At 54.4% G+C, this 69,879-nt stretch overlaps 1 protein-coding gene and 1 long non-coding RNA gene across 2 annotated transcripts; one reads left to right on the top strand and one right to left on the bottom strand.

Moving 5' to 3' along the window:
- Positions 1-6,849: 6,849 nt before the first annotated feature.
- Positions 6,850-10,088, top strand: LOC128835279 (uncharacterized). The gene is made up of 3 exons (XR_008444625.1): positions 6,850-6,899; positions 8,415-8,614; positions 10,008-10,088. It is a non-coding gene; the product is annotated as an uncharacterized LOC128835279 (long non-coding RNA).
- Positions 10,089-20,968: 10,880 nt separating this feature from the next.
- LOC128837016 (maestro heat-like repeat-containing protein family member 7) lies at positions 20,969-36,787 on the bottom strand. Its single transcript, XM_054027815.1, has 10 exons — positions 36,454-36,787; positions 36,209-36,346; positions 34,676-34,790; positions 32,564-32,704; positions 30,177-30,353; positions 24,302-24,457; positions 23,319-23,420; positions 22,948-23,050; positions 22,442-22,501; positions 20,969-21,438 (listed from the first exon to the last, which is right to left on the bottom strand). The coding sequence occupies exons 1-10, from the start codon at positions 36,510-36,512 to the stop codon at positions 21,254-21,256; spliced, it is 1,236 nt and encodes a 411-aa protein (XP_053883790.1). The 5' UTR covers positions 36,513-36,787; the 3' UTR covers positions 20,969-21,253.
- Between the last annotated feature and the right edge of the window lie 33,092 nt (positions 36,788-69,879).

The raw sequence follows: 69,879 nt of genomic DNA, 5'->3' as shown, positions 1-69,879 counted from the left end.
CATCAACGATTGCCTTCGCTACTTGCATCACAACAACCCCCACGGTAGATTTGCCCACCCCAAACTGGTTCGCGACTGACCGGTAGCTGTCTGGCGTTGCAAGCTTCCAGAGGGCTATGGCCACTCGCTTCTGTACACTCAGTGCAGCTCGCAACCGGGTGTCACTGCGCTTCAGGGCAGGGGACAGCAACTCACAAAGTTCCAGGAAAGTTCCCTTCCGCATGCGAAAGTTTCGCAGCCACTGGGATTCATCCCAGACCTGCAGCACTATGCGGTCCCACCACTCAGTGCTTGTTTCCCGTGCCCAGAATCGCCGTTCCATGGCATCAACATGACCCATTGCCACCGTGATGTCCTCGGCGCTGGGTCCCGTGCTTTCTGAGAGGTCTGTGCTACTCTCAGACTTCAGGCCATCACCGCGGTGCCGTAGCCTCCTCGCCTGACTTTTCTGCATCTGCCTCAGGGAAACCTGTATGATAAGCTGCGAGGCGTTGAGAGCGGCCACAACTGCAGCGATGGTCGCAGCGTGCTCCATGCTCGCAGTGCTGTGGCGTCCGCGCTGTCAATGACTGGAAAAGTGCGCGAACTGATTTCCCGCCGGCGCTTTCAGGGAGGGAGGGCGGGAGTGATGGACGGATGACGACAGTTACCCAAAAGCACCCTCGACACATTTTGTTACCCAGAAGGCATTGCCGGCTACACCCAGAATTCCAATGGGCAGAGGGGACTGTGGAAATGTGGGATAGCTGACCACAGTGCACCGCTTCGAATGTCGACGCTTTCACCGTTAGTGTGGACGCACAAAGTCGAATTACTGTCCTTAGTGTGGACACACACGTTCGACTTTGCAATATCAATTCCAAAAATTCGATGCAAGTAAAATCGAACTACTCTCGTAGTGTAGACAAGGCCTCAGACACGAGGGCACCTGGGCTCCAGATCCCTTTGTTGCTTGGGAAGGGATCCACTGGAGCTCTGGCTTCCCTCTGGAAAGAGCTTGCCATTCAGTGGGTATCGAGAAACACTAATGGGTTGGGCACGCTGCCCAAATCACCCCACATCCCCTCCTCCAACAAGAGACCTCGGGGCTGGTTTTTTGGTCTCGTTCCAGAGGGTTCACTCGGCCATCCCACGATCCCCCCACCCCTCATTTCCCCCTTGACATCGCTCCCAGGCACACCGCACCTTGACAGCCTCCCTCATGGCCACTGTCAAAGCTCCAGGGGTAAGGGGAGATCCTGTCTGGCCACCAGGAGCTAAGGGACCCAGAGTTCTAGGGACCGTGCTGGAGGTTTTGGTTAGGGGGAACTATGCTTAGTGAAGCTGGGCATGTAGCTGGAGAGCATCAACTCCACCCGGTAAGTACTCCTCTCTGCCCACCGTTGGCAGCTGGGGTTTCTGGGTCATTGCAAGTGGTCATTGCCCATCAGGCTATGTGTTTGCACCTGTCTCACCTGGAGTCTGTAGCCTTGTCTGCTCTGGAGACTGAGCGATTGCTTAGGGCCCCGAGCAGCTGATGGGGGCTCCCTACTGGCTTTTTCAGTATGTGCTGTGTGGGGGCCCCTCAAAATGTTCCTGCTTAGCCCAATGGGCTAGCACTGCCTCTGGCTCTGGAATGCTGCTTCCTGCCCAAGCGCACAGACCCCGGGAGCACTGTGGTTTAGGGAGACAGCACCCTCACGAAACTCTGCCAACTGGGTCCCAGCGGCGCCACTGGGACGGGGTCACCAGTAACAAAGCCGTCCCTGGCAGTTGTTTTCTCCCAGAAAAATGTTAACGCTGGTTTGCTATGTCTATCCTCTCTTGCCTGCTCTCTGCTTCCTTTCTCTCTTGTGTTTCTGTGTATGGCTGTTCACTGACTCGTGCAAGATGGGGAGGAGAATGCCTTGCTATTTGAAGCCCTTTCCTGAGTCACTCAGGTCCCGATCCAGCAAAACATTTAAGCACATGCAAGCGGTCCCAATGGGACTTAAAGTTAAGCACCGTTGCTGGATCATGCCCTGTGACCGTGATCCAAAGCCCACTGAGTCAATACACTCGTTGACATCACTGCACGGTGGGTGAGGCCTTACAAGTGAAATTCACTCCTGCACACAGGGCCAGCACGAGGGCTAGACACCACTTAGGCCTGGTGTGACGCTGTAAGTGGTGCTTGTAGCTGTATTCCGGGCATAGGGGAGAATTGCTTTCTATCCGCGGACTATTTTTGCAGATCGAATTTGGATAGAAATTTTGTATCCGCTCAGGGCTCTAGGAATAGCTACTCTCTAGGAAGTAACGAATTCAGCACACTTGGGTGAGAGGGTTTTGTGTGTGGACGCAAGCCGGGGTCGGGGCAACACCCGAGAAAGAGCCTGCATTAACTTGATAGTGAAGATGAACCCGAAGTGACTTAGGAGCTGAAGTCTCATTTTCAAAAGTGGCTCAGACACCTTGGTATTTCCTTCAAACTGCCCTAGGGGTTGGACCCGGATTCAGATCTGCCTTGTTCTGTGTGTTAGATTTTCATAGATTCATAGATGGTGGTGATGGGGGACTTCAACTATCCGGATATATGTTGGGAAAATAACTCAGCGGGGCACAGACTATCCAACAAATTCTTGGACTGCATTGGAGACAACTTTTTATTTCAGAAGGTTGAAAAAGCTACTAGGGGGGAAGCTGTTCTAGACTTGATTTTAACAAATAGGGAGGAACTCGTTGAGAATGTGAAAGTAGAAGGCAGCCTGGGTGAAAGTGATCATGAAATCATAGAGTTTGCAATTCTAAGGAAGGGTAGAAGGGAGAACAGCAAAATAGAGACAATGGATTTCAGGAAGGCAGATTTTGGGAAGCTCAGAGAGCTGATAGGTAAGGTCCCATGGGAATCAAGACTGAGGGGAAAAACAACTGAGGAGAGTTGGCAGTTTTTCAAAGGGACACTATTAAGGGCCCAAAAGCAAGCTATTCCGCTGGTTAGGAAAGATAGAAAATGTGGCAAAAGACCACCTTGGCTTAACCACGAGATCTTGCACGATCTAAAAAATAAAAAGGAGTCATATAAAAAATGGAAACTAGGACAGATTACAAAGGATGAATATAGGCAAACAACACAGGAATGCAGGGGCAAGATTAGAAAGGCAAAGGCACAAAATGAGCTCAAACTAGCTACGGGAATAAAAGGAAACAAGAAGACTTTTTATCAATACATTAGAAGCAAGAGGAAGACCAAAGACAGGGTAGGCCCACTGCTTAGTGAAGAGGGAGAAACAGTAACAGGAAACTTGGAAATGGCAGAGATGCTTAATGACTTCTTTGTTTCGGTGTTCACCGAGAAGTCTGAAGGAATGCCTAACATAGTGAATACTAATGGGAAGGGGGTAGGTTTAGCGGATAAAATAAAAAAAGAACAAGTTAAAAATCACTTAGAAAAGTTAGATGCCTGCAAGTCACCCGGGCCTGATGAAATGCATCCTAGAATACTCAAGGAGCTAATAGAGGAGGTATCTGAGCCTCTAGCTATTATCTTTGGAAAGTCATGGGAGACGGGAGAGATTCCAGAAGACTGGAAAAGGGCAAATATAGTGCCCATCTATAAAAAGGGAAATAAAAACAACCCAGGAAACTACAGACCAGTTAGTTTAACTTCTGTGCCAGGGAAGATAATGGAGCAAGTAATTAAGGAAATCATCTGCAAACACTTGGAAGGTGGTAAGGTGATAGGGAACAGCCAGCATGGATTTGTGAAGAACAAATCATGTCAAACCAATCTGATAGCTTTCTTTGATAGGATAACGAGCCTTGTGGATAAGGGTGAAGCGGTGGATGTGGTATACCTAGACTTTAGTAAGGCATTTGATACGGTCTCGCATGATATTCTTATCGATAAACTAGGCAAATACAATTTAGATGGGGCTACTATAAGGTGGGTGCATAACTGGCTGGATAACCATACTCAGAGAGTTGTTATTAATGGTTCCCAATCCTGCTGGAAAGGCGTAACGAGTGGGGTACCGCAGGGGTCTGTTTTGGGACCGGCTCTGTTCAATATCTTCATCAACGACTTAGATATTGGCATAGAAAGTACGCTTATTAAGTTTGCGGATGATACCAAACTGGGAGGGATTGCAACTGCTTTGGAGGACAGGGTCATAATTCAAAATGATCTGGACAAATTGGAGAAATGGGCTGAGGTAAACAGGATGAAGTTTAACAAAGACAAATGCAAAGTGCTCCACTTAGGAAGGAAAAATCAGTTTCACACATACAGAATGGGAAAAGACTGTCTAGGAAGGAGTACGGCAGAAAGGGATCTAGGGGTTATAGTGGACCACAAACTAAATATGAGTCAACAGTGTGATGCTGTTGCAAAAAAAGCAAACATGATTCTGGGATGTATTAACAGGTGTGTTGTGAGCAAGACACGAGAAGTCATTCTTCCGCTCTACTCTGCTCTGGTTAGGCCTCAGCTGGAGTATTGTGTCCAGTTCTGGGCGCCGCATTTTTAAAAAGATGTGGAGAAATTGGAAAGGGTCCAGAGAAGAGCAACAAGAATGATTAAAGGTCTTGAGAAAATGACCTATGAAGGAAGGCTGAAAGAATTGTGATTGTTTAGTTTGGAAAAGAGAAGACTGAGAGGGGACATGATAGCGGTTTTCAGGTATTTAAAAGGGTGTCATAAGGAGGAGGGAGAGAACTTGTTCACCTTAGCCTCTAAGGATAGAACTAGAAACAATGGGTTTAAACTGCAGCAAGGGAGGTCTAGGTTGGACATTAGGAAAAAGTTCCTAACTGTCAGGGTGGTTAAACACTGGAATAAATTGCCTAGGGAGGTTGTGGAATCTCCATCTCTGGAGATATTTAAGAGTAGGTTAGATAAATGTCTATCAGGGATGGTCTAGACAGTATTTGGTCCTGCCATGCGGGCAGGGGACTGGACTCGATGACCTCTCGAGGTCCCTTCCAGTCCTAGAATCTATGAATCAGCCCCAGCAGCTGCTGATCACGCCCAAGGGTGGCTGAAAGTAGGACCCAGTGCTCCTCTCCCAGCTGCAGCCCTTAGGGCAGGGGTGGGGAACCTTTTCTCTGTCACTGGCCATTGACCCACAGGAAAAATCAATCACGGGCCACTTACCTGCCAGGAGGGCGTGGAGGCTTGGTGCTTCCCCTGCAGCGGGTGGTGGGAGAGGGCGCCACGGGCCAGATGAAATTAACTAAGGGGCTGGATCCAGCCTGCGGGCCGTAGCTTTCCCCGCCCCTGCCTTAGGAGATCGGTGGACAAGCCGGTCACCCCCTGACACCGCATCTGAGCCCAGCTCCCTGCCCCTAGCCCAAGGCCACAGTCACGGCCCATGGTGCTGAAGGATGTGGTATCCCCGAGATTGCTCCGTGCTCTGCACCCCGGAGCCCGAGGTCCCCACTTCTGCTTGGGATGGTGGAGAGGGGCCTGGGGCTGGGAGGGTCCCTGCTGGGAGCCTTGGAGACTGGGCCAGCGAAGGGCCTGCAGGAACGAGCGCCTCCTGCTGAGCGCACCCCAGACCCTGACGCCCCGGGCTCAGGCTGCAACCTACAAGCAGATCGGGAAGCTGACCGGCCACATCAGGCCTGTGATGTGTCTCACTGTGAACCAGACTGCGAGCAACCATGACCTGGTCGTCACCGGCTCCAAGGATCACTACGTCAAGGTACCCTGGGACCCTCCCTCCCTCCCGCTCACAGGCAGCATAAGGGGCCTTTGAGCCCAGGAACCGCTGCTTGTGCCAGCCCTCCCCACCCCCATGCATAGCCGCTCTCCCGGAGGTGCCAGCTACAGGGGCTCGCTGCCCACCAAAGGCCTGGCGAGGAGGGGACATGCTGGGTGGTTTTGTCCAGAGCGCCCAGCGTCGGCCTAACTCCGCTCCCATGGGGGGCAGGAAGGAGCCGTTCTGTTGATCTCAGCGGGCGCAGAGGGAGGCCAGTACTGAGCACATTTGCAAATGCCACCAGGGTCTGAGAAATGCCATGAGCCCCCCAGCGCTCGTGGCCTGAAGGACCTGGTGGCTTTGCAGCTGGCCAGCGTTCCTGTCCCCACACCTGCCAGGTGTGTCTGTGGGTCACGGGGAGCAGGGTCTGTGCACTGCCCCTAAGAGCGTCCTGGAACCCAGATCTGGGAAATGATGGAGGAGCTGCCATGTCTCAAAGTGCTGGGCAGCTCGGCAGCCGTGGAGACCAGAATTCCAGGTGCCCGGCCCAGGCCTCCCCTCCGCACCCCCCGCTTCCTCCTGATGCCTCACGCGTGGAAAGTGGAACCCACCTCCTCCTGCCCTCTGTGGCCTCTGCTGAACCTGCTGCCAAGGAGGCTATTTTGTCTTTGCAACGTGGCCCCTGCCAGCCGGACGCTGAGCTGCGTCCGCACGTTGGCCACCAAACCATTGGAGGAGGTGGAGATTTCCAGTCCCAGCTGAGCCGGGCGAGGTTCGAACCTGCGACCTGTATCTCAGCCCTAGTGCTGAGCCATCGTGTCCCCACATGGCCTCTGCCCAAGGATCCCAGCATGGCATAAGCAGGCAGAACCCTGCCGCTGCCAATCCATCCCTGTCTCATTTCACTGGGCCGTGGCTCAGCATCCCAGTGGTAGCTGTGTGGTCGGACGCTCTCGCCATCCCCCTGCCTTGCTGAAAGGGCTGTTGCTGGCCTAATGACCTGAGAGCGACTGGTCTCCTTTGCCACCGGGGTTCACAGCAGCTGCCCTCCGGGCTGTTGCCTTGCAGATGTTTGAGATTGCGGACAGCGTGGTGGGGAACGTCGGCCCCACCCATAACTTCGAGCCCCCACACTACGACGGCATCGAGTGTCTGGCCATCCAGGGCGACGTGCTCTTCAGCGGCTCTGGGGACAACGGGATCAAGAAGTGGGACCTGCAGCAGCAGGAGCTCCTCCAGGTACGGAGGGGGACGAGCAGGAAGGCCCTGCTGCTGGGCGGGGGGCAGAGAGATGGGCTAGACCCGCAGCGTGCTGTTTCGAGGGCCAGTGCCAGGGTCTGGAGCGAGGACTTAGAACCTGCTGGAGAGTCGCTGTCCAGTCTGGAGCGTGCTCCCGCCATCCTGGGGGCAGAGGATCAGACAGCAGACACAAGGACCCCATCCCTACGTTGCACATGGGGCCTCCAGGCAATGGAAGAGCCCCGGGGGTTGCAAACGACAGTGGCTGGCAGGGTGGGTCCCGAAGGCAGTTTACAGCCGTGGGCAATGCACGGTAGCCAGTTCTATAGGGCTGGGCCCCACCTGCTGCGGTTAAAGGGCTCAGTGGCCTATGGGGAATGGGGACAGGTTGGTCTGGGGGTAGATAGCGCTCGGCGGTGTCCCTATTTCTGACTCCGGTGAGTGTGGCTGTCTGGTCTCCGGGCGCCACAGGCCGCGGTGCCTGGCTCTCCAGGTCAGTGGTGACGCGCTGCAGTGCGGGGATGGCCTCCGGTGGGTCTGGGATAGAGCAGCAGCCGAAGGGGGCGTGCAGGCCGGTGCTGGGAGGTAGGAGGTCTGGCTCTGCCATGAGACTTGGCTAACATTTCAGAGGCCTCCATTGATTTTTTTTTTTTTTTTTTTTTAGTGGTGGGGGGCTCTGTTTTGGAGAACCTACCATGTGCCCGCCCGGGGCTGGGTTGTTCAGAGGAGCTGGGCACTGTGGGAGTCAAGGGGAGCAGTGGGGGCTCTGCCCCTCTGAAAATGGGGTGGTCGGGGTGTCCCCCAAAATGGAGCTGCCCAGAGCTAGTCACCATTTGTGGCTGTGTGACCCTCCCCCACAGTCTCTCCCCTATGAAATGAGGCTAATGCTCATTTTTCTTCCCACTGGAGCGCTGAGGATTGATGGCAGACAAATAATTAGAGAGATGGGGGGTGAGGGGGAATCTCTTTTATTGGACCAGCTCCTGTGGGTGGAAGGGACAAGCTTTCAAGCCCCACCCTGGAAGAAGAGCTGAGTTTGCAGACTTGTCCCTTCCCCCCCCCCCCCCCGAAATTGGTCCAATCAAAGAGATTCTCTCCCCCATCTTGTGTGTCTCGTATCCTGGTTGCCAGCTCGGCTTGGATTGATTAGAGCTTGGAGATCCCCTGGTCAATCCCAATGAGCAATTGTCTCCTGGGGCGGAGCCCTCTTCTCTCCTGCTGAGCTGCTTCTGTAGCTCACCAGAGTCCCCTTGTCTTGAATTCAAATCCTCGGCTGCTGCTTGATGAGAAATCGAGCGGAGCTTAAAAATTCCAGCTCTCAGCCACGGTACAGATGTGGGGGGTTTGTCTCAGCCCATTACAGAGCCAGCAGCCAGCTGCAAACCCAGCATCTGGCTCTGGCTGCTGGCCTGACCCTGCCCTGGAGCTCAGGGGGCAGTTTGGGTCTTGATGGCCCCGGCTGGCAGCGTGGATCGTGGGCGCTCACTGGCTCTGCCCTGTCTCTGTGCCTGCCAGCAAATCCCCAACGCGCACAAGGACTGGGTCTGTGCCCTGGCCTTCGTCCCCGGCCGCCCCATGCTGCTGAGCGCCTGCCGCGGGGTCGTGGTGAAGGTCTGGAACATGGAGAACTTCTCGCCCGTTGGGGAGATCAAGGGCCACGACAGCCCCATCAATGCCATCTGCACCAATTCCAAGCACATATTCACTGCTTCCAGGTGAGGGCAGTGGGTAGGGCTAGGCCCCTGCGGCATGGGAGAGGGAGGTCTGACCCCCAACTCCCCCCAGTGCAGCAGAGCTGCAGGAGCTCTCCAAACCCACTGTTGCTCCCCCCATGTGGCAGGGCCTGGAATGGCACTGGGAGCGAGGGATGGGAACAGCGCCGGAGCCAGGCTGCAGGCGGTTTGGTGTGGGGCAGCAGTCGGCTGCAGGGCCCCCAACCCCTCTCCATCTAGCCTCTCCTCTCCTCCATCTCTCAGCCATTGTTAGGTCGCCCCACAGTGAGGCTCTTCTGCCCCATCCAGTTATGCCAAGCGCTGGTCCTGCCCTGCCCCGCCATGCTTTTGGGATGCTCTTGCCAGCTCCTTTGATGTGCCGGGACTAGCCAGACCTGGTGCTGCTGGCCCTGCCACCCTCAGCGCAGAGAACGGACTTCCTGCCAACCGGGCACCAGCTCCTCCTCGACGGCGCCTTGTGCATCTCCAATGAGAGCACCACCGCCCCCTCCTTCCGCTCCCCGGCCCCTGTGCACAGCCCTGGCCCCCAGAGTGGGTCCCCGGGTTCACAATGTCTCTGGCACCGTCTCTGATCTCCTCTTTTCCGACCATGTCCCTTTTCTCCTTTCCTTTCTCTTCCCCCCCCACCCCTCCACCCTCTGTTTCTCTCTGTGCCGCAGTGACTGCCAGGTAAAGCTATGGACTTACGTGCCTGGGCTCACCCCCTGCCTTCCTCACTTCCTCACCGCGTCCTTGCCATAAAGGGGCGTGCCACTAGCCTGCCTTGACCCTCCTCCTCCTCCTCTCTCTGGCTCTCACCCCCTCTGGCTCTCTCTCCTTTTCTTTCTCTGTCTCTTCTCTCTCCGCTCTGGTCTCAGCTGCTTCTTAACAGTATGAGATTCTTTTGGATTTTCCCCCCATGTAGAGCTCTTTGCAAGAGGAGACTGTCCTCTTGCCCCCCCCCTCCCAGTCCCCCAGGTGATTGGATCCAGCGGCCAGCTCGGGGCTGCATGGGGTTTGCCCATCTGACTACTGCTCCTCCTGGGCCACTGCTGGGGGGATCCCCGCCCCATCCCCATCCCCCACTGCGTCACTGGCCACTGCCAGTGAGGTGCCACTGGCTGAGCCTGCGCTCTGGTAGAGTGCCCCGTTACTGGCGCTCTGGGGGATTATCCCGCTGGCGGGCAGCTGGGCGCATCTGCTCCCTCCTTGCGCCGGTGCCCACCCGCTTGGGGCACAGCGGCCTTGCTCTCCTGGGCTGCAGCGTGATGCATTTGGGGGCGGGGGAGTTGGGGGCAGGGCGTGGCCTGTAGCTGATTGTACTCGCTGTGCTGCCTCTCCCAGCTGGGGCAGGGGCAGCCCCCGGCCTCACTTCCTCTCTCTCTTCCTTCCCCAGCGACCTGACAGTGAAGCTCTGGAGCTGGAGAAGATTGCTGAACGGCCCGACCTAGGCACTGGAAAGGCCGGAGCCAGGGGGACGGTCAGGCTCCCTGGCGGGCCCAGGCCCCAGCCCCTCTCCCTGGCTGTGAAGAGCTGGGAGCGGCCTGGCCTGTGTGTGCTCCAGTTTCCAGGACTCTGGGGTGACGGCGTCTCAGCTGGGGCTTTGTGAACTGCCCGCTTCCACGGCTAGGGGGCGTCGTTCCCGTCCAGCCCCACGCTGGGTTTCCATGATGCAGAGGGCTTTCTGCTGACCAGGGCGTGGCCAGGCAGTGCTTCGGGACATGGCCTTGCCAGCCACGGGGAGGCCCCCAAGCTGAGAGACTCAACGGGATCATTCCAATCTGTCCCGCAGCCCGTTCAGCAGCCCCAGATCCTGGATGTGCGAGAGGGATCCTGCCAGCTGCATCCTGCTGCTGGCCTCTGCTCCTCCTGGGTGCCTCGGGTCTCATTCCTTCTGCAAGCGGGTGCAGGCCCCTCTCCACGCTTCGTCGTTCAGCAGAGCTGGGATCTGCCGGACGGTACCGAAATACGGAGAGGGCTTGTGTGCTGCCGACCCCAGCCTAGCACCAGCAGGGTGCATGGAGCCCCGTTCGCAGCACTGGCTGCGGTACCATCCTGGAGCTGGGACTCACTCTGTCCCATCTGCTACCATGTGTGCTGCAGGGGCAGGGCTGACTAAGGTCTAGCACCCTACGGCTCACCCCTTTCAGGCCCCCAATTAGCGGTTAGCACCGTAGAGCCAGAGTGCTAGCCCGGTTCCCACTAATCACTGGTGACAGGGCACAGTGTCCACTTCAGAAGCTGACTCCTTTAGCCCCCAAAGCCTTGGGGGAAGCCTGTGGTTCCGACAGGTCCCATCCCTTATGCTCCTCAGGACACAGTAGTAACCCCCCTTCTGAGGGCCCTGTTCTGCAGCCCTTATGTTGGGCAGGGCCGTGGGCCTGCAGCAGGAGACTGCTTGGCAGCGCTCCCCAGCATAAGGGTTACAGACCTGGGGCCGCACTACTCGGAAGGTGGAGTCTCATGAGCAACGGGGTGTCCCAGCACTGACTCTCTCCCAGGACCCTGTTTCCTTCCTGGTCCTTTACACTCAGCCCTTCCACCTCCCGCTGACCCCCATTTCAGGTACGATCCCCCAAAGAGCACAAGGGTCAGTTTTTTCTCTGAGCTGACAGCGTCTCCCATGCCACCACCCACTTCAGCCCTAGAAACAAAGTCACTTGCTTTAAGATTCCAAGGCAAAGTTTCTCTCTGGCCAGAGCTGGGTTGTGGGACCCAGGGGAGTAGGACAAATGGCCTTCATCGGTGGCCTCTTCAAAGGCAGTGGGCCATTGGCACTGGGACTGACCCAGAGCGGGGCTCGTTCCACCCCTCCCTGCCATACCCCAAAGTTCCACCCCGCGATTCTTCTGGTGCCCAGCCCTGCAACTCTTAGCTGAATTGTCCCATGCCTCACCCTGTTCGTCCAGGGACTCCTCCACCTTCCACTACAGCCCTGCTTTACCCTGGGACAATGCCCAGCCTGGGGTGTAGTCTGTCTGCATGATCCCCACCAGGCACTGGCAGGAGCACTGCTTTACATTAAGGTTCTTTTGGTGATGGGCTAACCTTACCCCTGTCCTGCATTTCCAGTGTGAACAGCTGTAGATGGAAACCCAGACAGTAGAGATGGAGCAGGACTAACCATGGTCACTTTGTCTAGCCCTCACCCTGTGTCTATACTATAGAAGTGTTGCAAACAGCAGGTGCATTTTCCTGCCCGGATAGGATTTTGGAGATGTTAACGCTTGCTACGGCTTTCTCGCTGTATGGGTTGTGGGATCCATTGGAGCAGTCTGTGTTCAGGAGAAGATGTGTAGATCTTTTATACCCTGATGTATTACTGTAATTACAATTATTTAATCAATAAAATGAATAAAAGCATTAAGTACATCAAAAAACATCAAAATGAAACAGAGGATTGCTATGTACAGGGTGGGAGATTGCATGTGAGTGATGTTCGTCCATCGTTATCGATGAAGACCTCAACCACTCATTCTTTCGATGACCGGGCTCTGTACGTCTGAAGATGACTGATCAGTCCTATTCGGGCGTGGAACGTCCTGTCACACGTCGGGCAGACATGTAATGGCACTGTCGATGATGTACAAGCAGCTCTGGACTTGCGCAGCTCACGCTTTTTTTCAGCCTCAGCAATTCGCCTCGCCTCAGAGGTATTACTGCCTGTGTGAATGAATGTATAGCCACAGCCTGACTGGGACAGCTGTCCTTCATTAGCAAGGCGAGTTTCGCTAAGGGCTGCAATGTCAATGTTGTAGCGTGCGAGCTCTCTAGCGACAAGTGCTTTTCTTCTCTCCAGTCTATCTGCCGTGATGTTGTCCAGTAACATGTGCACATTCCATGTGCCAATAGTGATCGGTGTCACTCTAAGTTTTGTTTTTATACGACCGCTTTTGTGGGATCCCCGCCAGCCGCGGTATGCTGGCCAGGGTAAGGTGAAGCAGGCAATGTTTAAGGCACCTTTTCTAGCCCCCTCCTCATTCTACGGAGGCGAGCAGTGCAATCCTGAATAGGGCTGCTCAGTCGCTCAAGAAGATGCCGAGCTCCACTGCTGCTTCGGTCAGTGAGGAACGACCATTATGCCTGAGCCGCCTATGTGCAGGTCCGCAGCTACAGCTCCCAGTGTATCCACACCTGCTGCTTCGTCGCTCGCCCATCGCCAGAGGACTTGATATGATGTAATAGGATACGATATTATGTCGAGACTTGCGCATGAATTGGATTAAAGTGAGGGAGAGTTGCGCGACGTCAGCCTCACTCTCTCTTCCCAGTTCCTATCTGTATCCAGTGGCAAGAACAGAAGTAGAGACGGCTGGAGATAGGGCAGGGCTCAGTGGATGACCAGGACGCCTACGTGTCTTGTGCTCTTAAGCGTTCCACAACGCTTGCTGTCATCACCTTCCTGACCATTGAACCAGGTTGCCTCAGTCAGCCAGATCCAGCCTTCGCATGCAATGGGTAGACAGGCCCTAACTCACAGAGAGTCTCATACTCATCGGCTACCCTCACCTGGTTTAGCCCACCGGTCGAGACGGTCTCCGGGGTGTGGCCGCTGTCACATGCTGACAGCTACTTGGAGCCACAGGTGAGAGCTGGGTATTGTCAAGTGGGGACCAAAGTGGATGAGCTACTCCTAGGAGTACGACTGCTCCCCCATCAGAGGTACTACCCCTCCCTGACAACCCCATGTGAGTAGGTAACCGCTCGATAGCTTTCTTCACCATATAGTTTTTGACAGGTTACCACACCCCATCCCCATTGCCGGCGCCGTCCCCATTTTTCTGTGTTTTGCCGGGGGAAGGTTGCGTACTTGTGTTTTGACATATTTAGAGAAAAAAGTATGAAAGACTAGAAAGAGAGGCTGTAAGGGGTTTGCAGCTCCCTCCCCCTCCGTCTGCGCAGGAGACAACACTAGGGTGACCAGACGTCCCGATAAAATCGGGACCGTCCCGATATTTAGGTATTTGTCCCGCGTCCCGCTTGATCTTCGGTCGGGACGCTGCACTCCGCTTTTTTTTTTTTTTTTTCTCCGCCGGCAGCACTCAGCTGTTCTCGGCTTTTTTTTTTTTCTTCTCCTCTGACTGCCGGCAGCACTCAGCTGTTCTCCGTTGGTTCCCCCCCCCCTCCTAAAAACCAGAGGCTGAAGGTATGCATACCTAAGGAAGGGTGCATAATCTCCTCTGACTGCCCACAGCACTCGGCTGTTCTCAGCTCCTGCCCCCGCCTGCCGGCAGCAATGGGCCACAGTAGGGAATTGGGAGAGGGAGCTGTTTGTGTCCTTATACCGGCAGCACTCAGTTTTTTGGGTTTTTTTGCTCCACCAGTGACCCTCCCCCCCCCGTGTCCCGATATTTTCTTCCTGTCATCTGGTCACCCTAGACAACGCCCCTCGCTATGATACTTCTGGGATACCTTGGTTCAGGGGAAAATTAGCTCAGTGTTAATGGTTCAGGCCTGCAGTCAGACCGAGCAAAGATAGAGAGTCTGTGTCACAGGGCAATGGTGAGGGATGATCTCTTCCGGCCTCTAAGTGCCCTCTACAGGCTGGTGTCTCGCCTGCCGCTGGTCCTGGTGTACCTCCCAGACCCCGGTACCCCTCTACGTCAGGGTCCTGCCCCCGGCAGTAACCCACTATCTGGGTGTCCAGGGGAACCCCCAACCCTCTAACCACACCTTGCCTCAGTGGCTACTGCCAGTCACGGTCTAGCCCCCGCTCACTGGGGCGGACTGCAGTATATAAACCACGCATCATCGGCAAGGGGGGTTGGACCAGCTGCCTCTGCCTATCTCTCGGGTGCCCCTCTGCAGCCCGAGTACCTTTTTTAGGTGTAAGAGTATCCGGACTCACCCCTGCGGCGCCTCCTGCTGGTCATCCAGGGAATTAGCTCTCCAGCCTCTGGAGCGCCCTCTGCAGGCCAGTGATCTGCCTGGCCTCTGCACGCAGGCTCCCGTGTCCTTCCCAGGACCCCGGTGCCCCTTGCTCTGGGTGCTGCCCCCTGGCAGTACCCACACATGCTAGGTCTCCCCTCCCAGGTGAACCCCTACCCACTAACCCCACCTCACCTCAGGATAAGGCCACTGCCAGTCACCAGCTAGCCCCCACTCTCTGGGGCAGACTGCAGTATAAGCCACTCATCATCGGCAAGGTTGGGTTCGGACCTGCTGCCTTGGCTTGGGCTGCCCTCTGCAACCCCCAGTACCCCTTGGCCTATTACCAGGCCACAGCCTGGGGCTATCCAGGCTGGAGCTCCACAGCTCCTCAGCCTTTCCCCAGCCCTGCTCCACTCAGGTATCCTGTCTAGCTCCCTGCAGCCAGGCCCTTCTCTCTCTGCACTCAGAGAGAGACTCTTGAGCGCCTGGCTCCCAGCCTTCTTATACAGGCCAGCTGGGGCCTGATTGGGGCATGGCCCAGCTGTGGCTACTTCCCCAATCAGCCCAGTAGCTTTTCCCTTTGCCCCAGCCCTCTGCCAGGGCTGTTTTAAACCCCTCAGGCAGGAGTGCGGTAGCCACCCTGCTACACACCCCCCACCTCAAGATCCCCTCCACCGGGGGGGTAGGGTGTCTGTCTATCCCTAACGCCCCAGCATTCCTCTCAGCTGGGCCCGCAGGAAATCCCTCTCTGCTCGCAGGCTGTCCAGTGCAAGGAGCAGCTGCTCACTTCCTCCATAGTTTGGGTTCCCATGGTTGCCTTTTCAGCTCCCCCATGGGATCCCAGGTTTGTCTGGGGCCTCCCTGCCCCTGACAATCCCCTCTGTGGGGCCCTGGTCGTCACCACCCCCTCCTTCGGGGCAGTCTCAGACCCAGCCTGATCCTCTGGCCTCCCCCGCCGTCTCTGGGAGCTAGGCCGCTTTTCCCGGCGCCCCTTGTGGCAGAGGAGGCACAGCCAGTGCTCACCCCTGCCCACCTCAGGGCTAGCCTGGGCCCTGCGAGTTCCGTGAGGGCACTCCCCCTTCTTGTGCCCTGGCTCCCCACAGGCCCAACACAATTTGAGCCCCCCTGTTGGCTTCACAGGGGGCACTCGAGTCAGTCCACGGTCTGTCTCTGGCACAGCCCTTCCTTCAGGGCTCGCCTGGGCCCTGTGAGGGCACACCCTCTTCAAGTGTCCTGGTTCCCCACAGGCCCAACAGTTCTTTGACCTTGGCACCGGCCTCCTGCCCAAGGTGCCTGGCCCCCAATGAGGTCCTTGTGCCCTCCCCCGCAGCAGCTGGAGCAGCCTGGCTTGCTGCTCGGCGAGACGGGCCACACGGGCTCTCCAATAATAGTCCTTCATGGTTTTCTCCACCTTTGGTTCTCAAGACTCTGCATTGGGCAATAGTCCACAGTCCTTGCCTTGGCCCCTTGTGTCACGGGTGGACCGCTATACCCGTATTCTCCACCATATGTAAGAGTATCCGGACTCACCCCTGCGGCGCCTCCTGCTGGTCGTCCAGGGAATTAGCTCTCCAGCCTCTGGAGTGACCTCTGCAGGCCAGTGATCCGCCTGTCCTCTGCACTCAGGCTCCAGTGTCCCTCCCGGGACCCCGGTGCCCCTTGCTCTGGGTGCTGCCCCCTGGCAGTACCCACACACGCTAGGTCTCCCCTCCCAGGGGAACCCCCACCCACTAACCCCACCTCACCTCAGGATAAGGCCACTGCCAGTCACCAGCTAGCCCCCACTCTCTGGGGCAGACTGCAGTATAGGCCACTCATCATCGGCAAGGTTGGGTTCGGACCTGCTGCCTTGGCCTAGCCCTGGGCTGCCCTCTGCAACCCCCAGTACCTCTTGGCCTATTACCAGGCCACAGCCTGGGGCTATCCAGGCTGGAGCTCCACAGCTCCTCAGCCTTTCCCCAGCCCTGCTCCACTCAGGTATCCTGTCTAGCTCCCTGCAGCCAGGCCCTTCTCTCTCTGCACTCAGAGAGAGACTCTTGAGCTCCTGGCTCCCAGCCTTCTTATACAGGCCAGCTGGGGCCTGATTGGGGCATGGCCCAGCTGTGGCTACTTCCCCAATCAGCCCAGTAGCTTTTCCCTTTGCCCCAGCCCTCTTCTAGGGCTGTTTTAAACCTCTCAGGCAGGAGCGGGCTAGCCAACCTGCTACAGTAGGCCTTTATCTAGGCCTGCAGCCTGGGGTTTTGCCCAGCGCCCTCAATCAGGGCGGGGCGGCAATCGAGAAGGGGCTGTGGCCTACAGGCAGGCAGGCAGAGCAACAGAAGGTCCATTTGCCTGGCCACTGATCAGGGTGGGGCAGCAAGCAAGTAGGGGGGCTCTGGCCTACATCCGGCAGAGCTGTGGCAGTCTAGGGGAGGTTACCTCTCTGGTGGGAGAGTCAGCACAACCGTCTGGCATCCGGATTCAGGTGGGAGCCAGACCAATGCAGGCCTCCTGACAACCAGGTGGGGATGCTACCACTCCTGACGTTGGGTTGCCGGGGGTAGGGGAACCCAGGCCCTCCCACTCACCTATGTCCCATCCCAGGGCCCTAATAGAAGCGGAGTGGCCTGCCACTGGGTCAGTGGGGAAAATCCAACTGCAACACACTGGCTGGCTTGTAGTCAATGACACAGCTGAATCTGATTTGGCTTCCCTGGGCTCCTTCCTGCACGACCATTCTGTGTGTACATGGGTTCCAGGGTTGTTGTTTGCTTTGGACCACGAAAAAGTTCAAGGAGCTGAGATTACAGAAAAGTCCCATAAAATGTAAAAGGGCTTAAAGCCAATGGGGTTCTCTCTCTCCCTCTTTCTCTCTCCACATACACCACATCTATCTATCTATCCCCATACACCCCCTCTATCTATCTAGCTACATACTCCATAGACTCATAGACTTTAAGGTCAGAAGGGACTATTATGATCATCTGGTCTGACCCCCTGCATGCTGCAGGCCACAAAACCGTCCCTACCCTTCCCTTGACTCTGCTGATGAAGTCCCCAAATCCTGTGTTTTAGTGACTTCAATTGGCAGAGAACCCTCCTGCTAGCGATCCCTGCCCCATGCTGCGGAGGAAGGCGAAAAACCTCCAGAGCCTCAGCCAATCTACCCTGGAGGAAAATTCCTTCCCAACCCCAAATATGGCGATCAGTAATACCCCGAGCATGTAGGCAAGAGTCTCCGGCCTGACCCTTGTTAGCCATTATACTATTTACCTACCATTGCTCGGTATTCCTCAGATAATATGTTTTATCATTAAACCATTCCCTCCATAAACTTATCTAACTTAATCTTAAAACCAGACAGGTCCCTCGCCCCCACCGTTTCCCTCGGAAGGCCGTTCCAATATTTCACCCCTCTGACGGTCAGAAACCTTCGTCTAATTTCAAGCCTAAACTTCCCCACGGCCAGTTTATATCCATTCGTTCTCGTGTCCACATTAGTACTAAGCTGGAATAATTCCTCTCCCTCCCTTGTATTTATCCCTCTGATATATTTAAAGAGAGCAATCATATCCCCCCTCAGCCTTCGTTTTGTCAGACTAAACAACCCGAGCTCCTCCAGTCTCCTTTCATACGACAGGTTTTCCATTCCTCTGATCATCCTAGTGGCCCTTCTCTGCACCCGTTCCAATTTGAGTTCATCTTTTTTAAACATGGGAGACCAGAACTGCACACAGTACTCCAAATGAGGTCTCACCAGCGCCTTATACAACGGAAGCAGCACCTCCTTATCCCTACTAGATATGCCTCGCCTAATGCATCCCAAGACCGCATTGGCTTTTTTCACCGCCACGTCACATTGTCGACTCATAGTCATCCTCCGGTCTACAAGAACCCCTAGGTCCTTCTCCTCTTCCGTTACTTCTAACCAATGCGTCCCCAGCTTGTAACTAAAATTGTTGTTAGTCATCCCTAAATGCATCACCTTACACTTTTCACTATTAAATTTCATCCTATTTCTGATACTCCAATTCACAAGCTCATTCAAGTCTCCCTGCAGCATATCCCTATCCTCCTCCGAATTGGCAACGCCTCCCACCTTCGTATCGTCCGCAAACTTTATCAATCCACTCCTGCAATCGGTTCCGAGGTCAGTTCTAAATAGATTAAATAAAATGGGTCCCAAAACCGAACCCTGAGGAACTCCACTGGTAACCTCCCTCCAACCTGACAGTTCACCCTTCAATACCACCCGCTGCATTCTCCCCATTAACCAATTCCTTATCCACCTCTGGATTTTCATATCGATCCCCATCTTTTCCAGTTTAATCAATAATTCCTCATGGGGTACAGTATCAAACGCTTTACTGAAATCCAGGTATATTAGGTCCACCGCATTTCCCTTATCTAATAAGTCCGTTACTTTCTCGAAGAAGGGGATCAGATTCGTTTGGCACGATCTGCCCTTCGTAAAACCATGTTGTAATTTATCGCACTTGCCATTAACCTCAAGGTCCTCAACTACTTTCCCTTTCAGAATTTTCTCCAGCACCTTGCACACTACAGATGTTAAACTAACAGGCCTGTAGTTACCCGGATCACTTTTTTTCCCTTTCTTGAAAATAGGAACCACATTAGCTATTCTCCAGTCTAACGGAACCACTCCCGAGTTTACAGATTCATTAAATATTATCGCTAATGGGCCTGCTATTTCCCGCGCCAATTCCTTCAATATTCTCGGATGAAGATCGTCCGGTCCTCCCGATTTAGCACCATTAAGGCATTCGAGTTTTGTTTCTACCTCGGATACGGTAATCCCCCATTCTGTTTGCCCCTCTGTCACGGTGCTAGTATCCCTAATACCTTCATTGGCCTCATTAAACACCGATGCAAAATATTCATTGAGATATTGTGCCATGCCTAGATTATCTTTAATCTCCTCTCCGGTGAAAGTCTTCAGCGGTCCGACTTCTTCCTTCCCCCCTCTATCTATCCCCATACACCCCATCTATCTATCTATCCCCATATACCACATTTATCTATCTATCTACATACTCCCCCTCTATCTATCTATCTATCCCCATACACCCCATCTATCTATCTATCTACATACTCCCCCTCTATCTATCTATCTATCTATCCCCATATACCACATTTATCTATCTATCTACATACTCCCCCTCTATCTATCTATCTATCTATCTATCTATCCCCATACACCCCATCTATCTATCTATCTACATACTCCCCCTCTATCTATCTATCTATCTATCCCCATACACCCCATCTATCTATCTACACACTCCCCCTCTATCTATGTATCTATCCGCATACACCCCATCTATCTATCTATCTATCTATCCCCATACACCACATCTATCTATTTATCTATCTACATACTCCCCCTATCTATCTATCTATCTATCTATGTATCTATCTAGAGGGGGAGTATGTAGATAGATAGATGGGGTGTATGCGGATAGATAGATACATAGATAGATAGAGGGGGAGTATGTAGATAGATAGATAGATGGGGTGTATGGGGATATTTAGAGGGGGAGTATGTAGCTAGATAGATAGAGGGGGATGATGTAGCTAGATATGTGTATGGGGATAGATAAATAGATAGAGGGGGTGTATGGGGGTAGATAGATAGATGTGGGGGTGTATGGGGGTAGATAGATAGATGTGGTGTATGTGGAGAGAGAAAAAGGGAGAGAGAGAACTCCATTGGCTTTAAGCCCTTTTACATTTTATGGGACTTTTCTGTAATCTCAGCTCCTTGAACTTTTTCGTGGTCCAAAGCAAACAACAACCCTGGAACCCATGTACACAGAGAATGGTCGTGTAGGAAGGAGCCCAGGGAAGCCAAATCAGATTCAGCTGTGTCATTGACTACAAGCCGGCCAGTGTGTTGCAGTTGGATTTTCCCCGCTGACCCAGTGGCAGGCCACTCCGCTTCTATTAGGGCCCTGGGATGGGACGTAAGTGAGTGGGAGGGCCTGGGTTCCCCTACCCCCGGCAACCCAACGTCAGAAGTGGTAGCCTCCCCACATGGTTGTCAGGAGGCCTGCATTGGTCTGGCTCCCACCTGAATCCGGATGCCAGACGGTTGTGTTGACTCTCCCACCAGAGAGGTAACCTCCCCTAGACTGCCACAGCTCTGCCGGACTGTAGGCCAGAGCCCCCCTACTTGCTTGCTGCCCCACCCTGATCAGTGGCCAGGCAAATGGACCTTCTGTTGCTCTGCCTGCCTGCCTGTAGGCCACAGCCCCTTCTCGATTGCTGCCCTGCCCTGATTGAGGGCCCTGGGCAAACAGACTCTCTACCATTACTTGGCCTGACTGCAGGCTAGAACCATTAACACTGAGCTACTTTTCCCCTGAACCAAGGTACCCGGAAGTATCATAGCAAAGGGCGTGGTCTCCCGCCCAGACGGACGGGGAGGGAGCCGTGAATCCCTTACAGTCTCTCTTTCTACTCATTCATACTTTTTCTCTAAATATGTCAAAACACAGGCACACAACCTTCCCCCGGCCAAACACAGAAAAATAATACAAAATAAATTTTCAAAATGGCAGACGGCACCAAAAACATACACGACTGGAAATGGGGAGGGAGGGCGGGACGTAAATGCTACACAGTGCATGGAAACCTATCAAAAAGTACATGGTGATGAAAGCTATCGAGCAGTTAACTACTCACATGGCTGCGCAGAGCAGGCGGCCAATGGGGAAGAAGCCATGGTCTGGCACGAAGCTCCCAGGGAAGGGAGGCTGGCTTTTCCCAGAGCTAGGGCAGCTGGGCAGCTTCAATGACCGGGCTCTCCTTAGTGCACATTGTTCTTATCCTATGAAAGCATGTCCATAGGCTGCTGTGGGCTGGCGGGTGGTTCTTGAACGCCTCCAGGATGAAGATGGTCTGAGAAGCCAGGCTTTGGACCGAGGAGTTGCTGTCCTGCTGCAAGCCTTTGAGGTCTAAGATTGAAAGGAAGGAAATGGAGGTCAGAGCCACAGAGCTCTGGAGAGCCCCAGCAAACCAAGCCAGTGCTGTACCTCTCGGCCTGTGACAAGGAGGCAGCAGGCTGGGAGGCGGGAGGCAGGGGACTAGCAGGAACAACCAGCAACCTTCACTAAACATCCCTGCTGCCCTCCACAAATGAGGGAGCCTCCAGACACAGGCAAGAAGTCCCAATGAACCCCATTTACTCACTATTTCTAGGACTGCCCCATCCCTGCAGTATCTGAGCACCTCATCCCTGCCTGTATTTACCCTCCGCCTTCCCCCCAATGCACAGATGGGCACTTAGGTCCAGAGAGGGGGAGAGTCATAAAGGGGGCTTGGACATTGTTAGGCTATGCCTAACTTTAGGTGCCCTGCTGCCATCCAGGAAATGCCGAGGAGGGAGCTCAGCCATTCTCTAGCTCTGGTTGGGAGGCCCAGCTGTGAACCTGCTCTGGGAGTGAGAAGCCTGAGCTATATCACTCCCCCCCTCCACCATTCGCCAACAAATGTGGAGATGCTGCTCTGCCCTGCGCTGCCCAGGGGTCCGGGCACGCAGCAAGGAGGTAGGTGACCGGACGTCACCTCTGCCTCATTTGGAGCAGTGGCTTCACCCCAGGCACCCCACGTGGAGGTGACTGCTCTAAACACTGGGCTAGTGAGTGCAAGGGGGGAGGCAGCACCCCACCTCGGCTGTGTTTGGGGGGGGGGCAATCGTCTCTGAAGGCCAGCCAGCTCAGGCCCAGTTTGGGGATCTGCCAGGCCGCAGCTCTGAGGTCAGGGCTAAGTGCCTGGCACATGCCAACCAGCAGACACGACAGGGTGAGGGGGCAGCTGATCAGGGGTTTGGGGATCTACATTTTGCATCCCTTTGTGGCTCTCGCCCGAGATCCTGCTGGCGTCGGAGATTGAACCCAGCCCACGGCCCTGGGCCGTTCATCCCCCTAGCGCTCAGTGCTCAAAGCAGGTACCACCCACCGTTGCAGATGGCATCCAGCTTGTCCTGGCTCCTCTGGTCCAGCTGCCGGGCAGCGAGCCCTACACATACAAACAGCTCGTCACATCCCCGCAGCCCCAGCGAGGGTGTCAAATGTCACCCTCCAAGCAACCCCTCGCTTCCCCCGCCCCTCGCTGGCCAGGACGGTGCTCCCGAGTCCCCAGGGGAAAGGGTGAGTCCCCAGGGATGGTTACAGGGCTGGTTGCCAAAGGAGAGCACAGCACCTTGAGGGTTCACTACCAAGAGCCCATGGTGGGGTATGGGGGGGGGGGAATGGGGACTGCATGGGGAGCAGTGGGGTTAGAGGGGGCCCATCAGCCGATCAGGGCAGTTTGGGGTGAGCTTGCTCCTGCGGACTTCTGACACCCTTGATCCTGCATTGGACAATCAGGAGCCCAAGGGTTACTTCTCGCTGCTGGCAGGGACTGAGGAGAGCCTGGGACCGGATCCAGCCCCCCTGTTAAAGGGACCCCTGCTCTGTGGTTACCTATGAACCTGATGGCCGCTTGTCTAAGTGGAGTCTGTGGGTTCTCCAGAAAGGCCATGGTCTGGCACAGAAAGTTGTTGGCTCTCCCCTTGTAGCGCGTCAGCTAGGACCAGAACAAGGGAGCACAAGGTTATTAAAGGCCTTTCCGTCCCGCAGGCCGGGTTCCAGGTGTGTGGAGCGCACGTCCTGTTTTCACCCCTCTTTCCTGTGCCGGGGGGATCACGCAGAGGGACTACACCCAGGGCCAGGAGTGTTCCCAGGGCTGGGGCTCAGTGTGGGCACAGAGCCGGGCAATGGGGGGTGCCCTATCCACCGATTCCCCCGCTCCTACCACGAGGGCTGCGCAGTGAATGACCTGAGGGCTCCCTCACCAGGCAGTCACAGCTTTGCCAGATATCCTTGCGCTGGATGAAGCCACCAAGCTGGTGCCACTTCAGGAATTCTGCCGCACTGCTGAGGGTGTCCCAACACACCTGCAAAACAAGTGGGGCCAGGGCGAGCCGGCCACGGTTACAGGAGCTGGAAGCCACTAGCCTCGTTACCCGGAGGCGGGGAGACCGTGCATGCTGAACGCTTCCCGGCCCCAGGTTGCTTACGGAAGGGCGGTGGTGTGGCTAAGGCAATAGCTGGAGACCTGACTCAATTCCCAGCTCTCCCTGCAGGAACTCAGGCAAGTTGCTTAGGCCCAGGGCTGCAAAGGGATTTAGGTGCCTAATGCCTATGGGTGATCAATACTTTTGAGGCGCTAGGCCTCATGCTGTGCCTCAGTTCCCCTCCTCATGGTGGGTAGGAGGGAGAATTCATTAGTGCTGGTGGCATTTGGCTCCCAAGTGATGGTGGCCATGAGCGCTAGCATGTGCAGAGACACCTGGGGCGGGGAGTGGGGGGGCGGCTTGGGCATCTCATGTCTAGTACAGGCTGTCCGGGCCGCTTGGCCAAGGGCACACTGGGTCCTGCGCACCATCTGGAGACTGGGTAGCTCTGCTCCTGGTAGGGGCCATGGCCAGGGTTGTGCTCTTCCCACCAGCACAGCCAGGGAATGTGCGGAGGCCAGTGGCTGTAGGAGTGGTGAGGCGACCCCTCCCCCCACCCAATCTCTCAGCCTGGCTGCAGGGGGGGAGTGTTGGGCTCAGAGGATGCAGGGAAGACTCAGCAGTTGGGTGGGGCGCCATGGTCATGGCGCTACTGCACTCAACGTTCAAGTGATTTTGAGCGCCTGACTGTCACAGCACTGAGCACCTGCCCTCTGTCAGCGAGACCCTTTAAAGAGGGGGTGTCACATGCTGCCCCCTCAAAACAAATTACTGGTCACTCTGTAACGGTATCCGCTGCAGGCTCCAGCTCGTGGCCTCACCTGGGACACGTTGGGACGCTCATCATGCACAAGGAGGAGCAGCGGGACCAGGCTCTGGAGCACATGCGCCTTCATCCGCCTCCTGTCGAGCCCCCTTACAAGCTCCAGCAGGTGTTTAAAGAGGGTGATGGAGAGCACCCGGAGCCTGCTGGTCACCTGCAAGAGACGACGTGGGGAGGAGACGCTGTGACAGTCATTCTCACCCAGCGGGGCGAGCGCTCACTGTGCCAGAGATGTCTGCCCTGCAGGGGGTATTGGTAACTCACCCCCCAGCCATACAGCCACAGCTGGGGCCAGAGTCTCATGGGCATAGCGCCATTGAAGGCAATCGAGATGCAGATTTCCACCAGTTGAGGGGCTGGCCTGGTAACTTCTTGGCCAGGGAGAGCAGTAAGGTGGGGTGAGACTGCCCCTGGGCTCTCACAGCCAGCTCTGGGCACACTGACATCAGCACACACCTGTGTCAGCCAAGGGGGAATGCTCAGGGCAGAGCAGCGCCAGGACAGGGGCGGCAGAGAGGGAGTGATGAGGAAAGATTCAAAGAGCGAAGGAGGGGGTGTAGTTTGTCCTCCCGCTTTGCGGGCCCAGCTCACACTGCTCTTGACCCACAGCGGCCCTCTAGCCAGGCCAAGGGGGCCAAGCGTGGGGGGCAAATTCCTACACTGGTGTTTGTTCAAGCCACGCACAGGGACCTGGGGTGGATTTAACCCAGGGCCAAGGAGTGGTAAATGTGCAGGAGTTCCCAGATAGGGGGCCTTGGAAGCCATGACTGGAAGCCACCCAGCCTCCAGGGGCTCGGAGTGGGCTGAGGGTTGCCCCACTCCTGTGCATGGGTTTCTTGTTAACTCAGAGCCAGCCCCGCTTGGTCACATGGTGCTGCTGGGCCCCCGCCCTGCATGGCTGCTGGCAGAGCTGAACCAGTCCAGTGACCAGGGAGGCTGGGCGAGCTGTGCCAAGCAGGGAGAACCAGGAGCAATAGCTGGATGCTGTAGGGAGGGGCCACTGCTTTCTGGGAGGTGAGGCTGAGGGGGCAGCCTGGGGACGGGGTGACTTGAGCTGTTCTGGGAGTGGCTGAACCTTTAAACGGTGACCCCAATCAGCAGTTACATGTCACCTCCGGGCACCAGGTTCTAGACAAGGCAGTTCTCTGCGTGACATCTGTTGTAAAAGTGTTCATAAGTTCACCTCACCTCAGTCCCTGGAAAAATCATGGAGCAGGTCCTCAAGGAATCAATTATGAAACACTTAGAGGAGAGGAAAGTGATCAGGAACAGTCAGCATGGATTCACCAAGGGGAAGTCGTGCCTGACTAACCTAATTGCCTTCTATGAGGAGATAACTGGCTCTGTGGATGAGGGGAAAGCAGTGGATGTGTTATTCCTTGACTTTAGCAAAGCTTTTGATACAGTCTCCCACAGTATTCTTGCCGCCAAGTTAAAGAAGTATGGGCTGGATGAACGGACTGTAAGGTGGATAGAAAGCTGGCTAGATCGTCGGGCTCAAGGGATAGTGATCAATGGTTCCATGTCTAGTTGGCAGCCGGTTTCAAGCGGAGTGCCCTAAGGGTCGGTCCTGGGGCCAGTTTTGTTTAATATCTTTATTAATGATCTGGAGGATGGTGTGGACTGCACTCTCAGCAAGTTTGCAGATGACACTAAACTGGGAGGCGTGGTAGATACGCTGGAGGGTAGGGATCAGATACAGAGGGACCTAGACAGATTTGAGGATTGGGCCAAAAGAAACCTGATGAGGTTCAACAAGGACAAGTGCAGAGTCCTGCACTTAGGATGGAAGAATCCTATGCACTGCTACAGACTAGGGACCGAATGGCTAGGTAGCAGTTCTGCAGAAAAGGACCTAGGGGTCACAGTGGACGAGAAGCTGGATATGAGTCAACAGTGTGCTCTTGTTGCCAAGAAGGCTAATGGCATTTTGGGTTGTATAAGTAGGGGCATTGCCAGCAGATCAAGGGATGTGATCGTTCCCCTTTATGCGACATTGGTGAGGCCTCATCTGGAGTACTGTGTCCAGTTTTGGGCCCCACACTACAAGAAGGATGTGGAAATATTGGAAAGAGTCCAGCGGAGGGCAACAAAAATGATTAGGGGTCTGGAGCACATGACTTATGAGGAGAGGCTGAGGGAACTGGGATTGTTTATTCTCCAGAAGAGAAGAATGAGGGGGGGGGGGATTTGATAGCTGCTTTCAACTACCTGAAGGGGGGTTCCAAAGAGGATGGAGCTCGGCTGTTCTCAGTGGTGGCAGTTGACAGAACAAGGAGCAATGGTCTCAAGTTGCAGTGGGGGAGGTCTAGGTTGGATATTAGGAAACACTATTTCACTAGGAGGGTGGTGAAGCACTGGAATGCTTTACCTAGGGATGTGGTGGAATCTCCTTCCTTGGAGGTTTTTAAGGCCCGGGTTGACAAAGCCCTGGCTGGGATGATTTAGTTGGGAATTGGTCCTGCTTTGAGCAGAGGGTTGGACTAGATGACCTCCTGAGGTCCCTTCCAACCCTGATATTCTATGATTCTATGATTCTTTTAGCCTGTTTATCTGATTTGGCTGCGCTCTTCCTGTCTGGCCACTTCGTAGTAGGTTCTTGGAACAGTAGTTCTGAGTTGTCTTTCCATGAGGAGTTGTGCTAGACTAGATGCAGGAGCTGCTGTTGGTGTTGATCTGTAATTCAGAGGAGCAAGGAATGGATCTTCCTGCTGTCAGATGTTTTTGGCTGTCTGCGCAGCTCTCTCAGCCTCTCCATTCGCTTGTGAGTAATTTGGGCTGCCAGTGATATGAGCAAAATCATATTTCATTCAGACTGACTTAAATTCTGCTGCAGTGAATTGTGGGACATTGTCCATCACTAGTTGTTCTGGATACAGAAATGAGCAAACGTACACTTCAGTTTCTCAATAACACTGCAACATGTTATGTCTTTCAAGTACATTATTTCTATATAGCTGGAAAAGTAGTCCACAATGACCTGGCAATGATGTCCTCTGAATTCACAAAAATCTGCAGCTAGTCTTTCCCAGTTCTCTCTCTTGTAGAGGTGGTTGTTCACTGGTTCAGCATTGCCTCTTAAGTTGATTTGGACTAGATCACCTTTCAAAAGCCCAATAGCATCAGATCCTCAAGTTCTTCCATCTTTCTCACTAGGCCCATCATGGCTGCTACACTGCAGCTGAGAAGGTTGTTGGTCTTTGATCTCATACACACGGAACGCAAAGCTTTTGTCTTTGTAAATTGCTTCGGTGCCCATGCAGTTCAAAATCCCTTCAGGGAGGGTCAGAGCTGTGTGACATCAGCTCTCGAGTCAACTTTAAAGTCAATAGTCTTGCTTTGAATATTCAATGTCACTTTCCAGGCGGGCGCCATGTCATCACAAGTGATAGATCCCAGAATCAATGGGTCTTGATTGTCTGCAATATGAGTCAACTCCCTGACTGCTTCAGTGCAACGAACAGCTGCAAAATGTCCATATTTCAGGCATTTATTACAGCATGCGCCTCTGGCTGGACATGTATCATCCCTTGGGATATGACTTTTCCACACCTTGTGCATGTAGACTGGCATTTGTCCCTCTTAGCCTGCGAATTCTCTCTCCTTACCTCAGGGATTTTATGAGAAAGACTTTTAACACTTAAGTGTCTGTTTGTAGCTTTTAAGCTAGTTGCAGGTTTTTCAATTTGCTTTTGCCTGTTGTTTGACTAATTCTGACTCTTGCTAGCTGTATAGCTGTGGGTAGAGTTAAATCTCTCTTCGGCGGTAGCTACTGTGAAAGGTTTTTAGCAGTGTTGTTATAGCTGTGACAGTCCCAGGATATTAGAGGTAGGTGAGGGAATATCATTTAGACCTCACCTGGCTTGTCTCTATGAAAGGTTTTTATCTTTTAACCCAATAACCAGCCTGTTTCTGAAATTTTCATGTTTTACATTCCCCAAATCACAGTTTTCAGCCAGGGGATGCAGAGGTCTTCTAAAACTTTCAACATTTTCCCCTGGTTCTTGAATTCTTTGCTGAAAACATGCTCTTTAATAAACCACATTTCCCTCGGTTATAAAGTGTGCATCAATCCTAACCACAACCCTTGCATAGTTGTCTTTGTGATGGTCTTCAGTAAAGTCAAAGGAGGTAAAGATATGCTCTGCGTGCTTCTCCATAGCCTAAATTAAAGTCAATACCTGTATATCCCCAGTTCCTTTGTGCAGCTTGTTTGCAATGCAAAATCGTGCCAAACATTGTTTCCAGTCTGTCCATTGTGAAGGGTTATGAAAGGTGACGTTCTCTGGGGAATCAGAGTGGGACATGTTGATGAGGTCCTGCAAACTTCGTTGCTGTTCCTTCCGTCTGCAACCTGTGTTGCTGTTTTCCTTTGGTTTCTGTTCTTAGTTTACTCCTGACACCATATCATGTTCTGTACCAGATATGTACTGCCTACAGAGCTTGTTTACACACACCAGATGGACAGTGCTTAATTTGTAATGAAAGAGGTGCTGGGGCTCAAGCAATTTTTTTACAATCATAACTGATGCAGCAAGCCCAGAGATGCCAGGGCTAAGCCCTGGCAAGCCCTGGCACAAGTTGAGCACTGCAGATGGGTTCATCATAAGAACCGTTAATGCTCTGCTGGATACAGCTGAGGTTCATTTAAATAAGGTATTTTACAGAGCATCACCTAGTAGTCGAACAGTATCATACAGGGTAACATGCCATTACACAGGTAGCCTGGCTTGTTTGCTAGACTCCATCCCATGTTAATCTTACTAGCCAGCTGCTCCTGCCCCCGGTGTCAGCTCAGAGCAGCCGGGCAGGCTCTGCACAAAACTTATGGGAGCGGTCTGGGGGCATCAGAGCTGCACTGCAGTGGGCATAGGCAGATGTTGAATTGGCACCTCGCTGGTCTTCCCTCCAGTTGTTGAGGCCTATTTGCCTTTCCCTGGTGATGGGCGTTGTGTTCATTAACGCTATTTGGATTTAACACCCCCCCCATAAAGAACCTGTTCTGTTCCCCCCGGGCCCGAGAGAGGTTTGGTTTAAAGGGCTCGCCCCAGGGCGAGATCCTGCAGCTGGGGTCCAGGAGACCCTGGGAACAGCTTGAGCCGGGCCTGTGCCACTACTAAATAAAGAGCGGCAGGGTCCCAGCAGAGTTCGGCAGGGCTGAGGGTAGTATTTAGTGTTGTGAAAGCTGGGGAGGTGGGTGGACGCTCCAGGAGCCCCCACTGGGGGTTACCCCTAGAAGGCAGTAATGGATGGGCCCCTTTCTCCTGCCCACTTGCTGGATCTCATCATCCAGTGGGGGACTGGACATCAGTCTGGTGAACGTGCCGGCGGGGGCTAGTTTGTGGTTATGAAAGACCTGGGGAGAACTAGGCCCTCCTTTGACGCTGCGCTGCCATGAGAACAAAGGGGAGAGGAAAGGGTGGTAGCTGCAGAACCTACAAACGGAGCCGTTTCCTTATGGAGCTCCCAGGCCAGCTGTGGGATTCCTGGCCAGGGAGAGGAGGGGCAGGATTTTCACCAGGGTACCATCACTTGTCACCCTGGAAGCCAGCAAGAGCATTGCAGCACCCTGTGCTGCAGAGGCTCCCTCACTGCATGCAGACTCAGGAATGCATGTCCTTCCACAAGGGGAGCCTTGTCCCCAGGCTGCCCTGATCCTTGTCAGCAGGCCTGCAGGACACAAGGGTTCCCATCCTTTCTGCCATACGCTCTGATGGAGAGTGAGGTAGCAGAGGAAGGTGGGAATGGGCTCACGTCATTTACAACAATCCTTTTTCTGGCTAGGACCATACACAGGCCCTGCTAGCCCACCCGCCAGTCCCCATTCACAGGTCCGCAGTTTGAACGGTCTCCCATGGGCCACCAGGCCTTACATCATCAATGAAAGGCAGGAGTTTCTCAGCCACTTGCACAGCCGCGCGGCTGGCGCTCTGCCTGTCCATGCCGGCAAGGATGTTTTTCAGAACGGTGATGGCCTCGGCGATGATGTCCCTGTCTACCTCCTGTAGTTGCTCCAGGACCTCTGGCAGCAGACGCTGGAGTTTCCCCACCTGCGGGAAATGAGGAGCTGCTTTACAAAACACCCTCCAGTGACCCACAAGCCATTTCCAAAACAACGTCCACCTCCCCTGCAGACAGAGGCATGGGAACTAAGGGGGTGCTGCAGCACTCCCAGGTTTTACACGGGGCTCTGCTCCTGGCCCCGCTCACAGGGTCCCAGCTGTCAGCCCTGCGCCAACCCCCATCTGTGGCCCCAGCCTCGGTTCCCTTGCTCCATCCACCTCCCCCGCCCCCGGCTCCTGGAGCCATGGCCCTGCTCCTGAGCCCAGCTCTAGGGGTGGCAGGGGGTGTGGGCAGGGGTAAGGTGGGGTGCAGCACCTCCACTATAAAAAGTCTTCCAGCGCCCCTGCCTCCAGGTGACATGTTAGAACCTCAAAGCCTTTGCACAGCCAGCTAGGATCACGGGCAGCAGGGCCGGCTACCTGAAACATAAGCAGCTGCTTCCTTGTACCCCAGATCTCAGGGGATGGTATTTATTAGCGGGTATCATCTGTGGAAAGTTCTCTGCACAACACATTGACCCCAAATAAATCAAGTCTATTATTGTTATAGGGGTTCAAATAGCACCTCGAGGGCCTATCTGCAATCAGGGCTTGTGCCGGGGGATTTCCAGGCACAGTAAGAGACGTCCCCTGCCCTAGAGCTTACAGGCTAGGCACACAAAGGAAGGATTTCTATCCCCATTGTACAGACATGGAACTCAGGCACAGAGAGGCTACGTGACTCGCCCATGGTCACCCAGGGAGTCTGGAAGAGCCAGGAACCGAACCTGGGTTCTCCCGAGTCCCTGTCCTTACAGCCCAGCCTAGAGGAGGGAGCCAATTTTGCACACGAGTTCTAGGGTTGGTCTGTTACTAAAAGCCAGATTCAATCATTTCTGTATTTGGTTTTTGAACCTTTCAAAGACAGCCCCACAAAACATTTTTGGAGAGGGTCCAGAGAAGAGCTTGAGAACATGACCTATGAAGGAAGGCTGAAAGAATTGTGTTTGTTTAGTTTGAAAAAGAGAAGACTGAGAGGGGACATGATAGCAGTTTTCAGGTATCTAAAAGGGTGTCATAAGGAGGAGGGAGAAAACTTGTTCACCTTAGTCTCTAAGGATAGAACAAGAAGCAATGGGCTTAAACTGCAGCAAGGGAGGTTTAGGTTGGACATTAGGAAAAAATTCCTAACTGTTAGGGTGGTTAAACACTGGAATAAATTGCCTAGGGAGGTTGTGGAATCTCCATCTCTGGAGGTATTTAAGAGTAGGTTAGATAACTGTCTATCAAGGATGGTCTAGGCAATATTTGGTCCTGCCATGAGGGCAGGGAACTGGACTCGATGACCTCTCGAGGTCTCTTCCAGTCCTAGAATCTATGAATCTATGAAAATCTCAACCGGCATCAGGGAAAAAAATGTGTCAAATACAGGCTAACCGGTTCCGGAAGAAAAAATGAACCACAAGCAAGTGAAAACCAGGCTGAGGCGCATGGAACGATGGGAATGGTGTATGACAAAGAATTACAGTCACGCCCTCTCCATGTCTGATAGAATCGTAGTCCGGGTTTAATAAACCGGACTGACCCGCTATTCTCAAGGTAAGTAAATTATCATCAGTGAGAGTTGCCTTCAGATTGTCTCCTCTTTACCAGGCTGCCAGATCTGTGTATTTAAGCCCCAAGGGTTTTCTCTGCCTTCACTATACTGTGTGTATCAAACTTGTTATGAGATCTTAGCAGCAAAAGGCCCCTGTAGAGCTCTTCAGAGGAGCAAGTGCTGCGGGACAGAGCTGTGACATCAACAGTTAAAACCTATGAGGCTTTAAAAGGAGATTTGTAGGAAAAAATGGTTCCTAATTGAAGCGAAATGGCTCTGTCTGGGCGTCCCTGATCACTGGTGTCACCAGCATTCCCTGGGGTCTAGAGTCCACAGCTCTGCTGCTAATCTAGTGCTAGGGTTCTTTGGATCACAGAGACCCCAGACACAATCAGGCCCGGCAGTGCCAGGTACTGCACACACCCAGAGACACACCCCGCAGGAGCCAGGCTTGGAGACTTGCCCAAGGTCACCAAGCAGGTCAGTGACAGAGCCAGGAATAGAAGCCAGGGCTCCTGACTCGAGGCCAGGGCCATGTCCCCATGGAAGGTTTCAATGACCCCAGCCCTGCAGCAGCTCCCTGCGGTTCTGGGTTTATCCCCCAGCCCTCCTCCCCTCTCACCTTCTCTGGGCACAGGGACAGGTTCAGGAGGCCTTTGAGCGCCAGCCAGCGCACCACAGTGTTGGGGTCTCTCAGCTGCCCACTCAAGTGGTCCAGGATGGCGTCTTCCTGCTTATTGCCAAGGTCAGGGCACTGGAGGAGCTAACACATCAACAGCGAAACAAGCTAGAGAACGGGGCTGGACCCTCACGACTCATCTCTGCCAAGGGGCCCTTAGCTCCACCTGCCACGGGCACAGCATGCGCTGTACGCCGGGCACCGCGATTGGTCACTGTGTGTGCCCCACTGAAACGCTGCTAGCGCAACGGGCCCTCGAGGCTCCAGCCGAGATCAAGGCCTACCCTGCTCCCCCACTAAGGCTCAGCTGCATGCGGAGCAGGGAGGGAGGGGGCTGCAGCCTTGTGTTCCAAAGGGCCGCCCGGTCTACGGGGGGCAGGTGAATTGGCCGTGGATGGGCCCGGCCTGCGCATGGCATACGGACGTCAGAGGGGGCTTCAGGGCCGAGGTCACACAAGGGACCATTCTATGGAGCTGAGCCTTGGGGAACAAGAGACACCCGACCCTGGGCTTTGCTCCAGCCCCGCAACACCAGCTGGGGCCGGTAACAATGTCCAGAGTCAGTGACTCCACCCCTAGGGCTTTAGGAGCTTTCCCTGCCCCTGGTCACCCACCCACCCCCAGAGCCACCTACTCCTCTCCTGGCCATAGGCATGGGCGGCGAGTTCTATGGGCCCTCGGTGCCTGGGCACCATGGGCCTCGGCCCCGCCTTCTGCCCCCACGTCTCCCGGGCCATTTAAAAGAGCCCGGGGCCCCCACTCACCACCCGCAGTGCAGCGGAGCTGAGCGGCTTCCTGCCTGCTTGCTCCACATGGCTGCCGGCCCCTCCCTGCGGCCCCTGAGTGGGGTGGGTCTGTGTCCCACTGTCACGGAGTGTGGGGGAGTCAGGGCCCCGCACCCCCCACTTCCTGTGATTCACCGTGACTCTCACCAGCCAGTAAAACAGAAGGTTTATTAGATGACAGGAACACAGTCCCAAGCAGGGCTTGTAAGTACAACCAGGACCCCTTTAGCCAGGTCCCTCTGGGGGGCAAGGATCTTAGACCCCAGACTTGGGGTTCCCTGCCTCTTCCCACCCAGCCCAAAACTGAAACCAAAACCCCTCCTGCAGGCTCTCTCCTCCTCCTTCTCTCCCCCTCTCCCTTTGTCCAGTTTCCAGGGCAAAGGTGTCAACTTGCCCCACCCCCCTTCCTGGCTCAGGTTAACAGGCTCAGGTACTGTCCCTCACCTAAAGTCATCCCCTGCTCTCCCATCCCCCATGCAGACAGTCCAGTAAAACTAACCGACATACCCAGGTCAATCCACCCCGCTCCCTACTGCGTCACACCCACCCCAAGCGCCCCTGCAGCCAGTAGGAAGCTGCGCGGGCAGTGCCTGGGGGTAGCAGCACACGGAGGCCCCCAGGCCCGCCCTGCCTAGGAGCCCCAGGTAAGCGCCGCACCCTCCCAACTCCTCCCAGAGCCTGCACCCCCACCCCTTTCCCACACCCCACTCCGGCCCCCAAACTCCTCCCAGAGCCTGTACCCCCTCCCTCCACACCCCCTCCTGCCCCCAAACTCCTCCCAGAGCCTGCACCCCCACCCCTTTCCCACACCCCACTCCGGCCCCCAAACTCCCTCCCAGAGCCTGTACCCCCTCCCTCCACACCCCCTCCTGCCCCCAAACTCCTCCCAGAGCCTGCACCCCTCACCCCTTCCTGCACCCCCACCTTCTGCCCCAGCCTGGAGCCTGCACCCAGCACCCAAACTCCATCCCAGAGCCTGCACCGCAGGCCCCTTCCCCCACCCAAACTCCCTCCCAGGGCCCAACCTCTCACCCCTCCTGCACCCCAATCCCCTACCCCAGCCCAGTGCCTGTACCCCAGACCTCCTCCCCCCGCCCAAACTCCCTCCCAGAGACTTAGACAGGTGGGAGGCAGTTTGGAGGGGCGGGCTCTGCTGGTCACCACCAAAATTTCTACAAACCTGCCGCCCCTGGCCATAGGTCAGTCCCATGCCACAGTCACCGCTGGGCTAGGGCTGTTCTCACGACCCTCACCCGCCAGTGAGGCTCACCTGAATGAAGAACGCCATGGCCGGGATGTACCGCCTATCATCCCTGCAGTTGAGGATGGCCATCAGCTCCTGGAAAATCCAGCAACGCTCCTGGAAACTGACCGAAACCATGGCCCTGGCATGGGAAACACAAACACCACATCATTGAGGTGGGCAAGGACTGGTTCTCCATTTACAAATCTAACCAGACCAGTGCCACAGGACAGGGGATCCCGGGTGACTAGTCACGTGCAGCTGGCATGGACTAGTTCCTGCTGGCTTAAAATGCCCAGCAGCCTAACTGCTAGAGACCCAGACCCTTAATCACTCTACAGGGAGCCCTTCCACGAGGCCAGCTCCGAGCACGCAGCGCTGGGCTGTGTGACCAAGTGGGAGGGACGTTCTTAATGTCTCCTCTGAATACTGTGTGGTTGCCTCAGTTTCCCCTATGCATTTCTTAAGTCTCCAGTGTGCATAAATGGCTGACAATCTGTCTCCTAGCAACAAATGGCCAGGGCCCTTCCCCCCTTGCAAGGGGATAGCTAAAGGTGAACAAAGATCAGGTGACCTCCTGGCCCAGGAAAGAGACAAAGGCCAGAAAGGAGGGGCTGGAGGGGGGTTTCAGTTGGGAGCTGGCTGGGGACGGGAAGTGAGTGCGGACGGAGTTGTCTGCCTCGCTGGGCCCCAGAATGGACCCGGCTGAGGGGTCCCGTTTGCTGTACCTACAAGCTCTGTTTTAGACTGTGTTCCTGTCATCGAATAAACCTCTGTTTTACTGGCTGGCTAAGAGTCACGTCTGACTGCGAAGTGGGGGTGCGTGCAGGATCCTCTGGCTTCCTCAGGACCCCACCTGGGGGGACTCGCTGTGGGAAGCGCACGGAGGGGCATATGCTGAATGCTCCAAGGAGAGACCCAGGAAGGTGAAGCCGTGTGAGCTTCTTGCCCTGAAGACAGTCTGCTCCGAGGGAGAGGAGGCTCCCCAAAGTCCTGACTGGCTTTGTGGGGAGCAGTTCCAGAGCATTGCCCGGGGACTCCGTGATAGGCTGCAAGAGAACTGCAGATAAAGAAGGGCGTCGGTGGGCTCGGTGGCCTTTCTCATGTGCCCAGATATTGGGTGATGAGAGACAGAAGGTGGGTTAGGGAATATCTTAGATTGGTCTAAGACAAGTGTTAGAGCTTTCTGTGTTAGCGTCTCTCTCTCACACACAGATGCTGGGCCAGCCAAAGACATTCCCTCCCCCGCCTTGTCTCTCTCATGTGCTGGGCCTGACAGGGCTACACCAACGCTGCAGACAGACATGACGGAGGCTGTCTTTGCCCAGCCACGCCTGCCAGAGCCACGCAGGAAGCGGTTTACGCCAGGCAGCGCAGGGTGGAGAAGTAGCCGACTGACCCCTCGGCCAACGGCACAGAGGCTGTGGCCTCTTCCACGCAGGCGATTGGGAGCCGCGTCTCACCCAGCGGGGAAGGCGATGTGGCCGTGTCCTGGGCCCAGGGACGGGAGATGCTACTGCGGTCAGTTCTGGGCAGCAGCCCCAGGGACAAGACACTCACCGGGCAAGCACCAAGACGCCTTCGTGGTGCATGTCGGCGTTCACGAGCATGCCCCAGCCACCCTGCTTGTGGATGAACGTGGTCTGGTCCCTGTAGCCAGCACATTGGAGCAAGGCTTGCATGGCATCCACCGCATACCTGCATGCAGAGCGAGCCTCTTGTTACTGAGCGAGCCCAGGCCAGGCTCTGCCGTGTGCCTGCGGGCGACAGTTCAGAACCAAGGCGGGATGTCGGGCTGGTGGTACCTGACAGGGCTGAAGGATGCAGGCGTGTCCCCCTGGTTATTCACCCTCTCGTTATGCATGGACAGCTCCACCGTATATGTGATCTGGAATAGCAGGGCGATGGAGAGCTGAGGGAAGAGCTCCTTCACCTGCTGTCTGCAGGCCTGCTCCTTGAAGATCTCGTACAGGGCTCTGGTGGCCTGCAGCCAAGAACAGGAGACAGATGTCACTGCAGGGCCTTCGCCCTTTCCACGCTCCCCCGAGGCACCTAGAGAGGAGGGGTGGGCTGGGGGCTAAGGCCTGGGATGCTGGATTCAATTCCTAGCCTGTGTGATCTTGGCTAGAACCACAGAAGGGACTTCGGCTCAGCGTTGCCATGCCTAGCTTCATGTGCCCTGCTGCCCAGTGGACTCACAGCCCTGAGTTAAGTGCCCAGGCTCCATATACGCTCCAGAGGGAGAGTCAGTTGGGCCAATTGTTAAAGAGGGTAAACGGGATGGCCTGGGTAATTTCAGGCCTGTCAGCCTGACATCGATCCCAGGCAAGATAATGGAGCGGCTGGTACAAGATTAAATTAATAAAGAATTAAAGAAGATAATTTAATTAATGCAAATCAACATGGGTGTATGGAAAATATTTCCGGCCAAGAGAATTGCGATCTGTTTTTTGATGAGATTACAAGTTTGGTAGAGAAAGGAAATAGCATTGGCATAATGTATGTAGACTTCTGTAAGGCGCTTGAGTTGGCGCCACACTCCAGTTTGATCGGAATCCTAGAAGGATACAAAAGTAACGTGGCACACATGAATTGGTTATAAACTGGCTGACAGGTCTCAAAATGTAATTGTAAACTGGGAATCAGCATTGCACTGGTGTGTTTCCAGTGTGGTCCCCGCAGGGATCGGGTCTTGGCCCTACACGATTTAACATTTTTATCAATGACCTGGAAGAAAACATAAAATCATCACTGATAAAATTTGCAGATGACACAAGAATTGGGTGAGTGGTAAATAATGAAGAGGACAAGTCACTGATACAGAGCGATCTGAATCGCTTGGTAAACTGGGGGGCAATCAAACAGTATGTGTTTTACTATGGCTCATTGTAAATGAATACATCTAGGAACAGGACGGGGAATTCTCTCCTGGGAAGCAGAGACTCTGAAAAGGACCTGGGAGTCCTGGTGGATAATCAGCTGAACAGGAGCTCCCAGTGTGGCGCTGTGGCCAAAAGAGCTCATGTGATCCTGGGATAAATAAACAGAAGAATCTCGAGTGGGAGTATCTGGCACTGGTGTGACCCACTGCTGGGATCCTGGGTCCTGTTCCAGTGCCCACAATGCAAGAAGATTGTTGATAAATTGCAGAGGGTTCAGAGAAGAGTCGTGAGAATGATTAAAGGATTAGAAACCATGTCTTATAGTGACAGGGTGACCAGACAGCAAGTGTGAAAAATCAGGACGGGGGTTGCGGGGTATTAGGAGCCTATATAAGAAAACGTCCCTAAAATCAGGACTGTCCCTATAAAATCTGGTCACCCTACACAGTGAGAGACTCAAGAAGCTTGATCTATTCAGCTTAACAAAGAGAAGGTTGAGGGATGACTTGATTACTGTCCATAGGTATTTCCCTGGGGAACAAATATTTAGTAATTGGCTTTTCAGTCTAGCAGAGAAAGGTCTAACATGATCCAGTGGCTGGAAGTTGAAGGTAGACATTCAGATTGGAAATAAGGCATACACATCACAGTGAGAGTAATTAATCATTGGAACAATTTACCCAGGGTGGTGATAGATTCTCCATCACTGACCATTTTTGAATCACGATGGGATGTTTTTCTTCAAAGACCTGCTCTAGGAATGATCTGGGGGCAGTTCTCTGGCCTGTGTCATGCAGGGGATCTGACTAGATGATCACAGAGGTCCCTTCTGGCCTTGAAATCTATGAAGCTAAGAGTGGGGAGCTGCCTAAACCAGCCAATAGGAAATGCTGAGGAGAGGGGTGTGGCCTAAGCCCTACCCCCAAAGGGAATTCGGTATCTATCTCTACTTGGGAACACTTAAATAGTCATTGGAGCAGAGTTTAGACCCCGGGTCTCCCAGTTGGGTGCCCTAACCACTCGGCTAGAGACAGTGGTGTAGTCCAAAATCGGAAGGTACTGGAATGCCACTAAAATATTGATTTTCATAAACATGAATTATACAAATTCACATTTTATTTGTCTACTGAATTTCTGGTACAGTAATACTTGGCTAAACCAGGCCTGGCTGGAGACAGGCTGGCTGTCCAAAATAACAAGGTATTGGATTTTCTTTTTTTTAATTGTGTACACAGGGGTCGGCAACATTTGGCACACGGCTCGCCAGGGTAAGCACCCTGGCAGGCCAGGCAAGTTTATTTACCTGCTGACGCAGCAGGTTCGGCCGATTGCGGCCCCCACTCGCTGCGGTTCGCCATCCCGGGCCAATGGGGGCGGCGAGAAACCGCGGCCAGCACATCCCTCGCCCGCGCCGCGTCAGCAGGTAAATAAACTGGCCCAGCCCACCAGGGTGCTTACCCTGGCGAGCCGCGTGCCAAATGTTGCCGACCCCTGGTATACACGCGCACACACACACAACTATATTAGCTATTCAATTCATTTTAACTGTTGAAATCATTATGCTGAAATGCCATTAATGTGTACACAGCACACTATGTAAAAGATCTAAAGCTAGACAGTACAGTGAGAAAAACCCAATGAATGCGTAGCACGTTTTCTTTTTACTTTAGCCTATAGGCTAATGAAAATACAAAATAAATCATGCTGCTGCACTATAGACATTACTCTATCAGGTGGAAATAATAAAAGTTTATTTTAAATTGAAACTAGCTAGTAGGTTACACAAGTAACACAAAATACATCAAGGCATAACAGGGGCTGTAGTAGCAAAGGCCTGCTGTAATGCATTTATCTAATTTCTACAAGTATTTCCACAAAGTGTCTTTCTCCATCTTGTAATTTATGTGTCTGTGAATCAGAGGGAGAACAAGGATGTCTGAGCCAAGTTCTGGCACAGCTGAGAGGATGCCACATGGAAAATGAAGGGCCACGGAGCTTGCTAAACATGAGCAATGACATATGCGGAATAAGCCGCTTGCTACATTTGCCATTCACAATCATAGTCATGTGGCTAAATCCACGCTCACACTCAGCCGTGCTGCATGAAATCACACGCGTGGAGCTGAACAGAGGTTTCAGCTGAGCTGGCACTTCTGACCAGTATAGTCAAGAAAGTCACGCTAGGCATTGACTATTCCAAATCGGTTGCACAGCTGCCCTACCTCCTTTTCACTTTATCTAAGAATAATGGGTCACTACAAAAAGTAATTTTCCCTCTGCTGATACTCACACCTTCTTCTTGTTCTTTCTTGGTTTCAGGTGACCGGCAGTAAAGCGTATACAGTTTGTCAAAGAATTCCAAGTGATTTACAGCTCTTACTTCACTTAACGTTTCAGCAGCTGCCAAATCCAACCTGTGATTCACACACTACCTCGCTAGAACATTTGGGTACTTCTTCACAATACAGCTCGCTACGCCAGAGTTCTTCCGAAGCATAACACTAGCACCACCACTCGCAAATACTACAAGAGTAATTGTAATCAGAATTCGATTTATTGAGGCATTTCAGCTCACAATCTACAGTGCCTGAAGCCGTCTGACGTGGAAGTGCAATCAGATCAAGAAACATGAAGTGAGGATAATCATCCTTCAAAGTGTCACATTTTAAATAGATTCTAACTGTTGATTCATTGCTCAGAGTAGTTGATTCATCAACAGACATGGCTATCTTTCCGTCACTCTCCGGCATCTGAGCACACATTCGTCATTTGCAAGGCTTTCGGTGCATTGCAGATGAGATAGGGTCTAGCATGTCTGTAGCACTGAATTGTGAACACAGACCGATACCAATATCTACACCATGCAGTATGTGGAATTCAGTTAAATCGGGACGATCCGAGTAGGGTCTGCCATGGTTAGCAATGTAATATGCCATTCACTTTACCTGCACAGTTGTGTCAAGTTCTGATTTTGTCATGTTAACCACTTCATCTTCAAAAGTTGAGGTTTCTGCTTCTGTTGAAAGCTGTAAAGCTACCTGCAGTTGAATCTTTGTGTTCCTTTATCTTCATTGGCAGAGATGTTAATCTGGACTCTCAGCTAGGTCCATAAGGAGAAACAGAAAACTACCACCACCCTACTGCTATGGAGAGACCCTGATGAAACTTTGCTACCGTTAAGGCATCCAAGCTTACCATCATGGCAGGACAACCAAGGATAATCCCTCTTCTTCAGCATCCACTAACCAGAATTCATGCCAGCTGGTCTTTGGCTGTTGAAGGGTAATCTTCACAGTTCGTTCTCACTGCAATAGCCACCTCAGTGAACTCCATTACAGGAAGAGCTCTGTTTTTGTGTTTGTGTCTGCAGTCGAAGCACGGCTGCTACTGTCTTCGTCAGCACCTTTAGCCTTCTCAAAGAAGTAGTTAGGAAGAGAAGAATTTCCTAATGCTCTTTTCACTGCATCAGAGGACTGCTGGCTGTAACAGACAGTTGTGCCGGAGATGTGAATCATGTCATTTAGCTTGCCTACTATGTGCGTTCTGGCTCGATTACAATATTGTTGTCTGGTGTTGTTTCACATCTTTATTAATGACCTGGATGTAGATAGAGAGAGCAAACTGGTCAAGTTTGCAGATGACACAAAGCTAGGAGGAGTCACCAATACTTTAGAGGAAAGAGCTAAAATTACGAGCGATCATGGTAAATTGGAGGACCGGGCTATAGACAACAAAATGAAATTCACCAAAGACAAATGTGAGGTGCTACATTTAGAGAAGAAAAATCAAATGCACAGATACAGAATAGGGGATAACCAGCTTGGCCGTGGCACTTCTGAGAAGGATCTGGGAGCTGTGGTCGATCACAACCTCAGCATGAGTCAGCAATGCGATGCTGTTGCAAAAAAAAGCAAATGCAATTTTAGGTTGCATTAACAGAGGTATAGCATGCAAGTTATGGGAGGCGATAGTACTGCTCTACTCAGCACTGGTTAGGCCTCAGCTGGAGGACAGTGTCCAGTTTTGGTCACCAATGTCTAGAAAGGATGTGGAGAAACTGTAATGGATCCAGAGGCGAGTAACAAAGATGATCAGAGGGATGGAACACAAGCCATATGAGCAAAGGCTGAAGGAACTGGCTATGTTTAGTTTGGAAAAGAGGAGATTAAGGGGGGACTTGATAACGGTCTTCAGACTTGGAAGGCTGCCATAAAAAAAAGATGGAGAAAAGTTGTTCTCTCTTTCCACAGAGGGCAGGACAAGAGGCGATGGGGTCAAACTACAGCACAGCAGATGTAGATTAAACCTCAGGAAAAGCTTCCTAACGGTAAGAAGAGTAGGACGATGGGACAGACGCCTAGGGAGCTTGTGGAAACTCCTTCGCTGGAGGTTTTCAGAAGGAGGCTGGAGCCATCTGTCTGGGGTGGGTTAGACACAACAAGTCCTGCCTCGTGGCAGGGGACTGGACGAGCTGACCCTGCGATCCCTTCTCACCCTGTGGTTCTAGGAGTGCTGCTGAATAGCACCAGGAGAGCGTTTCGGCGTGTTCCGGCTCGACTATAGCACTGGCTAGAGTCACGCTCTCTCTCTTCGGCCCAATGACTATACCCAGTGGGAGACTGAGAGACACCCTCAGGCAGTGACGGGGACACACGGCGCTCCTTCCCTTGCTGCAGGGGCTGATACTTACAGCCAAGGGGACCTCTCTCTGAGAGACATGCTGGTGGTGCAGCGGCTGCTCCTGCAGCGTGTTGAGCAGCTCCTTTAGGACCTTTCCTGTGGTCTGGCAGTGGGATGCCAGCATCCGCCACATCTCCGCAGCAACGCTGCAAAGGGAGAGAGCCAACAGCACTTGGTCAGAGCCCGGTCAGCCTCCTGCACCACGCCCCCCCCGGCACTGGCACCCTGCTGGGTCTCCTTGCACCAGCCAGCTCTTTGTTGCCCTCCCGCTGCTGCTGGTGCAGGCTGCCTGGGGACCGGGTCTGAGTGTCAGCCCCAGGGGAGGCTGAGGGATGCCATACAGGGTTTTGCAGGCTGGTCTGTCTCCAGGGCAAGCCAGCCTGCAAAACCCTCCGGGAGAAGCAGCAGCTCTGCAGGGAGAAGGAGATCTCTGGAAGGTTCTACACTCCCCTGTCCCTGGCAGCGGAACCAGTCCGGGGGACCCGGAGCGCAAGCGACGGCAGCCCCAGCCCCGTACCTGTCACATGACAGCGAGCAGCCCAGCAGGGTTCTGACCACCTCCTCGCTGTACTGGTTGCCCAGCACGAGAAGGGTCCTGAACAGCTCCTTCCGGGACAGCGGCTCGCTGATGGAGTCCAGGTTCTTGTAAATGCTCATCACAGCCTCCGACACCTGGAAGGGAAATGAGGAGATGGGGGCCTCGGCTTCCTCGCACTGCTATTGATCTGGGGTGCCAGGGACCTGCTGCACCTGAAAGCCATCTGCCCTCCCAGATCCTCTTTGCCAGCCCCAGACCTAGAGCACAGGACCAGTTCCCAGCCTATCGATTCATAGACTGCAAGGCCACAAGCGGCCATGGTGATCACCTAGACCAGGGGTCTCAAACTCAAATGACCACAAGGGCCACATGAGGACTAGTACATTGGTCCGAGGGCCGCATTACTGACACCTCCCCCCCGCCGCCCTCGGCCCCACCCCCACCCCACCCCTTCCATCAGGCCCCACCCCTGCCCCGCCTCTTCCCACCCCTTCCCTGCCCCCATTCCAACCCCTTCCCTGAAATCCCCACCCCAACGCCGCCCCCTCCCTGCCCCCAGGGGGTACAGGAGGGCTGTGGGGTGTGGCAGGGGCTCAGGGCAGTGGGTTGGGGTGTGGGGTGCAGGAGGGGTGAGGGGTGTGGCAGGGGGTCAGGGCAGGGGATTGGGGTGCAAGAGGGGTGCAGCAGGGGGCTCAGGGCAGTGGATTGGGGTGCAGGAGGGGTGCAAGGTGCGTCAGGCGGCTCAGGGAAGGGGGTTGGGGTGCAGGAGGGGTGTGGGGTGCGACAGGGGCTCAGGGCAGGGGGTCGGGGTGCGGCGGGGGCTCAGGGCAGTGGGTTGGGGTGCAGGAGGGCTGTGGCAGGGGGTCAGGGTGCAGGATGCGGCAAGGGGTTCAGGGCAGGGCGTTCGGCTGCAGGAGGAGTTCGGGGGGCGGGCTCTGGCCTGCCCTGCCCCGCCCCCACGCTGCTCCGGGATGTATGTATTGCTGTTGCTTCAGGCACCGCCCCCAGCATCTCCCATTGGCCGGGAATGGGGAAACGCGGGCAATGGGAGCTGCTGGGGGCGGTGCCTGAAGCAACATCAACACACACAGCAGTGTGCCCCCTCTTCTCCATGTTCCGGCCGCTTCCCGGCACGGCGCGGGGGCAGGGCAGGCAGGCAGGGAGTCTGCCCTGCCCCGGTGCACGTCGGGCCGGAGCCGCTCTAGGTAAACGCTGGGGGAGGGCAGGAGCGGGGGCTGCGAGGGGCTCGCGGGCTGCAGAAAATTACCTCGCGGGCCGCATGTGGCCCATGCGCCGTGTGTTTGAGACCCCTGACCTAGACTGACCCCCCCTTCCCCCCACATTGCACAAGCCAGAGACCTGCCCCCCAATAACACCTAGAGTCTCCCACGGATGGGCTCCCCCAGCAGGGTGTTCTCACTGCGGCTCTTACCCTCTCCAGCCTTGGGCCGGGGACCATCAGGATCTCATGCAGCATGTGCCTGGCCACCACCGAGTCATGGACGCTGGTGTCTCTCATGCTATCAATAGCAGTGCAGAGGAAGTCCATGCGCTCGGATCCGTTGAGGTACTTCCCAAACATCTGAAACAAACCCGCCAGTGAAACCACTTTTGCTGCCCAGCGCGGTTCCAGTCAGTCACTGGCCCAGCCAGGAGTGCAGGCAAACCCCACTCTGCCGGGACAGGGCTGGGTTACTGCACCTGGGCAGCACAGTATCCAGTCAGCAATCAGGAACTGCCGTGCATGGCAGAGGCCAGCCGGGCAGTCCACGGGGGCACAATACTGCACAGCACGGATACACTCTCTAGTTCTCAGCAGGGGCTGGCACTGGTGCACAGATGCAATGATGCCTTTTGTTGCATTAATCTCTGGGGAAGCTCCCACCACGCCTGACAAGGAGCTGGGATCAGGTTTGGATGAGCCCCAGTGCATCTTGGGATGTGGCATGTAGGGAGGCATATTGGGCTGCATTAGTAGAAGCATTGCCAGCAGATTGAGGGAAGTGATTATTCTCCTCTATTCGGCACTGGTGAGTTCACATCCGGAGTATTGCATCCAGTTTTGGGCCCCCCACAAGAGAAAGGATGTGGACAAATCGGAGAGAGTCCAGCAGAGGGCAATGAAAATGATTAGGGGCCTGGGGCACATGACTTATGAGGAGAGACTGAGGGAACTGGGCTTATTTAGTCTGCAGAAGAGAAGAGTGAGGGGGGATTTGACAGCAGCCTTCAACTACCTGCAGGGGGTGGGGGGTTCCAAAGAGGATGGAGCTAGGCTGTTCTCAGTGGTGGCAGATGAGAGAACAAGGAGTAATGGTCTCAAGTTGCAGTGGGGAAGGTCTAGGTTGGATATTAGGAAAAACGATTTCACTAGGAGGGGGGTGAAGGACTGGAATGGGTTATCTGGGGAGGTGGTGGAATCTCCATCCTTAGAGGTTTTTAAGGCCTGGCTTGACAAAGACCTGGCTGTGATGATTTAGTTGGGGTTGGTCCTGCTTTGAGCAGGGCATTGGATTAGATGATCTCCTGAGGTCTATGATTCTATGAGGTAGAGTGGGCCATAGGCAGGGCTCTGGCCCAGATGAATGGGCTCAGTCACACGCCTGGGTCTGTCCCTTCCCCCGACTCCTAGGGTGTTAATTTCTGACTCCTGATAACTCTGCGCACAACAATCCCGTGAAGCACTGACTGTACTTACCCATGTGATATCGCTAGTGTTGGTGAACAAGGTGTCCCAGGAGCCGTACAAGGTTTGCCTGTCCTTGAGGAGCTGCCGATGCTCTTCACTGTTCCCCAGTGGCATAGCTATAAAGGGAAGGGTGTAACAGCTGACCTGTGTACAGTACTATAAAATCCCTCCTGGCCAGAGCCCCCAAAATCCTTTTCCCTGTAAAGGGTTAAGAAGCTCAGGTAACCTGGCTGGCATCTGACCCAAAGGACCAATAAGGGGACAAGATACTTTCAAATCTTGGCGGGGGGAAGGCTTTTGTTTGTGCTCTTTGTTTGGGAGTTCGTTCGCTCTTGGGACTGAGAGGGACCAGACATCAATCCAGGTTCTCCCCATCTTTCTAAACAAGTCTCTCATATTTCAAACTTGTAAGTAAAAAGCTAGGCAAGGCGTCTTAGTTTTACTTTGTTTTCTCAACTTGTAAATGTACCTTTTACTAGAGTGTTTATCTTTGTTGCTATGCTTTGAACCTGAGGCTAGAGGGAGGTCCTCTGAGCTCTTTAAGTTTGATTACCCTGTAAAGTTATTTTCCGTACGGATTTTACGGAGATGATTTTTACCTTTTTTCTTTAATTAAAAAGGTAATTAATTTCTTTTTAAGAACCTGATTGATTTTTCCTTGTTTTAAGATCCAAGGGGTTTGGATCTTGATCCACCAGGAGTTGGTGGGAGGAAGGAGGGGAATGGTTAATTTCTCCTTGTTTTAAGATCCAAGGGGTTTGGATCTGTATTCACCAGGGAATTGGTGAAGGTCTCTCAAGGCTATCCAGGGAAGGGAATTAGCTTTGGGATGGTGGCAGCAGACCAGACCTAAGCTGGTAGTTAAGCTTAGAAGTTTTCATGCAGGCCCCCACATTTGTACCCTAAAGTTCAGAGTGGGGAAGCAGCCTTGACAGCCACCATCATTGAGGCTGAGCCAGGGAGGGGAAACAGACAGCAGGCAATATAAATCAGATGTTCGGTTAGCAAACGGGAGTTTTGCAAGAAAGTTTAGAGAGGGTGTGTGAGAGACAAGTACATCTAACAACCATACTGTAAACTCAGGCCAATAACCCCCTCCCCAAAAACAAAACTAAACAAACTAACCCCCCTGGAAGAGTAAAAATAAACCAGGCAGAAGGGCAGCAGCAGCATGGGGCTCGCCAGTTGATTGCACTGAATGCAGCATGTATGATTACCAGCCCTATGGGCAGGTAGCATATGTGGGCATTTGGCCCAAGGAGCTACTGGCCCTCGGAGACCAGGAGGCCAGAGGGGCTGAACTGGTGGAGCCAAGGAAGACAGCGAGGTACATAGAGGAGACTTTTAGGGACACAGTAGAGTGGTCCCACCCCCAGTCTGACAGCCTCTGTGCTGCTGAGGAGGGTGAAAGTTTCGGGGAAGGAGAACATCGAGCTAGAGCAGAGGGAGACGATCCCATAGTTGGGACCCACCTTCCAGAGGAAGTCATGATGTCCTCTCAAATTGAGGTAGGAACCCCAGTTACAAAGAAAAGCCTGGTAATAATAATGGGGGATTCAATCAATAGACATATAAGCAGTTTGGTTTGTGATGGCTGGGAAAACCACATGGTAAATTGCCTGCCTGGTGCAAAGGTTGCAGCTCTCACGAGACATCCAGACAGACTTATGTGCCCTGTGGTATGTAACCTAGCGTTTAAATCGGCCTCTGTATGAGATAGCTAATGTGACAGTGAATTTTAAAAAAGTCTCCAGATGTGATCCCTGGTAAGCCTGACTTCAGTACCAGGCAAATTGTTGAAACTATAGGAAAGAACAGAATTATCAGACACGTCGGTGAACACAATTTGTTGGGGCAGAGTCAACATGGCTTTTGTAAAAGGAAATCATGCTTCACCAATCTACTAGAATTCTTTGAAGGGGTCAACAAGAATGTGGAGAAGGGTGATCCAGTAGATATAGTGTCCTTGGACTCCTTTGACAGGGTCCCTCACCAAAGGCTCTTAACCAAAGGAAGATGTCATGGGATAAGAGGGAAGGTTCTCTCATGGGTCAGTGGTTAAAGGATAGGAAGCAAAGGACAGGAATAAATGGTCAGTTTTCGCAGTGGAGAGAGGTAAATAGCAGGGTCCCCCCCAAGGATCTGTGTTGAGACCAGTGTAGTTCAACATAGTCATAAATGATCCAGAAAAAGGGGTAACCAGTGAGGTGGCAAAATTTGCAGATGATACAAAATGACTCAAGATCGTTAAATCCAAAGCAGACTGCGAAGAGCTACAAAGGGATGTCACAAAACTGGGGGACTGGACAACAAAATGGCAGATGAAATTCAATGTTGATAAATGCAAAGTAATGCACATTGGAAATCATAATCCCAACTATATATACAAAATTATGGGGTTTAAATTACCACTCAAGAAAGGTTTCAGAGTAGCAGCCGTGTTAGTCTGTATCCGCAAAAAGAAGAACAGGAGTACTTGTGGCACCTTAGAGACTAACAAATTTATTAGAGCATAAGCTTTCGTGGACTACAGCCCACTTCTTCGGATGCAGAAAGAGATTTTGGAGTCATCGTAAATAGTTCTCTGAAAACATCCACTCAATGTGCAGTGGCAGTTAAAAAAGCAAACAGAATGTTGGGAACCATTAGGAAAGGGATAGATAATAAAACAGAAAAATATCATAATGTCTCTATATAAATCCATGGTGCGCCCACACCTTGAATACTGCGTGCAGTTCTGGTCGCCCCATCTCAAAACAGATATACCAGAACTGTAAAAGGTGCAGAGAAGGGCGACAAAAATGATTAGGGGGATGGAACAGCTTCCATATGAGGAAGGATGAAAAAGACTGGGGGCAAGTCTACACTTCAAACACTGTATCGCCTGTCGGAGAATAACAGAGTTCTCACTCTTTTGGTTGGGTACAGCACACGCCGTAGCTGCACTGGCGCTGTAGCATTTAAGTGAAGATGTTCCTATGCCAACAAGCTCTTAATCCACCTCCCGGAGAGGCGCTAGCTAGGTCAGTGGGAGAGGTGCTCCTGCGACAGGGGTGTAGATTTTTCACACCCCTGAGCAATGTCGTTATAACAATATAGGTCTGTAGTATAGACCTGGGACCATTTAGTTTAGATAAGAGATGACTAACGGGGGATATGATAGAGGTCTATAAAATCATGACTGGTGTGACGAAAGTGAATAAGAAAGTGTTATTTACCCCTGCACATAACACGAGAACTACGGGTCACTTTATGAAATGAATAGGCAGCAAGTTAAAAACGAACAGAAGAAGGTATCTCTGCACACAATGCACAGGCAACCTGTGGAAATTGTTGCCGTGGGATGTTGTGAAGGCTAAAAGTATAATTGGGTTCAAGATAATCAGGGCATGCAAACCCATACTCTGCATGTCCCTAAACCTCTGACTACCAGAAGCTGGGACTAGATGTCAGGGGATGGATCACTCAAAATTTCCCTGTTCAGTTCATTCCCTCTGAAGCATGAGGTACTGGCCACTATCAGAAGACACAATACTGGGCTAGATGAACCATTGGTCTGAGTCAGTATGTCCATTCTTATGTGAGTTATGAAGAGTAGCATATAGATAGGGGAAGCTAAAGACATCAGGGGAAACTCCATGGCTTGCAGGACTAAGGATAATAAGGAGGTTTTTTAAAAAAAGTGATTTAGGAACAAAAGAAATCTTAGCAGTGGTGTAGGCTCATTACTAGATGGAGACTCTTTAAAAGGTTGCAGAAAAGGCAGAAGTGTTCAAGAAATATGTTTTCCGTGTTTGGAAACCCCATGTTAGTGTATTTAGGAAGGACAAGGGTCTCCACGGCTCTTACATTTTAGCTGCAGCATGAAGGAGTAGAGGTGGTAAAATGCCTCCATAGACGATCGGCAGATCTCCTGCTCCGGATGGCACAGAGTGACACACGCCACCAGCTGGCCCAGGATTCTGAACTCCTCCGCTTCCTGATGGAGAGAGGGCGCAAAGGGAGTCACTCGCCCCTGCAGGCCTAGCGCAGCGTGTCCCCCTGGCATTGCCCTAGCAATGGGTTAGAACTGGGGGAGGCAGAGCCCAGTGCAGAGAGACTGGGGACAAGGAGAGCAGGAGGAGCCGTGGGGCCCATCACCAGGGGCTGAGGAAAGCTCAGCAGGGACGGGGAAATCTGGTCAGCAAAGTCAGCAAACCTTGCTCCCGAGTGGGGACCCGGGTAACGAATGAACTAACGTCCAGTCTCCATCTCAAGGGCAAGCGCCTAATCCCAGCCCCTTCTCCCACCCCCCACCCTCCATTGACCTCAGGCCCAGGAGCTTGGGGTCACCTTGGACTCCTCTGCTCTGCATCCCGCCTCTCTCACTCCATCCTGGAGTTCCCCAGAGCCCTCCCTTCCTGCGCCATCCCCAGCCTGCCGGCTCTCTCCCGCCGGCTCTCTCCTGCAGCCTTGTCCTCTCATCTCCCCCTCCTGCCAGACCTTCCCTTGCCCCTCCTGCAGCACCTGCGCTGGCTCCCTGCTCTTCCCCACCTCGCCCCAAACCCCTTGCCCTCCTCTCCAGGGGTCTGCACAGCCTCCCCACACCCACTCCCCAGTGCTCTGGCTCCTTTGGCCCCTCCCATCCCTTTCAGTGTGTCCCCTCCCACCTCCCTCCTTCTGTTCTGCTGCCCCAGCCTCTGGGGGCACATCATCCAAACGCCCCCCTCCAGCTGCTGGAGGGGAGGCCCTGACACAGGGGGGATGGAGCAGCTGGAGCAGCTAAATGGCCCTGAGCACCCAGAGCAGGGGGCATTCTTCTGGCAGCCTGGCAGGAGCTGATGCCAAAGCATCCCACAGGCAACTGACAAAGGGGGTGAACAGATACCTGGGTTCAGAGGCTGCTCTCAGGGCCATCCTGTGTAAATGCACTGACCCTGTGGAGCAGACTTTGGTGCTAGGGGAACAGCGGGGAGAGTCCTTGGAGACAGAATTATGGGGCTCGACCCAAAGCCCACTGGAGTCAGAGGACAGACCCATCGACATCAGTGCTCGGTAGATTGGACTCCTACCGAGGATCTTGCTGAGTCACTATTCTAGGCCCGGGTTTTCCCTGCCAGGGAGCGCTGCACCGCGAGGCTGCTCAGTGCAGTTAGGAGGCGGCCAGGGTCACAGGCTGCTCACCTTGCATTTGGGTTGACAAGCCATTAATTTCATGAGGAAGGTGATCCTTTCCACTGCCCTCAGCCGCCCATGCACCTCCTTGGATGCGGTCCAGGGGAGCAGGGCCTGAGAGAAACAAATTGGGACAAATTGCTGAGGAGAAGTACCAAAAAATAGCACAAGCACATAGGGAGAAAATCAGAAAGCTTAAGGCAAAAATGAGTTCTAACTGGCAAGGGACATAAAAGACAATCAGAAGCAGCTCTATAAATGCATTCGGAGCAAGAGAAAGACAAAGGAAAGTGAGGGGCCACTACTCAGCAGGGAAGGAGAGCAAATAATGGATGACACAGACAAAGCCAAGGTGTTTAATGCCTTTTTTGCTTCAGTTTTCACTAAAAAGGTTAATGGCAACTAGATGCTTAACACAATATTAACAACGAGGGGGAAGGAAAACAGGCCAGACTCGGGAGAGAACAGGTAAAAGACAATTTAGGTCAGTTAGATGAATTCAAGCTGGCAGAGCCACATGATATTCACCCTAGAGGGAGCTAGGCAAAGCAATCTCTGAACCGTTAGGAGGGCTGAGGTCCCAGAGGACTGGAGAAGGGCAGACACAGAACCTATCTTCAAAAAGGGGAACGAGGAGGCCTCAAGGAATTATAGACCTGTCAGCCTAACTTTGGTACCCAGAAAGATACTGAACAACTTATTAAACAGTTTGTAAGAACCTAGAGGAGATAATAGGGTGATAAGGAAGAGCACCATGGATTTGTCCAGAACAAACCATGCCAAACAAAGCTAATTTCCTTCTTTGACAGGGTTACTTGCCTAGTGGATGGAAGGAGGCAGTATATGATGATGTATATGAAGTTTAGTAAGGCTTTTGACACAGTTCCACAAGACATTCTCAGAAGCCAACTAAGCCAGTATGATCCAGATGAGATTACTATAAAGTGGGTGCACAACTGATGGAAAGACCATACTCAAAGAGGAGTTATCACTGACTCGCTGGCAAAGTGGAAGGGTGTCTCAAGTGGGGTTCCCCAGGGGTGTGCCTGGATCCAGTACTAGTCAATATTTTCATTAAGAACTTGGTTAACGGAGAGGAGAGTATGCTTGTAAAGTTTGCAGATGACACCAAACTGGGAAGGGTTGCAAGCACTTTGGAGGACAGATTAGAATTCAAACTGAGCTTGCTAAATTGGAGAGTTGGTCTCAAGTCAACAAGATGAAATTCAGTCAAAACAAATGTGACGTAACGCACTTAGGAAGGAAAAATCAAATGCATAAAAACAAAGTGAGGGATAACCGGCTAGGTGGCAGTACTGCAGAAAAGGATCTGGGGGTTATCATGGGTCTCACACTGAATAGGAATCAACAGTGTGATGCTGTTGTGAAAAAGGGAAATGTCCTTCTGAGGTGTATTAGCTTGTAGCACTGTGTCCAGTTCTGGGCACCACGCTTTAAGAAAGATGTGAACAAACTGGGGCCAGTCCAGAGGACAGCGACAAAAGTGCTCAGCGGTTTAGAAAACCTGACCTGTGAAGAAAGGTTGAACAAACTGGGCATTTTCGTCTTGAGAAGACGGAGGGGGCACCTGGTAACAGTCTTCAAATACGTTAAGGGCTCTTATACAGAGGATGGTGACAAATTGTTCTCCATGTCCCCTGAAGGTAGGACAAGAAGTAATGGGCTTAATCTGCAGCAAGGGAGATTTAGGTTAAATATTAGGAAAAAGTCTAAGGGTGGCTAAGCACTGGAACAGGTGACCTAGGGAAGTGGTGGACTCCCCATCACGGAGGTTTTAAAAAACAGGCTGGACAAACACTCATCAGGGACGGTCTAGGAATGCTTGGCCCTGCCTCAGTGCAGGGGGTGGAGTAGATGACCTCTTGAGATCCCTTCCAGCCCTGCACTTCTGTGTTCCCTCTTCCCAGGCTCTGGAATCGAGGAGACCGAATCTCTGTCAAGGACATTTCCCTCTTTTTGGAGCACAAACCACCCACAGAATCTACTTCCTGTGGCCCCAGAACTAGAACGTTGGGGGAATCTCGCTCTGGGCTCTGGCCAGGTTGGTGGGGCCCATGGTGAACACAAATGAATGCCAGGGTCAGATGGGGGCTCAGTGGAGAACACGACAGATCCTGCACTCCTCCACCCCCACCCCGTGCAGACGTTTTTCAGATATAATGGGGGCACTTGGCCCTCCAGCCCAAGAACCTTTGTATAGAACGTACTTTGAGGAGCCAAAGGCACCGGGGGGGGAGGGGGAGAGGAGGGGGAGTGTCCCATGCTTGTGATTAAATGGAGTCTTGGTCCCTGAGCCCCACCCCAGCTACAGGACTAGTCCCCTTCCTGCCCCCACGGCTCCAGACCTCCAAGATCTTCTCCACCACCAGAAGTCTGGGCTCCTGATTCTCACACGCCAAGGCCTTCAGCATCTGATCCATGGCTCTCAGAGTCTGTGTGCAGAGCAGAGGAGACACCAGAGCAAGTGGCATTACCCAGCCAGGAGATGAACCAAGGCCCTGGCATGTGACACCCCCCAGGCCACGGCAGCACCTGGTATTCCAGCTCACCCACTCACTTGTACCCACAGGGGACCTACTGCAAACTCCTGGCAACAGGACACCACCTGCCTTTGCTGTCCCCAGAAAGGCCACTGCATGGAGTCTAACCCACTGGAAGAGTCAGAAAGGACTGCACATTTGGAGGGGAGATTTCCAGCCAAGCTTCGGTTCCTCTGGCCTGTGTGCGTCTGAAGCAGCCAATCACAGGCCTGTGCCCCCAGCCACGCACTGGGGATGAATGTGCTTGTGAAGGGAGTGTCTGTTCCCCACTAATTGTCGGTGCATGTGAAGGAGAAATGCCTACTACTGCTACCCTATGAGGGAGTTACTCCTTTATCTGCAGTGGTGGGGCCTGTGCTTTGGTGCTGCAGGTCCTGAGCTGAAGTCCTGCCGAGGAGCTGTGATTATTATACTCATGTGCCAGTGCCAGGTTACCCGGGGGACAGGTACACGAGCGACCGGCAGGATTCCCACTTGGTTTCGGGTGGCTCTGCGTGGCCGGTTTGGGGCTTACCTTGGTGTAGAGAGCAGCCTCCTTGCCCTGCATGGTCTCTGCTGGAGGCAGGGAGAAGACGCTGGAGAAGCAGGCTGCGAGCAGGTTGGATCGTTCCAGGTCCTGCAGCGGTGGCTTCACTCTGCTAAGAGAAGAGACACGTGCGGATTGGAGGGCTGAGGCGGGACTGATGCGCTAATGTTGGCGTCAGGCTCCCAGGACATGGAAACACCTGAGGGGGCTCCAACTGGGGGGTGGCAGATGAGAACAGGTCAGGGGGCGGTGGAGGGAGCTGGTGCTGCCTTCTCTCATACCAACAGGCAGGGACTTAGTGCAGTCTGCAGCTGTCTGCTGTGACCCCACCAGGACTCACCAGCTGGGGCAGAGAGCGCTGCGCTTCGCCGAGAAATGACATCCCGCAAACGGCACGGACGGGAGACTAGAGCCTGCTGGCACCAAAGTGCCTCTGAACCAAGTGGCCACAGTGCAAAGGAGCCTGCCAGTCCTGTCCCGCTGGGGGCAAAGAGACTCTTCCACCACAGCTGTCTGCACTGCGGCTGCACAGTCCGGGCCAGCAGAGAGATGCTGCATCAGCCCGCAGCAGGGCAGAATCCAGGCAGGGATCCAAGCCCTGCCCCTTGCCCAGAGCTCTCAGCCTGCTGGACAGGGCACCCAGCTGTGTGCAGGGGGGGAGGAAGGTGGAGACAGCCCAGACAGCATTAACCCCTTCACCCCCACTGCCAGAGCATGGCCCCAGCACATGCAATGAGGTGCCAGGTGACTACTTGCCCCCTGCAGGACAGAGCCGCGCCCCTCGTGGCAGGCGGCAGCCAGTGAGGAACAGCTACGCCCACTGCTGACGCAAATCACCCCCCTCCGCCCCAGCAGAGACGGGATCGTAGCCAATGCTGTCGCCTGCCCCGCTGTCAGGAAGCCAGTGCCCAGTGGGGAGAGCCGCTCCAGCGCCTGCTCTGCCTCCCCCTCCCATTCCTGGGGAACCTATTGAGCCAACAGCGAGAGCCCAGCTCCAGCCCGCAGCATCTGCCACCTCCGGACGCCTGATGGGCAGGCTTCTGGGAAGCTCAGAGCAGGGCACCAGCGGCGCTGAGAGAGAGCCCCCCATGGCACAGACAGTGCCACGGGCCAGGGCTCAGCCTGTCCAACTTCTCAGCCACAGGGGGTCGCTGAGCTGCCGGTGTGACGCAGCTGGCACAGCTGGCAGTGACTTCAGTTGCTCCGCTCCAGCAGCACCCAACTGCCCCTCTCCCCCCAGAGCCATCTCCTGCGGGGTCCCAGAGGGGACCAGTCCTAACCCCCTCACTCCCTCCCCCACATCTTCATAAGGCCACGTGGAGAGGTCGCCAGGCATCGAAGAATCCTCCACCATCTACCCACTGGTGCCAGCCCACATGCACCAGCACCATCACCTGCTGCCATGTGCCCGGCGGAATCAGAAGATGGGGGAGGAGCAGAGGGGGGAATGCCCTGGAGAACTGGCCATGCCAAGAGGCTGGCGTGTCTGGCTGCACACAGCACTGGCTGGGGCTGGGCCGGGCAGGCTGGGTACCTCATCTCCATGATGGTGAGCATCGCTTGCTGACGCACCATGTCGGTCAGGGAGTCGACGGACTCGTGCTGAAGCAGATCCTGGGGAGACAATGTGGGGAAATGCCAGCCAGGCTCCAAGCTCCTTCAAGGCTCCGACTGGGGAGCAAAGCGCAGGGCCTGCAACATGTGGGCTCGGCAGCCAGGTCGTCCTACTGCGGACTTGATGGTGTGCAGGGCTCCAGACGGGGAGCGCAGTGCAGGGCCTGTGGTCAGTGCCCGGCCTGTGGTCAGTGCCCCAGTGTCACGCACCAGTGCACTGAAAGGCTCCATCCGCATTAGCACCCAGGGACACCACCTGAGATCAGGCCCCCTTGTGCCCGGTGCTGCACACACACAGTGAGAGCCAGTCCCTGCCCCAGAGAACTCACGAGCTAACTAGAAGAGACAAGGCATGGAAGGGAAACTGAGGCACAGAGGGGGAAGTGACTTGCCCAAAGTCTTACTGCAGAACTGGGAGTAGAACCCAGGTGTGCTGAGCCCCAGCCCACTGGACCACCCCCCAGCCCACGCTGTCCCACGTTCAGGGAAGGGAGGTGAGCTCTGGAAAGCTTTCTGCAGTGCTGGAGAGCAAAGACTTGCCAAATCTACAGAGCAGATTTGTTGCTAGTTCCCTAGTGGGCACTGACTGCAGAGTGTTGGGGCTCTGGGCAGGGAGACTGGCGTATACAGAGCGACCCGGTGACTTGGGAAGCTGGGTGCAAGGGAACAATCTACATTTCCATACCGTTCTATGTTTAGGAACAAAGAATGCAGGCCACACTCACAGCATGGGGGGCTCTAACCTGGGAAGCGGTGACTCTGGAAAAGACTTGGCAGTCAGGGTAATCAGCTGCCCATGAGCGCCCAGTGCGATGCTGGGGCCAAAAGGGCTAATGCCATCCTGGGATGTAGAAACAGGGCAAACTCCAGTTGTTAGAGAGGTTATTTTCCCTCTGTATTTGGCACTGGTGCGACCGCTGCTGGGATCCTGTGTCCAGGTCCGGTGCCCACAATTCAAGGAGAATGTTGATAAATTGGAGAGGGGTCAGAGAAGAGCCACAAGAGTGATTGGAGGATTGGGAAACATGCCTGACAGTGAGAGACTCAAGGAGCTCAATTAGTTCAGCTGAACGAAGGGAAGGTTACAGGGTGACTTGATGACAGTCTGTAAGTACCTACACGGGGAGCAAATATTTGATAATGGGCTCTTCAGTCTAACAGACAAACGTCTAACACGATCCAATGATTGGCAGCTCAAGTTAGACAAATCTGCAGAGATCTCCAGGCCAATCACTAAACCCGCCAGGTAACACAGCCCCAGTGTGTGTTTTACTCACCGCTATCTTCTCCACTAGCAGGGCTTTGCGGTCCATATCTATTTCTGGGCTCCATGCCACGATGTCTATGACGAGGTTCAGGATGGAATTCAAAAAATTCATTTTCTGGGCCTCGTCCTACGCCCCGCAGAGATTAGACACAAACAGGAAGGTTAGCGTGGAAAGGAACTGCCAGTGGGAGAGATGTTAGAAAGCTTCCCCCCAGTGCTGCTCAGGCTTTGATATGCCGAGTGGCAGAAGGCCATTCATCTGGTAACAGGAGTGACTATCTGGGGAGGGCAGGGCAGCTCTGTGTGAAACCGGACTAGAGAGGGAGCAGCTCTCACGGGGTAGGTGTCCAAAGAGGAACTGCAACATGGGGGGTAGGCAGCCAGACAGTGTTACTGGGGGCTTGACAGAGTGGGAGGAACAGCTGGGTGGGACACCCTGACACCCCAATATTCGCCACTGTCATGTCATTAGGATATGTTTTGTACAAAGTACGTATTGTAAGGTATCATTCTAAAAGTCTTTATCTGCTAGACATTAATGTCTCATTGGATTGTATGTGCTATCGTTGTATGTGAAATTATGAAGTTCAGCTACGTCTGTGTTCCTGAAACACGTTGTGAGGTTCAAAACAGCCTTTCAGGTACAACAGTAAAAACGCCAAACAATGGCTTATTGAGGAAATGCACATAAGCAGCAGGGTTACCCCAGGAACTGTCCACAATAGAAACCTCTCCGAGAGAACGCTACACAATGGGAACTGTTGGACCCAGGTCACAGCAAAAGAGTTTTCCAGCGGGTGGGAAGAGGAGATAAAAGGGGAACAATGACATCAGGGGGGACCTCACGCTCCCTGCAATAAGACACCTGGAAACACCTGAGGGACAAAGATTGAACTATGAGAAGTGATGGTGCCAGGCTGGAGAGAGATTCCTAGCCTGTGTAAGAAAACCTGGGAAATCCAAGCTGCAAAGCCAAGGCAGCTTGTGCCTTAAGAATCTGCCCACCTGTTTATCACTCAGGGTGAGAATTTGCTCATGTAGAGCCTATCTATCCAGTGTGGAAAGCTTAGTTTGCGTGTTGTGTTTATTTACTAATGCAATCTGCTTTGTACCGTTTGCTATCTCTTATAACCACTTACAAGCTACCTCTTGTAGTTAATAATCTTATTGCTTGTTTATACCATAACCCAGTTTGTGCAATTAGTAACTGGGGGGAGGGGCAAAGAGTTGTGCATACCTCTCTCCACATGGAGGGAGGGGGCGAATTTCATAAAACCTTTGGGTCTGTACTCCAAAGGAGGTGGGCACCAGAGTACTGGGACAAGCCCTTTCACCTGAGTCTTCCCAGAGCTGATCTCAGTGTCTGTGTCTTTCTGCAGCTGGGCGTGGCCCTGCCTGAGTGTATGGCTGGAAGAGGCTTGTGAGCCTAGCCCAGCAAGACGAGGTAAAGGGGGCCCAGGCTGGCAGAACAGGTGGGCTCGGTGGTAGCCCGGTACAGCAGGTGGCACCTCAAAGGGGGGCAACCCATCACACTAGGGACTGACCAAATCCAGTGGGCACAAGTCCACAAGGGGCTGGAAATTGAAGCTAGACAAATTCAGACTGGAAATGTACGTTTTTAACAGAGAAAGTAATAGACCATTGGAACAACTGAGCAAGGGGCATGGTGGGTGACCTTTTGTAACTCAAGATGGGACTTTTTAAAATGCTGTAGTTTAAACAGGAATTATTTGGGGGCAGGTCCCTGGCCTGTGTTATACAGGAGGTCACAGTGGTTCCGTCTGGCCTTAGAATCCATGCGTCATCTGGAGAAGGGCAGATGTGCATGTGGACAGGGCACTAGCTGACAGGTCAGAGGAGGGCTCTTGGTACCTGGTCATTGCCCTTCAGAAAGGAGTCTATGCATTCCAGGGCCTCTCTCTCCTTCCAGTTTGGCCCCTTAAAGCAGGCGGTGCTACATGGCCATCGTGAATCTGATCAAAGACAGAGCAGTGGTAATACCTGGGTCTGCCAAGCTGCAGTCTGGGTGACAGAGATCTTAGAGAAAACCCTTGCCCCCACTCCCGCCCCAGCAGGGGAGCAGCCCCGATGCACGGCAGGGTCTGGCACAGCGATCCCTGGCTTCCCCACCTCTTTGCTGCCCAGCCCAGCAAAGACCCAGTCGGAGCCCTGGTTCCCAGCGGCCACCCCACTTCCCCGCCCAGCATGCAGGCTCAGTCTGGGGATTTGGGGAGCGCCACACCTGGAAGGAGGGACGATGTCAGGCCATGAGGGGTGTCCCCACTCTCTGGCCCATTGCTGGAGGGGGCAGAGGGACTGGGAGTGAATCGGTCTGGTCCTTGCAGCAGGAGAGGGAACTGCTGCCCAGTCTGCATGGGATATGGGGACCCAGGGCCTGCCCGTTCTGCTTGTTCTCACTGCCTCTCCTGCCACCAACAGCCAGCCAGAGCCACTGGGTGTAACCTGGGCAGGCACTGGGCTCCCATCGTCAACACTCCCCCCAAATGCCCTGTGCTGCGACATGCGACAAAGGAGCCAACAGATGGGGCTGCAACATCAGGGAGCATCTTACGCTCTGGCCGGCGCCCTGCAATCCTAGGCTTTAACAACCCACCGTGCACCAAGCATCCCCTTCGACTGGTGGAAAACATCCTCCGACCCTGCAGCGTGACAGATCGGGGTGGGCGATTCAATCAGTCTCCACCTGATGCTTCTGCCGCTATGCCCCAATCAGCTTTAGTGGCTGCAGCTGCTGCCAGCAGGAGGGGCCATTCCCCCCTGCCTGGGTTTTCCTGTCTCTCCATCTCGTGGCAACCCAGAGCAGTACAAGGTCTATGGAGTCTTCTCCCCACAATGACACCCTAGTCTTGCCCCCCAACCCCCACAGGGGCCAAGCCCCACCCCAATGCAGGGCCATGGCCCCAGCCATTTTTGCAGCCCCCTCCGCCCACCCAGAAGGCGCCCACTCACCGGGATGGCGCGCACACTGCTGCTGCTGCCATACCCTCCTCTGTCGACTCTTCCCTGGGGGAGGTTTTGTCTCCTCCCAGGCGAGCCTGGGCTCTGGGCTGCCCTCCTCAGCCATCCTACAAGAAGCCAGGACAAGGCATTGCTTGTGAGTGACGAGAGGCGATGGCCCCGTTCAGCATCAGGGCCAGCCCAGTTATTTCTGTCCCACCAGCACCTACAGATGCCAGCTGAGTTCAGGGCCCTGTTGCACCAGGTGCTGCAGACAATCGCTGGGCTGGAGGGCTCAGACTCTAACTAGCCAAGGCAGCCAGCAAGGAAACAAGGGAAGGGATGTGCTCAAAGTCACCCAGGATTAGAACCCAGGTGTCTGAACTCCCAGGCCAGCAGCCCATCCCACAGGCCAAACGGCCTCCTCTGGGTCACTCCCACCTCTCCTTCTCCCGGTTCACAAGCTGCACAGCAGACAGGCTGGATCCAACCACTCAGGATTCTTCCTGCCCAATGAAATGACCCTGATCCCTTCCCCAAGGAATATTGGGGCCGTGGCAGTTCGCAGGTGGGCGAGGCCAGCGGGGTGGGGGAGGTGGGGCGGGCTCGTGAGCAGCAGGAGTTGCTCAGACACACCCGTGAAGGGGCAGGAGCAGAAGGCAGGAGAGCGGCAGGGAGGCTGGTACCTTCTCATCCAACCTCGGTGTGGCTGGCGATGCAATGGAAAAGCAGAGGCGGGCAATAGAAGATTCTCCTACCTGGAGTCAGGAGTGGGCAGAAGCTGGCGTGTATATGGGCCACCCACTTTCTGCTGCCGGTGGCGGAGCTGAAATGGCTGGCTCAGCTTTCCCAGCGGCACGTGCCAGCTCTCGCTCTGCCAGAGCCAAGCCTGGCAGTGAGGGGATGAGGCTGTGCCAGCCAACAGGGGGCGTGTCACAATGGGCAGGCGAGTCACAAGCCAGTCAATGTGTGACTGCCCAGCCATGGGCTGCCCCAGCCCAGACTAGTTCTGGCCTGGCCGGGGCTTTAGAGCCTCTCCTTCCCCACCGGGGTCATGGGAGGGACCTTCCGCTCCCCACAGTCACAGACTTTAGGCCGGAAGGGACCGCTGGGCTCATCTAGTCCCAGCTACTGCAGACCCCAGGCCAGAGCCCCTCCCCGCGTCCATACAGCTGGAGCCGGGGGGCGGGGTCTCCGGATCCCCGAGTGGGAGAATCAGTTCCATCCCGGTTCCTCCTCCTTGTGACAGCGCAGAACAGGGGTTCCCGAACGCTCCCCTCCCCCAGCTCCCAGCCCACGCGGGCGGCTCTTTGTCCTTGCCCAAGCTGCTGGGCGCCTTGGCCGTAGGATGTAAAATGGCCCCATCTCTGCTTCCCCTCCCACCGTGGCAACAACACAGAAACTGCTTTCATAGCACCCACCCCCCCGCCCAACTGAGCCTCAGGCCTTGCTAGCCGCTCAGTGCCATGGCAGCCCCAGGAGATGATTGCTGCAGGAGTCTCGGCCCAGGGGGAGGCAGTGACTCCTAGAAGCAGGGAGAGCAGCAGCACCATAGATCAGGGAGGTCTGGCAATGCCAGTGGCTGGCTGGGGTCTGACAGCCCAGTCAACCAGAGCAGAGTGTCAAAGGCCAAACCCCTCTCACCACCAGTTCTGTAGCTCCCCCTTGCTTTTGGTCTGTCTTAGGCACCATCCTGGCCCTCATCCTCGTGGCATCAGAGCACTGTCCAACCTCGATTGCATTTATTCTAACCTCCCCCTGCAGGGCAGGGCCTGGCTGCTACCTCCACTGAACAGACAGGGAACTGAAGCACAGAGGGAATAAGGGATTTGCCCGAGGCCACACAGAGCATCTGTGGCAGAGCTGGGAATTGACTATGGGTCTCCTGGGTCCCAGGCTGGCACCTTCTCTTCCAACCTCCTGCCCCCTTTGTCCCTGGTTCAGTGTGAGCTGTGAGAGCTCTCTGGGGCACAGGAGCTGGCTGGTGCCCAGATGGAACTACATTGCCTATTGCACATATCTCGCTTTTCCCAAACATTGAGTCTGCTGCTACAACCATACCAGGGCCCGCCAGGATCCTTGCAGCTGGTCAGTGCTAAGTTTTGAACTGTGCTAAGTAGGGAAGACAAAATAGATCTTCCATCACTAGCGCAGCTCTGTGTTACTGGGGACTCACTGCTGGCTCAACCCAACCAGCCCTCCTCACACGGAGCCTGAAAATCCTCCAGCCCTGCTGTTCTCCTTTGTATTTCGGCAGTGCCCAGAGGGCTCAGTCCCGGATCACGGCCCTGCAGTGCTAGACATTGTACACACACAGCCCGATTCCCCCCACGCTGGGTCTCCTGAATGGCTCCTGCCCGAAGGCGGGACGGCTCTATTCCTCACCCAATGTCTCCTGCTGGCAGAGATGCTCTGAGAGACGTCTACGCTCTGGGTCTCTGGGCTTCCCGGGCTGGGAGGCAAGCGTGGCTGTCTCCGGGCGGTTCTGCTGACTCTCCAGCAGCTGCACTTCCGGTGTCCTAATGCAGCCCTAGTCCTCTCCAGTGCTCAGGGGCACTGTCCTGGCATCGGACTGTCCTGGTAAATAGAACAATGGCTCCTGGCACCCTGAGAATTCCTGTTCCCCCGGCAACCTCAGTGCCATTTCCTATGGAAGTGATGGTGTCAGCAAAGGTGATGGAGGTGGTCAGGCCTAGTGGTTGGAGCTGGACTCAGGGGGCGGGGCAGAGCATGGGTGGAGCAAGGCTGGACGAGACCAGGGCTGGAGTAGGACTAGGAACAGGGCTGGAGCAGGCTCAGCCTGTTGCCTATGTCAGGCAGGAGCGAGTTCCTGGCCCTGGAGTGATGTTGAGCGGACTGAGCTGCTGCTGTGAGACTGATATACCTGCTCTGGGAGACACAAGGCCAGTTCCTGGCTTGTGGATTAGCTGAAGCCCAGCACAGGAGGGAATCAGCACCTTACAGATGGCTCCCGGGACGCTTGGCTCCCGGCCCTCTGGGTATTGACATGCCAGGTGCAGGGGGTGAGGTGCAGCGCCAGGGAGGAGATTGGGGAGGCAGGAGCACTGAGGTGGGGCTGAGCGGGCAGGTGCTGAGGAGTTGCGGCCGGCTGGCCAGCAGAGAGGAGCAGCAGCAGCTCGGCTCTGGAGGGCCCAGCTGCAGCTCCACACAGGGCGCTGCCAGAGCCTGGCAGGCGGCTGGCTGAAGTGGCACTTTGTGATCTGGCACGGGCGGGAGCTAGCTCCCCACATCTGAACGCTCCGCAGCGCCGGTGGATTCAGATCCAAACCAGGATCTGGCTCCAAATTCACAGCTGGCCCCTTCCCCCGATCTGGAGCAGCTCGCACCGTCTGGGGGTGAAAAGAAGAACAGGAGTACTTGTGGCACCTTAGAGACTAACAAATTTATTAGAGCATAAGCTTTCGTGGACTACAGCCCACTTCTTCGGATGCATATAGAATGGAACATATAATGAGGAGATATATATACACACATACAGAGAGCATAAACAGGTGGGAGTTGTCTTACCAACTCTGAGAGGCCAATTCATTAAGAGAAAAAAAAAAAAAAAACTTTTGAAGTTATAATCAAGCTAGCCGAGTACAGACAGTGTGATAAGAAGTGTGAGAGTACTTACAAGGGGAGATAGAGTCAACGTTTGTAATGGCTCAGCCATTCCCAGTCCTTATTCAAACCGGAGTTGATTGTGTCTAGTTTGCATATCAATTCTAGCTCTGCAGTCTCTCTTTGGAGTCTGTTTTTGAAGTTTTTCTGTTGTAATATAGCCACCCGCAGGTCTGTCACTGAATGACCAGACAGGTTAAAGTGTTCTCCCACTGGTTTTTGAGTATTTTGATTCCTGATGTCAGATTTGTGTCCATTAATTCTTTTGCGTAGAGACTTGGAATGGCTGAGCCATTACAAACGTTGACTCTATCTCCCCTTGTAAGTACTCTCACACTTCTTATCACACTGTCTGTACTCGGCTAGCTTGATTATCACTTCAAAAGTTTTTTTTTTTTTCTCTCTTAATTAATTGGCCTCTCAGAGTTGGTAAGACAACTCCCACCTGTTTATGCTCTCTGTATGTGTGTATATATATCTCCTCATTATATGTTCCATTCTATATGCATCCGAAGAAGTGGGCTGTAGTCCACGAAAGCTTATGCTCTAATAAATTTGTTAGTCTCTAAGGTGCCACAAGTACTCCTGTTCTTCTTTTTGCGGATACAGACTAACACGGCTGTTACTCTGAAACTCGTCTGGGGGTGGTTGATTTCACAAGAGAGGGGGCTTCCCACAGACTCTCCAACTCCCTCACTGTGACAAAGTGGGACTGTTCTTAATGTTTCCTCTGAATACTGTAGGGGTGCCTCAGCTTCCCCTATGCATTTCTTAAGTCTCTAGGTGTGGGGATAAAGGCCAGTGTGCATAAATGGCCAACACTCTGTCTCCTGGCTACTAATGGCCGGGCCCTTCCCCCCTGCAAGGGGATAGCTAAAGGTGTTGGAGAACAAAGATCAGGTGACCTCCTGGCCCGGGAAAGACACAAAGGCCAGAGAAAGGGGCTGGAGAGTTTCAGTTTGGAGCTGGCTGGGGACGAGGAGTGAAGTGCAGATGTGGGTGTCTGGCTCACTGCCCCCCAAAATGGACCCAGCTGAGGGGTCCTGTTCTCTGTACCTACAAGCTGTTTTAGACCATGTTTCTATCATCTAATAAACCTCTGTTTTACTGGCTGGCTAAGAGTCACGTCTGACTGCGAAGTGGGGGTGCAGGACTCTCTGGCTTCCCCAGGACCCCACCTGGGCGGACTCGCTGTGGGAAGTGCAAGGAGGGGCAGAGGATGCTGAATGCTCCAAGGTCAGACCCAGGAAGGTGAAAGCCCTTTGAGCTTCTGGCCCAGAAGACAGTCTGCTCACAGAGAGGAGACTTCACCAGAGTCCTGACTGGCTTCATAGGGAGCAGCTCCAGAGCATTGTCTGGGGACTCCATGACACACACCTCTCATGCTTCTTCCCATTTGCCTTTAATCACCCCCACATGGCCCATGTTGGCCACCAGCTACCTCCCTGTCTGGACCCTTACCTGGCCCCATCATGGCAGTGGCTGAGCACGCGGGTGTTGTTGTATTTAGCCTCTCAACCCCCCGCATGGAGCAGGGACCTGTTCTCCCTAGTTTGCTGAGGCCCAGAACGACAGGGACTCACCTGATCTCACACAGAAGACTTACAGCAGAGCTGGGAACTGAACACCGCTCTCCTGAATCCCAGCCCAATGCCTCATCTACCAGCCTGTGTCGCCTTCCCGTGCCCTGCCACCAGCCCCGCCAAACCCTCCTCCCTGTCTCCATTAGGGTGACCAGACGTCCCGATTTTATCGGGACAGTCCCGATTTTAGGGGACTTGTCCCGCGTCCCGACCTTACATTGGTCGGGACGCACTTTGTCCCGATATCGGGGGGACCGCGGCAAGCCGGCACTGCTCACGTCTTCTTCCGGGCCCTGGGGCAGTGCAGTTGAGTTTGTGCTGGGCTGGCCGGCCGGCAGACGCCTGCAGAGTGCTGCAGCCCCACTCCCCAGGCACGCACAAAGGCAGGGGCGGGGCTTGTAGGCACAAGCAAGCGAGCCCCCCCGCCCCTCAACCTGACCTGTGCCGGAGCTACGCAGACAGGAGCCAGAGGGACGCTCCCTCCTCCCCCTGCTGCCAGCCCTGTGAACATGGCTGCAGCACGGCCCCGCTTCTCCCTCCTGCTCCTCGCCCTAGTTGCCCTGCTCCTGCCCGCACAGTGGCCCCTCTGCTTGGCCGCCAAGCATCCGGACCGGTGCTTCGCCGAGTGCAAGCGCTGCACCGACCCAGAGTGCAGCAGTAAGTGGGTGCGGGGTGCTGGGGTCCCCGGACAGGACCTGCCTGCTGGATCCTGAGGCTAGCACTGCGGGGGGGGGCTGTGCCAGACAGGCTCTGGGAGGGAGGACTGGGGGGGTCCGATGCTGCTCTGGGTAGCCCGTGCGGGATGGGGTGATGATGCTGCAGGGACAGGAGACCCATGGGGAGGCCGGGGTGGAGGCAGTGCTCTCGGGGCCGGCCCTCGGGCAGGGCCATGGGGCCGCACTTGTGGGCACCGCGATCCGGCCATGAACCGGACGTTTTTCCGTCCCTTTAAAGGGCCAGTAGCCCAGCGTCCTGTCGGGCGGGTTCTCCCACACGTCCCGGTCCAGCCCCAGTGCGGGGTGTGAGGGGAGGCGTGTGTTTGGTCCCAGCCCCATCTGCAGCGTTGGTACGTTCCAAGCGGAGCGGGAGGGGAGGCAGTTGGCCGAGAGCGGGTGGAGGGAGGGGGCTGGGGGACGTGGCCTGAGCGCACCCTCTGGTGCTGGGGGGGAGGGGGGTTTCAGGCGCGCACAGGGGAGGGGCTTTTTCCCCCCCCCCCCCCCGCGTCCTGATTTTTCACTTCTGTCATCTGGTCACCCTAGTCTCCGTCCCCTCCGGGCTGGACTGGTGTGACCCCGTCTGTCTGGCCATCACAGACTCCCTCCTGTGCGCATGCCGCTGCCCACTTCCTCACTGGCACCAGGCTAGACAGCCGGCACCGGGGCACTTGGTAGACGTGCGCCGCCCAGCCAGGAGCTCGGGGAAGGCTCGGTGTGGCTGGCGATGCAATGGAAAAGCAGAGGCGGGCAATAGAAGATTCTCCTACCTGGAGTCAGGAGTGGACAGAAGCTGGCGTGTATATGGGCCACCCACTTTCTGCTGCCGGTGGCGGAGCTGAAACGGCTGGATCAGCTTTCCCAGCGGCACGTGCCAGCTCTCGCTCTGCCAGAGCCAAGCCTGGCAGTGAGGGGATGAGGCTTTGGCAGCCAGCAGGGGGCGTGTCACAATGGGCAGGCGAGTCACAAGCCAGCCAATGTGTGACTGCCCAGCCATGGGATGCCCCAGCCCAGATTAGTTTTGGCCTGGCCAGGGCTTTAGAGCCTGTCCTTCCCCACCGGGGTCATGGGAGGGACCTGTGATGGGTTGGATCACAGAAACCCCCCGGGAGCTGCCACCTGATGTGCCAAGGCTACCTCTGCTCCTGTTTTCCCTGCCAGCTTGGGGCCCCAGCACCCTGTCTTGCTGAGCCAGACACTCCCGTCTGCTCCAACACAGACCCAGGGTCTGAATTACTTGCCCCAATGCTGCAGGTTTACCTGAAAACAGCTCACAGAAGTGTGCTGGTCTTTAGCACTCAGATGCCCAACCCCCATGGGGTCTAAACCCAAATAAATCCGTTTTACCCTGTATAAAGCGAATGCAGGGTAAACTTATACATTGTTCACCCTCTATAACACTGATAGAGAGATATGCACAGTTGTTTGCTCCCCCAGGTATTAATACATACTCTGAGTAAATTAATAAGTAAAAAGTGATTTTATTAAATACAGAAAATAGGATTTAAGTGGTTCCAAGTAGAAACAGATAGAATAAAGTAAGTCACCAAGCAAAATAACATAAAATGCACAAATCTATGTCTAATCAAACTAAATACAGATAATCTCACCCTCAGAGATGCTTCAGTAAGTTTTTTCCCCAGACTGGACACCTTCCAGGCCTGGGCACAATTCTTTCCCCTGGTACAGCTCTTGTTGCAGCTCAGGTGATAGCTAGGGGATTCTTCATGATGGCTGTCTCCTCTCTTCCACCCCCTTATACAACTTTTGCATAAGGCGGGAATCCTTTTGTCCCTCTCTGAGTTCCCACCCCCTCCTTCTCAAGGGAAAGACACCAGGTTAAAGATGGATTCCAGTTCAAGGGACATGATCACATGTCACTGCAAGACTTCATTACCCACTTGCCAGTACACAGGTATAAAGGAAGACTTACAGGTAAAACACAGCCATTTGCAGACAATGGTCCTAGTTAATGGGAGGTTTCAGAGTAGCAGCCGTGTTAGTCTGTATCCACAAAAAGAACAGGAGTACTTGTGGCACCTTAGAGACTAACAAATTTATTAGAGCATAAGCTTTCGTGGACTACAGCCCACTTCTTCGGATACATACCAAAGAAGTGGGCTGTAGTCCACGAAAGCTTATGCTCTAATAAATTTGTTAGTCTCTAAGGTGCCACAAGTACTCCTGTTCTTCTAGTTAATGGGAGTCATCAAGATGCCAAATCACCATTAATGGTCCACACTTTGCATAATTACAATAGGCCCTCAGAGCTATATTTCATATTTCTAGTTTCAGATACAAGAGTGGTACATTTATACAAATCGGATGATCACACTCGGTAGACAATAAGCTTTGTAATGATACCTTACAAGAGACCTTTTGCACGAAGCATATCTCAGTTACATTATATTCACTTATTCAATGTTTATAAAACCATACAGACTGCACAACGTCACACCACCGCCCAGGCCGGCGCTGGGAGGCCACCTGTGAGATTCAGCTCCCTGCCCAGTCCAAGGCTCCAGCCCTGCCCTGTGATGCTGAGCCAGGGCAGCAGGCAGGAAGGCCGAGTGCTGTAGACAACAGGCTGCCGAGCTGGGCCCCATCCCTCAGCAGGCTGGGATAGGGCTGGCCCTGCCCATGCCCTACTGTCCAACCTTGTTCCTAGCCCACCCCAGTGGGCCCTGTGGGCTGGCCCCAGCCTCCATGACTCAATGTACCCGCCGCTGGGGCTCCCCTACATTCCAGATTCAGCAACTGCCCTGGAATTCAGCAGCCGTTCGCCTCTCCTGAGCTCCACCCCAGGCCTCCTGGCTCTCCCCTCGGGCTGCCCTCCATCCGCCCTCTGCTCCGGGCCAGTCACCCGCTTGTCGCCATCCTCCCCCCAGCCCTTCGGCCAAGCCTACACAGTGTAGTTAGCGCCTAACAATTCTCTTCCTCACTCAGCTCCTCCATCACCTGGCTCTTTCTCTGCACCTCCTCCTGTGGCGTTCTGCTGCTGAAGGGCCTAGACCGGCAGAGGGGCATCCAGAGGACGGGCTGAGGCCTGAGGAGCCAAGTTCTCCCCAGCAGCGCGGCAGGGTGCCCGGCTCCCCCGCGGCACAGCTCCCGTTAGGGCTAACCCTGCAGAGACATGTTGGCAGCTGGGAGAGAGAAAAGCTGTTTGCTTTGCTGCTCTGCCAGCAGCTCAATTTCCTGGGAGGATGAAAGCCCTCAGCCAGCTCCCACGCCCAGTGCAGGCTGGTGAGACCCAGACAGTGCTAGGGGCTGGCGGGGAGGGGAGCGGAGACAAGGAAGGGGAGAGAAAGGGAGCGAATGAAGGGAGGGGTGGAAGGGCAGAGGGGGGAGGTGAGGCAAGCAGAGTGCTGGGGGGGGGGGGACACAGAAGGGGGGAAGGGAGGGGTCGGGGTTCCCGGGAATGATGTGCAGACAAAAGCTCCACCCAGGAATCTGCTGCTGCTGCCTAGCCAATAGCTGGGAGATCCGCTGTGCAGGGGTGGGGTGTGCAGTGGCAAGGGGCAATTCAGCGGGATGGGGTGTGCAGTGGGCAGAGGGGGGCTGTGCAGTGAGATGGGGTGTAGCAGACAAGGGGGCTGCGGAACGGTAGAGGGGGCTGTGCAGTGAGATGGGGTGTAGCAGGCGGGAGGGGCTGTGCAGTGAGGGGGTGTAGCAGGCGGGAGGGGCTGTGCAGTGAGATGGGGTGTAACGGGCAGGGGGCTGTGCAGTGAGGGGTGTAGTAGGTGGTGGGATCTGCCGTGAGCTGCGGTGTAGCAGGTGGGAGGAGCTGTGCAGTGAGATGGGGTGTAGCAGGCGGGAGGGGCTGTGCAGTGAGGGGGTGTAGCAGGCGGGAGGGGCTGTGCAGTGAGATGGGGTGTAACGGGCAGGGGGCTGTGCAGTGAGGGGTGTAGTAGGTGGTGGGATCTGCCGTGAGCTGCGGTGTAGCAGGTGGGAGGAGCTGTGCAGTGGGCAGAGGGGGGCTGTGCAGTGAGGGGATGTAGCAGGCAGGAGATGCTGTGCAGTGGCAGAGGGGGCTGTGCAGTGAGGGAGTGTAGCAGGTGAGAGGGGCTGTGCAGTGAGATGGGGTGTAGTAGGCGGGGGGCTGTGCAGTGAGGGGGTGTAAGGGTTTTTTTTTGTTTTTGTTTTGCTCTGTTTAAGAGCCGGGCTGCCCGAGCGCTACCGGCTTCGGGCAGCCCCCGTGCCTCCGGACCCTGCGCCCCTGGAGCCCGGGAGGGGAAGTGCCCGGCTGGGGGCGCAGGGTCCGGAGGCATAGGGGCTGCCCAAAGCCCGAGCGCTACAGGCTTCACGGTTTGCCGGGCAGCCTCCAGACCCTGCGCCCCCGGCTGGGCGCTTCCCCTCCCGGGCTCCAGCTGTGCTGGGGAAGCGCCGGCCGGGGGCGCAGGGTCTGGGGGCTGCCCGGCAAACCCTGAAGCTGGTAGCACTGG

This window comes from Malaclemys terrapin, chromosome 4 (genome assembly GCF_027887155.1).
Source record: "Malaclemys terrapin pileata isolate rMalTer1 chromosome 4, rMalTer1.hap1, whole genome shotgun sequence".
NCBI lineage: Eukaryota > Metazoa > Chordata > Testudines > Emydidae > Malaclemys > Malaclemys terrapin.
This window is presented reverse-complemented; position numbering and strand designations above follow the sequence as displayed.

What these genes read in the sequence shown, in the direction of transcription:
- LOC128837016 (XM_054027815.1), bottom strand. Translation starts at nt 36,512, where the DNA reads ATGCATAACGAGAGGGTGAATAACCAGGGGGACACGCCTGCATCCTTC. An exon ending in GGCGTCTTGGTGCTTGCCCG is followed by an intron (nt 34,791 to 36,208) that starts GTGAGTGTCTTG and finishes TTCCCATGCCAG; the next exon opens with GGCCATGGTTTCGGTCAGTT. An exon ending in TGTCCCTGTGCCCAGAGAAG is followed by an intron (nt 30,354 to 32,563) that starts GTGAGAGGGGAG and finishes CATTTCCCGCAG; the next exon opens with GTGGGGAAACTCCAGCGTCT.